This window comes from Eutrema salsugineum, unplaced genomic scaffold (assembly GCF_000478725.1).
Source record: "Eutrema salsugineum unplaced genomic scaffold, Eutsalg1_0 scaffold_14, whole genome shotgun sequence".
NCBI lineage: Eukaryota > Viridiplantae > Streptophyta > Magnoliopsida > Brassicales > Brassicaceae > Eutrema > Eutrema salsugineum.
The window spans coordinates 5050804-5106044 of record NW_006256877.1 but is presented as its reverse complement, the minus strand read 5'-3'; the positions used below and the strand labels follow the sequence as shown (position 1 = coordinate 5106044).

The following is a 55241-nucleotide window of genomic DNA, read 5'->3' as shown; positions in this document are numbered from 1 at the left end:
GACTGTTCTGATCAAGAGACTTACCGTTTTGCTCATGTTCATTACAAACACCAATGCTTCTATTAGCTGAGTCGCTAATCATGTCATGTTCGAATTCATTATCTGGTCCTATATCAAACCAAATTATGAATATATTTGTAACGTCTAACAGAAAAAGATATTACAATAGGAATTTTTACCAATTTCATTGATTAGATGACAGGGCACATCCCACAAACCGACTGAACATCTGTGCGATCTCCATGAGCTGATTCAGAATACAATATTCCAAACCCAAACACCTTAGAACCCAATTCTCGTGGCCCACTCCTCTTTCTTAAACCACAAGGTATTTTGGACGTATCTATAAATAATAAGACATATATAATTTATTTATCATTCAATGAGTTATTTATTTATTTTTTTGCTATAACACTCATACCGTTAATATGTGGAATATTATACAATCTTGAAGGATGTTTAGGGAGACGATCAGAGGATTGATAGAGGCGTAATCTCTCGAATGCCGTTTCAAGTGATGAAGTTCGATCAACAGTATTATGAAGAACTAAAAGATAAGAAAAAATTGTATTTAGATTTTCATTCCAAACATCATAAGCAAAAACGAAAAATGTCTCTTTGCAAGAATTTATAGTATAACAAAAGATTAACGACAATCTTTTAATGGCTTAAAAATTAAGATAAATTTTCACGTAAAAGCATAAACTTCAGTTTATTATATTAAAAATAAGCAAAATAAAAACGAAAACCATTAAGTTACCATTGTTATCAGCAATTGAGGATGAATCAAGCAAGACGTCACATGAGATCTTCGCGTTATGTGTACCCATTGTGATTTAACCCTATTGAGAAATCGAGTTATAAGCTAATAGAATGGTTTCTTTTTTTTTTATTAGTTGCCTAGAAGGGTGAGAGAATTATCGTAAGCTTACGATCGTATATAAAGCCGTGGTTTTTAGGGTTTTAAACGATTATATCTATGGTGCACATATTTTTTCCTTTTTATTAGTAAATAATAATATTTCCTATTAAAGATAAATCCTAGAATAACTAAAATGTATAGATCACGATTTTATGTTAAATTATTTAATTTTCAAATATGTATATTTTCTTATTTGAGTATATACATATCAGCGATTAAGAAGAAGTGTTCTAAATTAATACAATTTATTTACCAAAGTTTTCTTTATTTATGAATAACTATCAAGAACTACAAAATCGATAAAGTAAAATGACTATTACTAAAATGCAAATTTTCTCAATTTACACGGGCATTTTTAGAAGTACAACTAATTTAAGAGATAATTTTTTAAAGATAAGTACCGGGTTTTACAGAAATCATTAGCACATAACTATATGCGATTTAAATTTAAATTTATCTTTAATTAATTTATTTAATAATTATTAGTTACTACAATTATTTGGAAGAATTAATTTTCATTTATATATCAAAAAATAACATTATTTAGTTATATGTCTGCGGATGTGACGATTATGTGGGTTAAACCTATTCTGTAAAACATCTTAATATATATATTACATAAGATTTGTAATAATTAACAGTAATGATATAGTTTAAAACACCATAATTATTATACTGCAGAGCCAGAATTTATTACATAATAAAAAAAAAGAGGATATCACTCCTTTAAATTCAGAACTTAATATAAGAAATACATAAAAGTAATCTTCCAGTGATTATGCATTCCCCGTTGCAGCCGTCCCAGCATTCTAATCTTCATATTCATCATCCAAAGGGGTAAAATCAACTGAAGTTTCAAGTCTGGAACAATATGACAATATTATAAAATCACAAAATAGATGTCAATAGAATACATATACAGGATATAACATCAAATATGTAATTTACATACCTTATTTTTTTTATTGCCACTTCTGGAGTAGGAGGATCCTCGAGAATATCAGATATGAATCTTTCCGATTCAACAATCCACTCATCTAATTACATATACATATTCAGTACGCATGTGGAAACAATATATTAGTTAAACTTCTGATTAAACGCATGTGGTTACAATAAATTTGTTAATCTTCTGATTAATTGCTGTATTGGATAGATATTAATAGTTAATATTTACATACCTCTCCACATATTGAAAGAGAAAAATCGCAATACAATAATGTGTCTTGAAGACTTATCACGATTCGTCCATAGTTCTTCAAATTTTCTTGCCAAGTTATCCCAAGCAATACATTTCAAGGAATTTCCACTGTATATATTTACACCAACATAGAAGATAATTAACATATTTTAATATATAAAGAAATCCAAGTCTGACATCAGATATTATGAGGACAAGTTGTACTTACTCAAGATCTTCGAGTACAAAACGAATAAGTGGACGTTCTGTGGGTGTATCCGATGTATCAGACATATGAACTCTACTTTGAAGTTTCTGAACAAAAGTGACAACCCCGAGAACATCAACTGCAAAATTAAACAACTAAGTTTTAAAAATTCATTTATAAGTTATTGAGATAAACCAAGATAATAACATGCATATAGGAAACTTACCAAGATATCGGTCAGTTTGAATCGACGCAAGCAAAATATCTATGTATGCACAGAAAGAGTATATTTCTCTGGAAGATTTCGGATCGGTTTTCTCAGTGATTGTATCCTCGTTCAAACGTATATGACAGTTGTTTGATAATATGCTTGGATGGGGTAATCTGTCGCTAACTGCAAAATTACCAAGAAAATACCACTCTCCTTCGAGCAATACATCCTCGAATTTGTCAATTATTTCAGATGGCATGGTACAGAGGATGCGATTGTTCTACACAGTTTTAGTAAAAAAGAATCAATAAACGATTACATTCCCAAAACATGAACAGGGATAAATTTTAAAAATCTTACAAACTTACAAATTCATCAGCGAGAACTAACTTCCGATGAGGGTAATGCATGTTAGTGAAATCATAATAATTTCGAACAACTTGGACACAGATACGTTGCCCGCCGTTTATCTTTTGAAGTTTAGTAACTCTATTACATGGAGCCATTTTTTTTTTTGGTTTGGAGATGAAGAATGAGACAAATGAACGTTTTTTTTATAACGCGGGTTTAATATACTTTAGAAACGACGGTTTTGCTGTTAAAGACGGGTTTAAAATACCTATGCAACGGTTCAGGCTTAATATACTTTTGAAACGACGTTTATGCTTTTAAAGACGGGTTTTATATACTTAAACTACGTTTCGCTAAAAATAACAAAAGTAATTGACAATTGATTCAAATGTGAACTTAAGTAAATATTTAAGAAACGATTTTGCAAACTGTCCTTTGATTGTCCTCAAGAAAAGTGAACAAATGAGAGAAAAATGTTTAATGCATTGGAGTTCATATTACTTAGAGAAAGAGTGTATTACTATATGACATCAATTCTCATTTTTCTAAATACAATGTTCCAGATAAATAGAATAACCCTAAAACTAATAAGAAACAATGTCTATAAATTTATAATAGTAAATATTGAAACATTATAGTATATTACAAAAAAACGAAAACGTGCAAGCTTTAAATTCAGATGATACAGCCTTATTAATTTTAAATATTTCGGATCTTCGTAATAGAAGATCTTGGTAAATCATACTTGAAACCACAATCCTTAATTGTTGTCGGTTCATTAGTCCAAAATCGAATAATTACAAATTTATAAATAAATAAACGTTAGAATAGTTATATAATTATTGGGTAATAATATTTGAATATTCGTATATTTTTAGAATTTGCTAGTGTAACATGCAAGGGTCTATCAACTGATAGAATATTTCTTATCAATGCAGAATAAAGCAAATCAAACTGTAATAATTTTTGCATGAAATAACTTTGACAGGGGAATCTAACTATTTACAATCTTTGGGAAGTTCAACTGACATAATTATACCGCCTGAAAAGTAACACTGTGATATGCACTATTTATAATTTTATGATTATTCGTTTATACAATATTATTTTGATTTATCTGTATGTATTTTTTCTTTCAACGTTGTTTGTAACCACGTAAGAACAACGTTGATATCAACATTTCTGGTGATTTCTTTCTTAGTGTTACGCACAAATCTGATCAATGTCATAGCCAACACTGAGATATTATGTAAATTTTTTTTAATAACTAAACACTAAACAAAGCCTAGATTCTAAGCTAAAAAATGTGTTTATTTATTCTGTTAATAAGAATAATGAAAAACTTTTTTATACGCGTGTTTAAGGATGTAGTCTTTAGGATTTTAAACTAATAATCTTGGTACGTGTGAGTTTAATAATTTAAAATAGTTAGTAATAATTTTCCAAAGCGCTAAACCTTAAAGATGAGTAAAATGTATAGTTTACAATTATTTCCTAAATGGCTAAATATTGAATTTTTTTAATTTTATTATTTGCGTGTAAATATGTGACCATTTTGGGTAAATAGAATTCTATTCAATATTTTTGGCACATAAGTTTACTTTTCTATTTTGTATAACTACCAATAACTACTAAATTTCTAGATTTTCATATGTAAGATTACGAATCATCTTCACATTTTTTTATGACTATACAGGTATGTAAGATTTATAAGATAAAATCTTCTAAGGTTACAGAAAATATGATAGAGATATATATGAATCTTTCAAATTAATGTATATCTGGTTTAACTATTAATTATTATGAATACGAATGTAGTGTATATATGGTTTAACTATTTCTTTCTAAAGTTAACTAATCAGATATTTTAGAGTAGATTATATAAATAACAGCAATTAAAGTTTTTAGATCAAAAACAACATAATTATTTAAACGCAGTACCGAGTTTAAGTTAAAACATAAATAAACATAGTAACGATAACATCACCCCATTAAGTCTTAAACATATGATAAGAGAAATACGAAAACGATAAACTAATAGAACCGCCATTTACGCAAGTCACATTCCATGGTTTCCTGCATCCTCCATTCTCTTCTTGATCTTTTCCCAAATCCTATCCATTATATTTATATATAAGTATAATATTAGTAAATAAACTGAATTTTAAGTAACCAAAAGTTTCTAATACTTACTTCCTACGGTAGATGAGAACCTCGTCAATAGGTGGAGTAACAAAGAAACGTGAGAAGCCAATATTCTCATGATCATGGATGGTTATTTCATCTAAAATAATAGTCAAGTGAAGAAATCAGAATACAAATATGCATGCGTTTAATTATTTAGGTTATTTGCATGATATAAAACCTCATTAAAATTTATAGATCACATACCTTGATATTTGTTGATCATCCAATCCGTCAATACACAAATCGCAACCGGACCATCTACGCCTACAGTCTGGTTCTTGATATCAACAGCGACAAATTGGATATATTATAATATTCAATTTAATATGTGAGAATTACTCAAAACCCCTTTGCTAATTGGAAGCATTACTTACTTTTTCTCTGCTTTTATTTTTTTGTTTTGCTCTCTACACATTCAATTTCCCTTCCTCTCTCCACGTTTTGTTTTTACAAAAGAAAACTTTATTGCTCTTCTTTATTTTCTCTCTTCCCAAAAAAATTTAATTTTGATAATGAATAAGTCATATATAATTATACGACTATTTTGTTAGTATTCACCTACTCAAATACCTACATAAATATGATACTTATTTCAAATATTTTCTATGTGTTTATTGATTATATGATGAATTACTCATTTATATTTAGACGATTATTTCGTCAGTAATCGTCTACTTGAACACCTACATTAACATAACTATGATGCTTTAATGCTTCAAAAAATTTCTTTTTAATGTGTATAGATTTATAGTCGTCTACATTTACATGACTATTTCATATGTAGTTACTCAAGATTTAATGCTTCAAATTACTTTCTTATGTGTTCATTGTGAGTGATTTGGTTGAAATAGTCATCTACATTTAGATGACTATTTCATCAGTACTCATCTACTCGAACACTTACGTTATCATAACTATGAAATTATTTTCTTATGTGTATACATTTATAGTCATCTACATTTAGACGACTATTTTGTCAATAGTTATCTACTCGAGTACCTTCATAATTATGGTGTTTTAATGCTTCAAATTTTTTCTTTGTGTTTGTTTTGAGTGAATTTGTGATAAATTAGTCGTCTACATTTAGGTGACTATTTTGTCAGTAGTCATCTACTCGAGCACCTACATTGATATAACTATAAAAACAAAATTTATAATGTGTATATATTTATAGTCATCTACATTTAGACGACTACTTTATCAATATTCATCTACTCGAGCACCTACATTGACATAATTATGATGTTTTAATGTTTTAAAAATTTTCTTTACATTTATAGTTGTCTACATTTATACGACTATTTCGTCAATAGTCACCTATTTGAGTACCTATATAACTATGGTACTTTAATACTTCAAATTTTTCTCTTATGTGTTTATTGTGAGTGATTTGGTGATGAATTAGTCGACTCATTAAGGTGACTATTTCGTCATTAGTCATCTACTTGAGCACCTACATTAACATAACTATGAAAAAAAAATTTATGTGTATACATTTATAGTCATCTACATTTAAATGACTATAACTATGATGCTTTAATGCTTTAAAAAATTGTGAACATCTACATTGTCATTATAATCATTTGATTTTTAAACAAAGAAAAAAAAATAGTCATCTGTTTTAATTGTGTAATAGTCATATGTTTTGTTAAGAGAAAAAAAATAGATATCTGCTTTATCTTTTATTGAAAAAAGAAATATAAAATGATGCAGCTTTTGCAGACTCATGTGCAAGGGTTTTTTCGACATTTTTTACCTTTATGAGATTTGACTACTGTTATTTTCTTAATTGATTGTTTTTTTATGATTAATGTCTAATTCTTTCTGTAAAAAATATTATTTTTGCAAATCACTCAAAAGTAAACAGCACTAAAAAAGAAGAAAAAAACACGTAGAAAAAACTAGTCATCTTCTTCCTTTAAGAGCAACCTCAATGGGAGAGATCCATGAGGGTCTCCAGACCAATATTTAATTAGTTTTTGAGTAAAAAGTGAGAATAGAAACTGATTCTAGATATTTGGTGTTTTAGCTGTGCAATGGAGAGATTTATATGGGCTTTTTTAAAAAAATGTATTTTTTAACCAAATTAAAATAAATCAAATTTGTTAAAAAAAAACTGATTTGATACAAGGAAGATGAAACGCGTGATTGCATTTCGGCAACAATCGTAAGCTCTCGTTCTCTTCGAATTCACTCAAACAAACAGAGCAATCGGAACCATCGATGAATCCTTCGCCCTTTCTGTACTTGTAAACCGTGATCGATTTGATCAGTGTGCCGTTGAGGCCGTCGCCGCTAGCCGCCCCGTTCGAATTTCCTTGCCGGGATTCGACGGCGGAGGAGGAGAACACACCGCCGCGATCACGGGTTTCAGAGGAGAAGGAGGAGGAGGAGGTTTTGCGGCGACGATGGCTGTATTTTGAGTTGAGAGTGTAGTAGCTGACGAGGATGAAAGTGCTGGCGAGGAGTCCGATTAGGGCGATGAAGAGAGGGGAGAAGTTGGAGGAGGAAGAAGAGTCGTCGTCTTCGTCAAGGAAGAAAGAAAGAAAGAGGAGGAGGGAAGATGGTGGTGTTGCTGTTCAAGAAGACACAGAGAGAGCAAGAAAAAGAAGAAGCAGAGAGAGAGAGGAAGGAGATGGTAAAAAAAACCTTTCACTACACTTTTTAACCAATGTAAACAAGCCACATGTGGGAAGAAACGATACAAAATGTCCCCAAATAGAAGACTTCTCTGCCAAATAAGAAACGACGCCGCATTTTTTTATTAATAAGTTTCTGCTAAATACCCCTTAATACCCTGTTAAAGATGCTCTAAGATCTCGCTGGAACGAAGAATAAACCGACGACAATGCTTCCAATTTGTCACCACTGATTCTTCCATGACCGAATCTTGCGCTTCCATCGTGATTCCAAATGGCTTATTTGGGGAATCGTTATTCCGAGACACTTCTGCGGGATTCTGAGGGATTCCGCTTCCATTTCTGATTCTGAAAAAAAAATCGTATGTCCTTAGGTAATTCTATGCTACGTAGGTTACAACTACCTAAATTAACTATAATACATGTTACGATATGAGTTATAATTATTCTATGTGTTATATTTATGTTTATTTTTATTTTAATTATAAAAAATGAGTTAATTCATATATGAAGTTATTTTATAAGCAGATAGAGCAAAATAAGTTGTTTATTTAACCTGTTGGCATTAAACTAATATATTATTGAAGTTAATACGCAAAATATTATAATATTATAATCATCAAATCTAATTTGCATTGCTTAATAACTGAGTTTTATAATCTGTCCACAAATTATAAAAAATCATTTTTTATTTTCTTAACTATATATGTAAATAAATATAAAATTCTTTAAACTTAGATTTGATATAAAATTAATAAAAATACAAAAACTATATTTAGTTTTAAAATATATTATAATACTTAGTAGATTAAATATACCACCTTTTTAAAAAAAACTAATATTTTGAGCTGCGATATTTTTTGGTGTATATTAAAAATTAGAATCATAATCAGTTCATATCGAACTAACCTGTTTACTTAACATGTTTATACTGAGTTAAAATATAAAACTAATTATAATATGCACCGTTTAATAACTTTCACTCAACCACAAACTTTTTAAATTAAAAATCAATTTTCTCATGTCAAATTTTTTGTACAAATAACTAAAATTTATTTGTGTATATAATCAAGTAAATATAATAAATTCTAGTAAAAATATTTCACCATTTTTTATATCATAACTTTAGTCTAGATTTTTATATTATTTAATTGTAAAATTTTTTAGTTTCACGTTTTTTTTAATTAAATATACTTTATGATATCATTTGAAACAAAAAAATATAAAAAAACTATCATACTTTTTAATACAGAAATTAAATAATAAATATACTCTATTAAATGAGAAACAAATATTTTTTATATTATTTTCAATAGATTTGAAAGACATCTATATCTTTTCTTATTTTTATTATTCTTTGTTATTTGTGATGGCATATCATGTAATATTTTACAAAATAAATTTTATTTTTTAAAATGTTTACTTAAATAATAATATAAAAATATATACACATATATGCCATCGTCATTCCTGAAGATTCATTGGATTTTCGAAGAATCTTCACAGGATCTTTACCAATAATTTGGAAAACAGAAGTCGACACCATCACCATCTTCAATAGCTTTCATTTTCCTCCAGCTTTGAAAAAATCCATGAAAGAGAAATGGAGAGTGACTGATGAGGACATCAGAGCAGCAGTTGAATCGGAGCTCCATCAAACGTCCCACTCAAGCCACTTAGGGTCCATCAAGGTTGCAAGTACCTTTTATGGAGCATACCGAACCAACCAGAAAGATTTGAGAAACAAAACGACTTGTTCCAGAAACTCAACTCATCAGAGACTCACCGAGAAGTGGAATGGGTTCAATAGCAAATTGCACCAAACCGGAATACAATTTACAAACAGGGTGATTCCTGATTGTGTTACTATTGAAGCCTATACAGACGTATGTCCATTGTTTGATACATTCCGGCTCAAACACAAAGATTCAGGAAACGAAATCACTTGGAGAATATTAGCAGCTCATCCAGAGCACGCCTCGAAGTGGAATCAACCAAACATCAGTTCGCATAAAGGAGATATTCAGCTCTCAAGTCGGGTGTTTCTGAATGAAGATGTAGCTGAGGTTGAAGCAGTCGTTGTATCAGCTGATCTGAAGCATGGAATGTCTCAGGCATATGGAGTATGTGACAAGCGAAGCATCTAAAATGAGGAGCTGGACGAATAGCTGAGCTGGACCAGTAGGATTGCGAGTTTTGGAATAGAAGCAAAGCTGGATGAGAGTAGCGGAGAAAATCGGGAAGAATAGAAGATTTCCTTAAACATGCAAAAGTTTAAGGAAATAGGAAATATGCACCAAACGACAAAAATGGAAGTTGTGGTGTAGGGTTTTGGCGTGTATAGCCGCATAGTCTACTAGGTATAAGTAGACGTGTTGAAGCATTGTATGTGCTTAACACAACTACTAGAGAGCACTTAGCATAAGGGTGAGAGATTCGAGTATTAGGATCTGCATCAAGGGTTGAGGGTTTTTCTAGAGCAGTTCTGAGATCAAGTACAGATCGAAGAACGGAGAGAGTTAGGGTGGCAGATCAAGGTGTGTCTTGCACTACAAGAAAGTATACGATTAGCAACGATTTTTTACGAGGATTAAGAATCGTTGCAAATTCCCTTCGAATTAACAACGATTGCACGATGATTCTTATAATCGTCGCCAAATCGTCGTTAATTGGTGACGAAAAGAATTCGTCGTTACATCATCGTGCAGTAACGACGATCTGGCGACGATTATAAGAATCGTCGTTAAATCGTTGTAACTTAGGGACGATTTAACGACGAATAAACCCGATTCTCATTTTTGTTGTTAATTCGTCGCTAAACTACATTTCGTCGTTAATTCGTTGTTAAATAACGTTGTTAATTCGATGGTAAGCAGAATAAAAATCTATATATAGGGCCTCCCATAACCCCAAAAAAATCACAATGCTCCTAAATAAGAGTGATTGAATTGATCACTTAATTGGGAACAAGTATAAAATTTAAAAATATTCACTTGGTAGTGAGTATTAAATATATATACGAAATGTCGTCCATATATGAAATTCGGAAATGGATGTACAATCGTATTGATTCAACGGGATCGTTGACAAAAGAATTCAGTGAGGGGGTTGAGGGATTCATGCATGAGGCGGGAAAACTCCCAAGAACGATTGACAGTCGTATGATGTATTGTCCTTGTCCTAAATGCATGAATAGAAAATTTATCACAATCGCGAAAGTGTGGTCGCATATATTAAATAGAGGATTTATGCCACATTACTTTATATGGTACCATCATGGAGAAGGGCATGGAGAAAGTGCAGGTAGTAGTAATAGCAATTATCAAGCTTCAAATATTGAAGACTCGTCAAATAATTTGCATCAAGATGAATATTATCATGCAGAGCAGCAAAGGTTTGATCATGATAGAATTCAAGACATGGTTACAGATGCATTTCACGAAACCACAAACACATTTGCACCTGTCCATGATGAGGAACCCAATGCAGATGCAAAAAATATGTTAGGTGCTGCTAATCAGCCACTTTACAATGGATGCAAAGAAGGACAATCTAAATTATCACTGGCAGCTAGAATGATGACTATTAAAACTGATCATAACTTAGCTGAGACTTGCATGGATGATTGGCCTGACCTGATTAAAGAGTATTTGCCGGCAGACAATTTAGCAGCTGAAACTTACTATGAGATCCAGAAACTTATTTATAGTCTAGGATTGCCTTCTGAGATGATAGATGTCTGTGTTGACAATTGCATGCTATTTTGGAAAGATGATGATAAGTTGGAGGAATGTCGATTTTGTCATAAGCCTAGATATAAGCCGCAAGGAAGTAGTCGCAGCAAAGTACCATTCCAGCGTATGTGGTACCTTCCTATAACTGATAGGTTGAAACGAATGTATCATTCTGAAAGAACAGCGGCAGCGATGAGATGGCATGCAGATCATTTGCAGACAGATGGAAAGATTACTCATCCGTCAGATGCTAAAGCGTGGAAACACTTTAAGTCCGTACATCCAGATTTTGCCAGAGAGAAACGAAATGTATACCTTGGTCTATGCACAGATGGATTTAGTCCATTTGGTATGTCAGGCAGACAATATTCGTTGTGGCCTGTAATCTTAACGCCTTACAACCTTCCTCCGGATTTGTGCATGCAAAGATAATTTTTATTCTTGAGTATTTTAGTTCCTGGTCCAAAACACCCGAAGCGTTCCCTTGATGTATTTTTGCAGCCTCTAATTGAAGAATTAGAGAACTTGTGGTATACCGGAGTTCGAACATATGATTTTGCAAGGAAAAAGAATTTTACTATGCGAGCAGTGCTTATGTGGACTATAAGCGATTTTCTTGCTTACGGATGTTATCGGGATGGACTACGCATGGTCGGTTATCGTGTCCGTATTGTCTTTATCGAACAGAAGCTTTTCAACTAAAGCATGGGCGAAAGACATGTTGGTTCGATTGTCACCGCCGTTTTTTACCACCTCACCATCCGTATCGGAGAAACAAACGGTTGTTTCGAAAGAATAAAGCTTCTCGTGTTCCTCCACCCGTGTATCTATCAGGGGAAAATTTGGAAGCAGATATTGATAATTACGATGCACAAGAAACGGTTATTCGTGGTGGAAACTGGCATACTCCAACTAATATGCCCGATGGATATGGGGAGATGTACAACTGGCATAAGAAAAGCATATTTTGGAAGCTTCCATATTGGAAAGACCATCTGCTTAGGCACAATCTGGATGTGATGCATATTGAGAAAAAAAATTTTGATAACATCATGCATACGGTGTTGAATGTTCCTGGAAGGACTAAAGACACTGGTAAGTCGAGACTAGATTTGCCTGATATTTGTTCTCGGAGTGAGTTGCACATTACAAGTAATGGAAGAGCACTTGTTCCTATATTTCGATTGGGTGCAGCGGAAAAGACAGCCTTGTTTAAATGGATTTCATCTGATGTGAAGTTCCCGGATGGATATGTTTCTAATCTTGCCAAGTCTGTTGAAAAAGGAACAAAGTTTGCTGGAATGAAAAGTCATGATAATTATAAATTATATTTATTTTAATTAATTTTACTGATATAAATTTTTATATTGTTGTTTTAGGTTCGGCATTCATAGCAAGGTTGGCCGCACGGTTTCTGATATTATCAAGTCCTACTTTGTGGAGCCTCATTGCAATCTCACCCAGCTTGCACAGCATACCATTGACACATAGTTCAAAATATTTGCGGTAAAATCAATTTTTAAAATAATTTGTAGTTTATTTAAATAATTATTTTAATTATTCCGAAATGTAATTATGTGATTTTTTTTGTAGCAACGGTATGACTGGGATGAGAAAGACCATAGCGAGGTGGAGAGACTCTTTACCGAGAGAGTGAAGCTTCGACTTATGGGCACGGTTTCCGATTGGAAGAAATCGTGGAAAGTCATTGGTGATGATGCAAAGCCTATTAGCATGGACCCTGAGGTGTGGAAGGGTTTGGTACGATATTGGATGATTCCGCATTCGCAGGAGGTTGCGGAAAAGTGTTCTATTTCCCGCAATGCGACTGATACAAACGGTCAGAAGAAGGCTTTTCCTCATACAGCTGGCCAAACACCATTTGGAGGTGTTCGACTGCAGATGGTATGAAATTATTATTTATATTAGATAATTAATTTATGGTATTTGATATTAATTAATTATAATAACTTTTTTTTAGGCTGCCGAGAATGGAGGCGAACTCCCGCCTATGACAGAGGTTTTCGCGAAGTGTCATCGGAAAAAGGATGGTGCATTCGTTTCTGAGAAAGCCGAGCAGCTCTATAATGAAGTTACTTCAAAGGTTGCTGAGCGAGAGACCCAACTATCTCCCGGAGGTTCTTCAGTTCAATCCGGAGGGTTGACTACTCGTGAGATCGATCAAATCTTCGAGGAGGTATATATATTTAATAAATATTATTTATTTATTTATTTTTAATATTTTGATTTCTAATAAAATTTACTTTAAAATGTAGGTCGCTCCGAAAAACAAGGGAAAAGTTGTAGGGATGGGATCTATTAGAGACGTCCCGAGTGCTTCGTCATCCGCACCACGCCGCCGAGGACCAGAAGATGATCCAGTCGTTCTACGGGCCAAGATTGCAACTTTAGAGGAGTCTCAAAGCGCATATCACCAGGAAGTTCAGGAGGAGCTTTTGGAGTATGACTCCATCTTCGATATCATTGCCCTCTCAATCCCAGATGTTGCAAATGCCTTGCCAAAACGTCAAAAACGTGCAGCGGAAAAGGAGGCAAGATTGGCGGCACGGAGAGTGGCGACACAAGCTGCGGGTACTCAAGGAGCATCTACAAGTGGTGGAGCGACATAAGCTGTGGGTACTCAAGGAGCATCTACAAGTGGTGGAGAAGATCAATCACATGCTCCGGTTACTAATCTTGCGGACGATTTTGGAGATTTCGAAATTGATTATGATGCTTAAATATGATTTCTTTTTGTTGTAATAAAAATATTTTGTTTTGTTTTTAATTAAAATAATTTTATTTTCATATTTATTTTTAAATTAATTTATTTAATTTTTAATTATTATTTCAAAAACATTTGGGTTTAAAAAATAAATAAACATTCGTCCTTAAATCGTTGTAAATTACGACGAATTCGGGACGAAACATTTACGACGAATTAGGGACGAATCTAGAGTAACGACGACTTAAGGACGATTTTTCAGCCACGAATTTGCAACGAATTGCCGACGAAAGCTTTTCGTCGTTCAATCGTCGTTACATTTACAACGAAGTGACGACGAATGCTTCCCGACGATTTAACGACGATTCTTTTTTCTCGCTAATTAAAGACAATTTTACGACGAATTACCAGTTACGACGATCAATATACGACGAACTGGCATTCGTCGTTAAATCGTCGCAAACCTCATTTAACGACGAATATGGTCGTTGTGAAATGGGTGATTTCTTGTAGTGTTAAGTCTGTCCTAAATGGTGTTAGAAACTTGTAAGGTTTATCAACAGATTTACTAGCAATAAATTTCAGTTAAAAGAAAAACTCTGTGTTAAGTTGTGTTGTTGTTCTTGAACTAAGACTCTTGTATTTACACTGAACTTAGCCGATTTGGATATATACGCACTAATTGTAGTTTTCCAACCGAACCAGGAAGAGATAAGCTACAAACCGACTCTTTATGGTATCCTGGTTCATCTGAGACACAGCGTGAATTGGAATCATGTCCAAACCGATTTTTATTGGAGAGTTATTCACTTTACAAGTTGGCAGACCTGTTTCAGACCCAATTTCGCATCTATGCTAAAGATCGTGACACAGCCCGAATCAGCCATGTTCTCGGCCCAATACAACTTGGATAACATTGCTAGGTCTGTCTGCTATCCAACAAACTCGAGATCTGAAGAAATGCCCATCGGATCCTGAAGTTATAACCCATTTCCAAAACGGGCTGACTAGGCAAGTTGCAGATCTGATGGTTGCCACACTTTACAAACTTATCTATTTCATATTGAGTCATTCCAGAAGCCCTTCAGATGCTCCAGCACCCAGAGGATCAGGCGGATCCTCTCTTGCTCACACTTGCCATATTTGGAGTTATTTGAATTCAAATTCCAACAGCTCTTTCCTCTTCTACTTGCACACGAATTTGAGGCATTTCCCACATTCAAGAAGGTCCCAAGACATCACCTATATCTTCCCAAGCTGTCTAGATACAAGGAAATGATCACACTTATTCATTTCTGGCTGAAATCCCATCATCTCCTGATCATCTATCATGTATATCTCCTGATCATCTATCATGTATTTTCGTGTATTTTATTTCCTGTATTAGTCATTTAGACCGTTAGAATAAGTCCCCTGTCGAACCTATATAAGCTCTTGTATCCTTCATTGTAAAACACACCTTTTATCAATTAAAAACAGAACTATTCAGTTTACTCTCTCTTGAAGTTTAATTGCTTCATTCCATTTGTTTTATATACTTATTCCTAAACTAGAAAGCAAGCTGAATCAGTGTCTCTTGTGTGGATTCACTGAGGCTTAGGTTCCTGGTCTTATCTCAAAGGCTTTCCGCACCTTTGAGTAGCGATCTTCATCCCATCAAACTTGTAAACTCTCGACAACCTTGTGATTAAAGCATTGGTGGATTCTGTGCCTACATCAAAGACAATGGAGATAGAAACGATAAAAGGTATTTTGTTGCTGTAATTTATCTAGTCAGATTTAGTCTATGATTTATATAGTTTCTTATACCAAAAACATTATTGACTTTTTGCTTTAAACATGTGTTGTTCTTATTGAGACAACATCAATATTAACTAGTTAATTATTGAGTTAACTGGCTAAACAAAAAAGTAGAGATAAATTTATATGTTTATTTATGATAACATATTTAAATGCTAATTTGTTATAAAAATAAATAACTCGTTACTAAAATGTATATACATAAGATATTGTAGATTTCATAAACTTCACTGGATTTTGTTGTATACGGATAATAGTTGAACTAACATGCTAACAAAATGATAAGAGATAAATCTATATATTTATAAACGATACAGTAATTGTTAACGTGTTACAAGAATAAGTAACTTATTATTTTAATATATACTAAGCTTGTATCCGCTTTTTGTTTTATATAATATTTTGAAAAATATGTTTGTGTAATTGGTTTGATTGTTTGATATTATTTTTTTAAAAAAGCAAAATTCTTATCTCTTTTTAGAATTGGAAGTAGGGTAAGTAGAGAAATTATTCTGCTATTCTAGAAATCATAAACATGATACGAGTAAAAAAATGAAGATAAAAGTCACATTTTTTGGGTTGAATTGTTTGGAAACATATAATTACCTCTGATTTTTAATGTTGTCATATTTATGAGATGCACAATTCCTATGATTCTGCAAGAACCACCTCATACTTCATGTTTCACAATGAAATATAGCTATAATAATATCATAGTTGACCCATAAAAACCGCAAAATCTTTGAATAAAGAGAACGCTAGATCTTTACATTCTTTTATATCAAGTTTATAAAAAAAAAAGGTATTAAAAAGTTTTATACGAATACTAAAGATTATAAATGTTGTTTATTTATTTTTATTAGGAATGTGGAAAACATTACCTTTAATGTAACTTAATAGTTATGAACCTAAATACATGAGATAAACATTAAAAAAAAGGTTATGTTTAAATTAGTGATATTAATTAGTTTTTGACTTTTTATTTTAAACTTATGATTTAATAATTATGTAAAATTATAGGTGTTAATTTCTCAATTGCTGATGTGGCAAGCTATGGAGAGAATTCACGTATTTTCATATATATGATTTTAAGATATTAGTAAGATATCTACAAAAGCTTAAGCGATCTTAAATTAATTATTACTACCTATTTTGTTTTTTAATCTTTATTTTTTTTACCCCTCTGAATGTTGTTATCGTCTTTTCTCCCATCTTCCAAAACAGTGTTTGTGGGTTTTGGATTTTGCATAGTTACCGAACTAATTTTTACCCAGAATTTTGTTTTTCATCCAATTAATTATAAAAAAAATTATTTCAAAATAAATTATAGGAAATTTTATTTTTCTTCGGTTCGGTTTGATTCGGTCCAATTCGGTTCTGTTTTCTTCCATGCAATTGGCAAATCTGGTTTGTGGTTTGTTTCATTGGAGAAATGCAAACCGGTTTAGACCTTCTCAAAATTGCCGCCGCTTGCACGAATCTTTCTGTTACAACACCAACAATGGCGAATTTAGCGTCTGCAAATCGAGAAGCTCTGATTGCACAAAGCATCTGTGGAGCTGTGTTGAAGGGAAACTGGAGAAACATTCTGAAACATAAAGTCGATTCGGGATTATTGACATCAGCGATAACCACACAGGTAATCTCCGATCTCTCTTCGTGTTCTGGCTATGGCGGACCTTCTCTTTCGTGGAGTTTCTTTAGCTGGACTGATTCGTTCCCTAGCTGTAAACATAGCTTACAATGTTCCTGGAAAATGGTTCTGATTCTCACTAAACACAAGCATTTCAAAACCGCACACCACCTGCTCGATAAATTGTCTCAGAGAGAGCTTTTGTCTTCTCCTTTAGTGTTGAGATCTTTGCTTGGTGGTGTTTCACAAGACCCAGAAGTTATCTCTCACGTTTTCAGCTGGTTGATCATATTCTATGCTAAATCAGGGATGATCAACGATTCTATTGAGGTTTTCGAGCAGATTAGGCACTGCGGATTGAAGCCTCATTTGCAGGCTTGTACTGTTCTTCTGAATAGTTTGGTGAAAGAGAGATTGACTGATACAGTTTGGAAGATATTCAAGAAGATGGTTAAGTTAGGTGTTGTTGCTAACATTCATTTGTATAACGTATTGGTTCATGCTTGTTCTAAATCTGGTGACCATGAGAGAGCCGAGAAACTGTTGAGCGAGATGGAAGAGAAAGGCGTGTTTCCTGATCTTTTCACGTATAACACGTTGATCTCTGCGTACTGCAGAAAGGGTATGCATTACGAGGCATTATCAGTGCAAGACAGGATGCAGAGAAGTGGGGTTGGTCCTGATATCGTGACTTATAACTCACTCATACATGGGTTTTGTAGAGAAGGTAGAATGAAGGAGGCCACGAGGCTGTTTCGAGAGATCAAAGGCGTTGTTACGGCGAATCATGTGACTTATACTACTTTGATTGATGGGTATTGTAGAATGAATGATATAGATGAAGCTTTGAGGCTACGAGAGGTAATGGAGGCGAGAGGGTTTTCTCCTGGAGTTGTGACTTATAATTCGATTCTACGTAAGTTATGTGAAGATGGAAGGATAAGAGAAGCGAACCGGCTTTTGACTGAGATTAGTGGGAAAAGGATAGAACCTGATAATATCACCTGCAATACTTTGATCAACGCGTATTGTAAAAATGGAGACATGGTATCTGCGGTGAAGGTGAAAAAGAAGATGATTGATTCGGGGCTAAAGCTGGATATGTATTCGTACAGAGCATTGATTCACGGGTTTTGTAAAGTGCTGGAACTGGAAAATGCAAAGGAGGAGCTATTCTCTATGGTGGAGAAAGGCTTACCACCAGGATATTCGACTTATTCTTGGCTAGTAGATGGATACAATAACCAGAACAAGCAAGACGAGATTGTGAAACTCCCGGAGGAGTTTGAAAAACGAGGTCTTTGCCCTGATGTTGCTCTGTACAGAGGATTGATTAGAAGGATTTGTAAGTTAGAACAGGTGGATTACGCCAAAGTGTTGTGTGAATCAATGGAAAAGAAAGGTTTGATGGGAGATAGCGTTATATACACAAGCATGGCTTATGCGTATTGGAGAACAGGGAAGGTCACTGAAGCTTCTGCTTTGTTCGATATAATGTATAATCGACGGTTGATGGTAAACTTGAAACTGTATAAATCACTCAGTGCCTCTTACGCTGGTGATAACGAGGTTCTGAGATTCTTTTGGAGTCATGTAGGTGATAGATGTCTTATATCGAAGAGTATTTTACGGGAAATGAACAGAAGCGAGGTCTTGTGAAGTGAGTACTCGTATAAACTCAGTACTGATCATGATCTCAAGACTGTGGAATCGTAGGTGAGAGAGGTTAAAGGTAATGAAATATTGTGTTCTCTTACTTTTTTCTTGAAGGGCCAAACTCAAAATTTTAATGCTTTCACGAGAGTTCGAGTTTACTCTGTTGAGCAATGTCGTTAATAAGACAAGGTTGGGCAAGTGTTAAAGGATTTCAATTGTTTCAATGTCAAATTTTTCACCATGAAAAATTTGTTATAAATGTTTCTTTTCATTAGCACGATCAAGTCAAACGAATTATGGTTAAATGCGAAAGTATTTGTATTGTTGCATTGTATAATAGAAGCTGATCTACAATTTTTATCAGTCTATTAATTTTCAGGAATAAGGACTTTTGTAAATATTAAAAAGAGAGGGAAAAAGCTTTATGTTTTCATGTTTGTTGTCTTTGTCCTCTCATTAACTGGAAAGTGGCAAGAACCCATCAACTTACTTGGATTCGAAGCTTCAAATGCTAAAATATTGGTGCATCCAGGCGCAGCAGAAATATTTTTTTATCGGGGTCCGTACTAATAAAAAAATTATAATTTTAATATCACTGCTGAAATTGAATAAAATATTTTCTTTATTAGTTTTGAATTATAAAAACTAAAATAATGTATTATTGTTATAAATCCTATAAATTGTAGTTTATTTTAATGAGAATACATTTATGTAGTTCTAGAAATATTTAATTTTATATAAAACATACTAATAATCTTATTTATTATTTTTTATAGTTTCTGAAATACTGGTGAGAAAACCGGTATGATAAAATAATTATTTTTAGAAGATTTATTTATCTCAAATACATAAATAGTTTATTGTCTACATTAATTAAATATTAATAAAAATGCAGAAACTATCCTAAATACAAGAATGATTTAATGTAAATAGAAAAGAAAAAAAGTGGAAGGAAGTTTCATTTTAAAATTATGCAAACCATGTCAAATCAAAAATTAAACAATTAACGATTAACAAACAACAACCTGGGCAACGGTGTTAGCGCTCATCCTACCAAATGATCTACAACTACTAATTACATATGCATGCAGACAAATTTTTATAAATTTCACAGGGGTCAGTTGACCCTCCCTCATCCTCATTTAGTTCCGCTACTGGGTGCATTCATTGTAAATAGTAAAACTGAATTAATAAAAATAAAATAAATTAGAAAACTAAAACAAAGGAACGAGTCATTTGAGCTATAAATATCCAATAGACGAGTCAAACTCCCATATAAATGTGATCGGAATTAATTACGGATTAATCATAAATTAAGTCTAATTTCCACTTGATCAGAAACAACAGAAGAATTAAACCACACCACATATTTTAAATACTTTATTGACACATGTCGGGCACACCCAAAACTTAGGAGCACCAGATGTGAGCTATATAAATTGTGGAACCTTTGGGAAAAAAACTCAACTCAATTCAATTGCATAATCACACTTTGATTCAAAAAATTATCTTTCCTTTTAACTAAAGCTATTCAAAAATGTCGAGCAACTCCCAGAACCTCAGCTTCCAAGCCGGCCAGGCCAAAGGCCAAACCCAGGTAATTCTAAGTTACTTCAACTATAGTATATTATTACCAAAACTGATATAAGATTATTAAAGGTCATATGGAGAAAACTAGTGTATTAAAATACTCTAAGCATTAGTCTGACGGCGAGTCACATAATATATACTAAAACTATTTAAAAAAATCGTCTATAGTTAAACAATTCCAAGATTTTGAATTTTTGTATCTTCTTTTTCTATTTTATGTGGGTTTCTTTTCTAGATTTAATATCTTTAAAAATCTTACTATGGTTTTCTTTAATTAATTGGTTGATGGTGTTTAGGAGAAGGCTAGCACCATGATGGACAAGGCTAGCAATGCTGCCCAATCTGCCAAGGAGTCTCTGCAAGAGGTTCAATGATTATATCCATACAAAATTTCAGTTGATTTAATTAAATCCCATAAAAGTTAAATTTTAAAATAAGATTTCTTATAAGAACTTGGAATTAAAATGTTTCACGTGCAAACACTTGTATAGACGGGCCAGCAGATTAAGGAGAAGGCACACGGAGCTACCGAATCAGTGAAGAATGCGACTGGCATGAACAAATGAAGACACTCATATGAATAATGATGCTATTTTCCCGAATAAGACATTATTTCATTTTATTTTTATTATTATTGTATTGCTTTTATGGATTTTGCTTCTGTTTGACATCTCATGATACTTGTATTCTTTGAGATCTTTCTTCATTTAGACTTCCGTCATAAAAATAACATTTTTGGATTAACACATTTCTTTTTCTGCTTCAAATCATTCAAGCTCGATGATGACATCAAAATAATTCAAATTTTACATATGATTTTATGAAACTGGGGGCCGAACGCCATTAGCATTACTTTTAGCTTCTGGAATTACAATTAGAAAATGGTAAATTGATATCAGTAAAAATTTGGACGAAAAAAACGCTATTAAAAAAAAGAAGTTTATCAAAATATCTATTTAATTTGGTAAAAAAAAATGTATCTATTTAGTATTTTTGTACAAGGAAATACTACACGCTAAATAATAAAATAGAATCTCAAAATAATAAATTACAGGCATACAATAGAAATCATATTGTAGTGTGTAATTTATTATTCATCAATATTACATATTTTATTATTAATTTAAGAAAAGTATTAACCATACGCGGATATCACCTACTATAGTTAATAAATCTTGTAGAAATTAAAATTCGACAGATTCTAAACCAACACAATCAAATCGTTAAAAAGAAAAATGTATCTATCAAAGGATCTAAGGTTGGTAAGAAAAGAGAAAGAACCTCTTACATGTTCAAGAAAGAATAAATCCTTTTTGGACAAAAACTCAGATTGAAACTTGGCATCTAAAGTGCAAAACTCTCACTTTTTGATAAAACTCTATATAAGAAATATCTTCTATAAGTTCTACAAGAAAAAAAAAAAAGAAAACGGTGGAATAGCGAACTTGAACTCTCCGATTCAACGACGCAATGAGTATGATTAGTGATTCAATGGTCCCGGTTCACCCCAGTTTAGAGAACTTGAACTCTTCGGTTCTCTCTAAGATTTGTGCATGGGGGGTGATGTTAGGGCTCGTTGCGGTTTCATTAATCGCCATGGCTTATGCTTGCTATTTCAAGGAAAACGCTTCGAATTCAAGCACTGGAGAGCAAGAGAAACCAAGAAACACGGAAGTGTTGAAGCCACTAGACATGGAACCAAAGATTGTTGTCATAATGGCCGGTAATGAAAACCCTACCTTCTTTGCCAAGCCAAGCAAGATCCATGCATGACCAGTACAAGATCGCTAAATGCGTGTTTTGGTTTTCTTTCTTTAATTATGCTTCTAAATTGGGTACGATGCGCATGATGAAACCATATATTATATACTATATAATCTACATTTTGTCGATCTGTTTATATTTGAACATCCTGTTTTTCCTTGTTTAATATATTATTAAGTGTATAAAACGTAATAACGTATCATATCAGTAAAAAAAAGTTAATTATATTTAAATATAATAATAAATTAAAATCTCATATAAATATAGGGTAATTAATCATTATAAGTATTTAGTATATACAGTTATTTTTATAATATATATATATATATATATATATTGCATTAATGTTCTCAAAGGGTAACCCTTATTTTAATAGATGAGAGTACTGAGTAGTGTACGTCTCTAGTTACGTCTCTTTATATAAACTTTCCTGGAGAGAATGAAAACGAAAAGCCTATTTTTCTCCCAGATTTCGCCTGATGGCATGTCACAGCATCTCTGCTACTGCAGTCACTCGATCAATTCCGATTAGTAATGCCTCGGATGCTTTGTCTAGGCCAAATTATCAGCGGTATCACCAAAAGAACAACAAAGGGTTTTATTTTTACCAATAAAAGAACAACAAAGGTAGACGAAGAGAAACGTACGATTTAAAAAACGGGAAAAGTGAAGGTAAATTCTAAGAGTAGTGATGATGATGTTGATCATAATCATTGTGATGACGATAAGCTAATTTCAGTTCTTACAGGAAGAAAGAGGAGAAAAAGAAAGAAAATAAGAGTATTTATAGAAAAAAGTGATAAATGTGTGTATACTACTAAATGATTTAATATGTATCTAGTGTTTGTATATTGGGATTTTGGATTATAATTTCCTAATGTGTTTGTTATTATTTTTTATGCCTCAAGGATACGCAAGATTGATGCTTTTAAAACGAAATATCCACATCCGACATTTCATGCCTCTTTATGTATGTATGTCTTAGATTCTGAGACATGTATTTTAGATGTGGATATTCCGTTTTAGGCCGACAAATTGAAGGAATCCAGAGATTGGAGCTTCCCGTGTCAAAGACTACCTTGAAATTCTGAAGTGGATTGAATCACCCACATCAATATCGCCGTATAGGACTGTACGAACATTTCGTAGACCTATTATTTTGTTACCGCAACATTTTTTCAATCTGATATGAAATTTTCGTGCTGTCATATACCACGGCGACATTGATGTGGGTGATCCATCTCAGTTCAAAATCCCTCTTTTTAAGAAAAAGAAAACAATCTTGAGAAGAAGAGAAAATATAGAAAATGAAAATGAAAATAATAAGAAAAGAGGATATATTTATAACCAGAGGTAAGCATGAAAAAAGTGTTTTTGTGTTTAAACACATCTTGTGTAAGTACATGACTTTTATGTGTATGCATCTTTTACGCATTTGTTTTTAGTTTACCGTACGAAAAGTTTGAAAGATTTTTCTTGATGTTCTCTCATTTCCTTTTTGGAAAGATATATTTTCATGTTTTTGTTTTTTTGTTTTTTTGGATAAAATATGTTTGTATCTAATTAAAAGTTAACTGTTGCAAGAGTAGCCCATCATAAATTACAAACGCCCACCCTAGATAAGTAAATGAAAGGCCCAAAAAGATACCTAACTTTGTTAAAAAAAACAAGATACCTAACTTGAACCAAGGAACTAGGAAGTAGAAAAGATTAAGCTGAATATAGCCCATTGTCGTTGGAAACAGAAACGAAGAAGAAACTAGAAACTCACGAAGTTATAATGAAGCGATGATGAAAAGGAGCTATGAGAGAGAGAGGCCTGCAGCAGGTTAGAAGCTGTTTCCGGGTGGTTAGAGTTGTAATGGACAATACTTAACATTACACACAAATTATTTTCAAACCTAAATATTTATAAATATTGCTTTGGTTATTGGTATACTAAACATTTTGGAGATTTAAGAAGGTGTTCATGATACGAGCATGGACGAGGTGCGAGCTGAGGGTCAGGCCGGAAGACTAGGCGAGACCGGAAATCTCGACCAAATGGCCGAGCTAAGTGAGATGGAGGTTCAAGAAGGGAAGCTGGCCGAGGTGAACGACCCAAGTCCAGAACTGACCGAGCTCACTGGTCCAATTACACGGTCTCGAGCTAGGAAGCTGTCCATGGTCATTTGGAGGTTATATACCGAATTAATGGCCAAGTTCACGGATGCCACACTAAGCGACCGAGCTGTAACACTCTTAGCCTATTCGGACGGTGTGGCCCCTTGATACTCTTTTTCCTTGCATCCGGGTTTGTCCCATTGGGTTTACCGGATGGGGTTTTAATGAGGTTAAGGCCCACATCTTTTCCTTATCCGAATTAGTTAAAAGTCGTTACAAGAAGTTGAAAGGCCATTCGCGCGAGAGAAGTGAAACGGTCATCCGAGGAAGCCGAGTGGTCCTTTATCGTATTCAATGTATCTATTTATTATTTTTGTCTTTTGCACTTCTTATGAGACTCTATATAAAGAGCCATAATCCCTTGTATTTTCTCATTCACTTTTATCAATAAAATTTCGAGATTTTCTCTTGTTCTCTTTGAGTTTCCTTTCTTAGGTGGTTAGCCTTGAAAGTTTATTTTAGTTTATCGGATTCAGTCCATAGGATTCGACGCAGCCTTCCTTACATCTTGTTTTCGATTTCGTTCAAAGTAGTCTAGGGGCAACAGGAATTTTCGAGACCAAGTCTCACGCCTGTTCATCCTTGACCCGCGAGATCAACACTTGGTGTTCTCACCCCCTTGTTCAGTTTCTGTTTCTCGCGAGTTGGCCTAAGGATCTTCGAGGCAACCCCTCACCCCTTAGCATCTCTCCGATCAAACCGATCTGGCCGAGTTTATCAACCCCTACCAAACAAGCAAGTGCAATTTCCTTGGGAGGATCGTATCAGTTCACCAAAAAATTTTGATAAATCAATTTTTTAATCATTTCTATGGTGCTACTATAAGAAAATAAGTTTAATGATGCTATTTTGGGAAAAGTAAAAAGTGTGTCATTTTTAAGAATTGATTTTTTTTCTAAAAAAAAATCTTTCTTATACAACGCTAATTTTATAATTTTAGTTCTCAAAATGTTACTTGCCTAATTGACCGGTTCACGGAAGACCTAGTTACCTAGATACATGGTGAACCAGGAATTACATAGAATCACATATAAATAGATGAGTGTAGTGTACATCTCTAGTTATCTCTTTATAAACTTTCCCTGAGGGAGTGAAAAAGAAAAACCTACTTTTCTCCTGATGGCATCTCACACCGACTCTGTTGTTGCGGTCACTCGACCAGGTCCGAGAAGAAATGCGCACTGCTTTTTTTTTTTGATAAACTTTATCGGCTGATCCGGTCGGCTACGGTAGGAACGCACCGAAGATCAACAGTTCAACGGACACCATGAGCTTCGAGCGAACTCGAGTCAACGGGCCATGAGATCCATGAGATCCAAATGGGCCACCACACTACCTGTCCCGAATTTGAAATGTTTTCCGACTAATGCCAGGGGGTAGCCAGATCGCCTATTACTGGACTACCAGGTAAACTGCTTAGGCCTTTGGCCCAAACCCAGACTTTCCACATAATTGTGTTTTTTGTTTCCAGGGAAGATCGAATCTGGGTGAAGTGCTGTAACACCCCACACAACCCTTCCCTACCACTGGACTACAATGATGCAGACAAATGCGCACTGCTGGTGCAAGCTTCCTCAAGATCTCCTGCGATTGATTTTTGAACGCCTTGGATTTGCGGATTTTCAACGAGCCAAAACAATTTGTTCATCTTGGCTATTGGCTTCGAAAATATCTCAGCCAAACAATGAGATCCCCTGGATGATTCTAATCCCCAAGGACAACAATTACGGTCTCTTGTTAAATCCTGAAGAAAAAGACAAGGTTTACAAGACTCAATATCTCGGCAACGACTTTGGAAACAGTTTTTGTGTGGCGACTTATAGAAGCTGGCTTTTGATGCTAGACCCTCAATGTACTGAAATGAACATTGTGGATATCCGTCAATATAATCTTTATAGGGTGAGTAGCTAAAACAACCCAAATTCGGGCAATATTTATTTTTTAGCATAACAAGTTCAATTATTAGTAGAATAACTTAAAAATTAAAAAAAAATCCCAATTATAACCCTAAAGACGTTTGTTAGGAAAAACGATATAACGGAAATGCCATTACTATTTCGCTGCCACGTCAGCAAAACTTCGATTTATTTACGATTTGCCCAGCGTTTAATTACGATTTGTGCCACGGTAGAGTTGTTTGATTCAAAATACAAATCTGTCGGGCTAATGATGACAGATTTGTTGGTGCGACAGAGTTAATCATGGCCGACATAGTTATAGGTGACTATAGTGTCAGAGTTATTTTGTGTGACAGATTTATTTGGCAGACTTTTCCACGGCAGGCTTATTTAGTTAGATTTATTTACTATGGTAACAGATTTAAACTGGTTTGATAGATTTATTTGGCAGACTTTTTTTGGTAGACTTTTCTTGGTAGATTTGTCGGAAAGTGCTGACAGATTTAATGTATCATGATAGATTTATTTCTGCTTGGCGTCAGAGATACAGAAGGAAATTAAATTACTAGACTAACCTATACGAGGCGATAGACTTACGTTAGGACATTTTACGATATAACAGAGTTACGTATTTACGACAGAGTTGTTGACTTGTAACGACAGAGTTGTTCGCATCTTTATAATTACTCAAGTAACACTTTAATGGTGACAGATTTATAATACCGACATGCCAGACTTATTGGTACGTGATGGTAGATTTGTGGTTGAGAAGTACATTACGATAGACGTATTTACCTGACGTTACAACAGAGTTATAATTTACTAGAATAACCCATCCTGTGTTGACAGATTTGAAATAAAAGATTTATTAAATCTGTCGCTTGCAAATTGTGATTTAATGCTTAATATGATGTTATATCAACCCTAACATCTATTGTTATGACGTTAATTACGTTAACATTATAGTGAGATGAAAAAAAATTGATTTAACAGCTTTAAATAGCTGTTTGATTCGATTGGTGGGTGTTCATTAGTTATGATCGAATTCCTGTTGTGGTAGACTTGACTGGTGTTTTAATGGCAGAGTTACGTTGTATGGCAAAATGACAATTTTGTCCTTCATCTCCTTCTTGGTTTCATCGCAAATCTGGTTCTCCATCTTCTTTCTCTGTGCTGGTGTGTACGAAATCAGTCTTTCTTTGTCCACTAAAAATGATTGACTTCATGGAAAAGGAAGAAATCGTATTAGTTTGCGGGAAATGGAAAACAGAAAAGAGTAAATGGGTTTTCGGCGTCGATGAAAAAAAGGGATGTAGAGTTTTAGATCTAAATGTGAGAACCACCTTCGAGGAATTTATACAGATAGTGTATGAGGATTACGAGATAGATAAGCGGCTCTATGTTATTGAATTGTCATATCTCTTGTCGAAGAAGATGTTGGTAAAATTACATGTAGATACGCCGCCTGTTTTCATCAATAATTCAAGGCAACTGCTTGGATATCTGAAGTTAAGGAAAGCTGAGCCAGTTCGACTATGTGTCGAGTTGAAAGAGAGGGAAGACGACGGCGGCGAGGAAGAGATCTACGATGCATCTTCGGTAAAGAAGGAAAAGAAGAAGGATGCAAATTTGGTTGGTGGAGATAAGGAGGAAAGAAAATTTGGTCCAGGTCTAGACCACCCAGAAAATGAAGAAGGTGTCGACGACGACATCGGTGATGAAGATGAGGAATATAGATTCGACGCTGTGATGATATCGATGGTGCTACTTCAGATGATGAGAACTACAGTAAGTATGGGAGCTCTGTTGACGTCGGTGGAGAAGAGGAAATCAATCATGGAATTGAAAAAGAGAAAATCTTGCGTGAGGTTGATGATGAGTTTAAGCAACTAGAAATAGCTTCTCTTGATTTGGCTATAGGGCAACGATATGACTGTAAAGGTGATTTACAGACAAGATTGCAAATTCTGTCAGTGCTGCATAATTTTGATTTTGATGTTGATCGATCGACGCGGTCGTTGTATACTGTCAATTGCTGGGTTGAAGGTTGCAAATGGAGAGTGCGAGCTACACCGATTGATAACAGTGGGAAGTTTTACGTGCGCATATATGTAAAGGAGCATAGTTGCTCAGTTACAGAGCGTTCATCTCGATCTCGACAAGCAACTCACCAGATACTAGGTCACATGTACAAAGAGTTTGTTGGTGGTATTGATGCGACAGTGTTGCCTAATCATGTGGCTGCTTCACTTAACAAAAGATATGGTATTAAGGTAACAAAAAATGAGTTATAAGAAATATTTTGATCATTGTGAGTGTTGTAGTAGCAAGTTATAAGGTTTATAATTGACCATTTTCAGATGGATTACTGGAAGGCTCATCGGACTCTTAAAACCGCACGTGAGTTGGTAAGAGGCACGGAAGAAAACAGTTATGATGATCTTCCAACATACCTGTATAGGATAAGGAGAGCAAATCCTGGGACATATACGAAGCTAGAAGTTGATCCAGACAACTGTTTTAAGTACGTTTTCATTGCATTTGGGGCCAGCATAAAAGGATTTGCCTTTATGCGGAAAGTTGTTGTGGTCGATGGAACATTTCTCCATGAGAAATATAAAGGAATACTACTTATTGCAACAGCGCAAGATGGCAATTTCACAATATTTCCAGTAGCTTTTGCCATTGTCGATACTGAAAATCACGATTCATGGGAATGGTTCTTTAGGCAGCTAAGCATTGTTATTCCGGATGACCACGGGTTAGCTATAATATCTGACCGGCATAGATCAATAGGTCAGGCAATAACGAAAGTGTACCCACTTGCTAGTCGTGGGATCTGCACATATCATTTACACAAGAATATACTTCTGAAATTCAAAGGCGCAGATACTTTTGGACTGGTTAAGAAGGCCGCATGTGCTTACAAACTTGCTGATTTCAATATTCTGTTTGAGAAAATTGAAGCTGTCAACCACGAGCTGTATGTGTATTTACAGCAAGCTGATGTGCGTAAATAGATCTCTGCCGCAAGCTTCAAGCGTAATGCTGGCATGGTAGCATCACTCAGACCGTCGAACAGACTACCTAGTGCTAAGCACTCTATATACTTGAAAGCAAATATGCCACAATCTCCCGTTTGTATATTCTGCGGTAGTTGTTTGACCCTGTATGGCACAAACGATTTTCTTCTTCCTTGTCCACCATATGTCTTACACGTACCTACAATGAAACACAGCTATGATAGATGTTTACAAAATTTCTCACTCATACAATCAACTACTGTAATCAAATGTTTAACATTAAAACTTACACTGCCGTGTTTTTGCTTTTCCTGCAACACATATGCGTCAAAATTAAAACGCTTGCAACTTGATCTGTAACGGAGAAGAGGAAACACATTTGCAGCTTCATTCCTATCACCAAATTTTTCGGCCAAGAAAGGCAGCGACTCATATCCCCATATGACCAATGCATGCACACAACCATGGACTACATAGCTAGTCTTCTCGAAGCATACTATTTTTATCGAACTAATGATGCTTTCAAATCCAACCCTTCCCCACGGAAACCTCTCAAATGCATCCAAATCCAAGACCCTTTTCGCATACGTCATGGGGATTCTGCTATTTTGAGATATTCCTAAGATTCCTATTGATAGAATACACAGCAATCCAATCATCTTTCTCTTCTCAAAACTCCAAGTCCTACATCTAGACAACACTGCTTCGAGATGTTTAAATTTTGGTCCATCTCCACTGACTCTCAACTCTTTCCAGAACTCAGAGTCATCTATTTCGGCCTTGTCATCATCCCCAAGTCTATCACAATTCAACCCCGTAATTTCAGAAAACTCATGCAGAGAGAACCTGATGGGCTGACCTCCTATCAAAATCCAAATCTCATGACCATTTTCTATTGACAGCTGTCGCGTAAGAAAGTTGTGAAGAAGGTTTGAAGACGATACAAAGTCCATGTCTGCCAGCTTCAATATTACTCCAACCTGGGAAGTCTCCTTGATGTTTTCAAACACATCTGCACCTATTCCATCTTTCACCCTCCCAAACAAGTTGAGGAAGCAGTAGTGATTCATGCTTCGGTTCTGCAGAGGTGACTTTAGTCCCACTAGATGACGCCATAGCTGCAAGCATAAAAAACAAGTTTCAGTAAAAACCGATAACTCTTCCGCTTTAGCACAACAAAACTGTTCCAATACCATACATAAAACTGTCACAGAAGAAAATCTATGGATAACAAATCTTCCGTCAATATAACCAAAACTGACCAAAACCAAAACTATATCAAATCAGCCACCAATTCATCAAAACCAAAACTCTTCCACTATTCTCTTTACAATTTAAACAAATCTTCCATTAAAAGTTCAAAACAGACATCAAGATAACGCGCCAAATTCAAAAACAATATCACTTCTTCAGAATGCATCTCCAGACCCCGGAAAATATTAACCACATATAAGGGTTTCAAGGATATGAAAATATTACAAAATCTCAAACATACGTTTTTACAAAATTTCAAATCTGTAAGCAAACCCATGTTTAACAAAAATCTCACTCTAAACTATAAAACAACGCCTGAAAATCTATGAATATAAACAACAAATCAATTTGGGGTCGTCGGAATTACCTTTCTCACCGGCGAAATGCAACTACGAAACCCGAGATGACGAACCGCCGATTTTCGGCTCACACTCGACCAACAAAGACGAACGGACCCTAAACACCATCGGAATTCTCCCGACAACGACTATCAATGGACGATTCCACCGGAGAACTTCACCTTCGCAGCCGCACTAAAAACCCTAATCTCAGAGTCGCCGTCGAGTTGAAAGAGAGAGAAGACGAAGAGAGCAATGAATAAAGAATGTTTGCATTACTTAATTATTTCTTTAATTCACATGTTTAGTCAAATGAAATAAATTAAATGAGTTAATTTGATAATGGCATAAACCGTAATAAAAAGAATTCAAAAGGGTCTACAAGAGTTTAACCAAGAATCATGGGTTTGTTCAGTAAAGAGAGCTCACCTAGGTGTTAGAGTAGTAAAGTTAGTAGTTTTCTAAGTTATTTGAGGTAATTTCCCATCTTTATATTTTAGATCTTTTAACGCGCGAGAGGATCAATCTACCGACTTTTGAATCAGATCTTGGGCTCATCTCTCCGGTATTGTGGATAGATGAGAAAACCAAAGATTACCTAGTTATAAGGATGCATGATGATGAAAAATGCGGTTTCTTTCAAGAAAGGAGATAACTCGTGGAAACAAATCCCCGAGCTGTTATCGTCAGGTGTCTACGATTGTTTTGACTTGCTATACAAGGATCACAAGCTGTATTGTCTCAACCATTATAAACTCAAGATTTTCGATTTTTCTGGACAAGTTCCCTTGCAAGTTTTCAAGATTAGCGTGCGTGGATGCGTACACATTGCAACAGGTCTTCAGATGAGACTTCCTGATATCCCACACGATCTCCAAGTTGTTAAGAGGAAGACTAATATGGTAGTTACATTACGAGGAGATATCTTGATTGTTGAGAGTTTACGTCCGTTTATGTCCAAGATATGGGAATTTGAAATCTACAAGATGGATTCATCCAAGAAGACCAAGTCTAAATGGGACAAGATCGTTTCTCTCGGCGATGAGTCAATTTTTTTGGATTTGGGTGTTACCGTGCTTGCTAAGGACGGTCTTGAAGGAATCATTAAAAACTCCATCTACTTTAATGGTAATGGTTTTGAAGATAAATATGACCAAAATGAAATCTTGATCTATAATCTCGACACAAAAAAGGCTGAACAGCCTCAACAGTTTGTTTATTCCTCCATTCCACTCTCTAATGCTCGTTGGTTCTTTCCAAGTTTCAAACGGGAATGATTGGTCCCTTTTTATTGTTATAAAATAACTAAGCATTTTTTTTTGCATTAATAACATTTGGTAATATATATTTTGCTTTCTTCTTTTATGCTATAACCAAGTTCTATTTTTGTCCATCTCTATTCCTATGCTATGATCGGCTTGACAATGGCCTTGCACTTGCTAAAATGGAAACAATCTGACCATAGTTACAAAATGATTCTATAGCCCCATTTTATGTCAGTAGTATAAACAACTGCTGTCAAACAATTTCTTAGATTTCTTCCTTAATCTCTTACATATTAAGAAGCATTATGTAAGCATAAACATAACTAATAGTTCCATCTTGTATAGTCCAACTTTCCGCTGATACTTTATGAGCTATATAGCAAAAAATGCATTTACTTTTACTTTGAATTGACTGCACCAGATGTTCAAAACAAACAAATAACTGATGAACTTAACTGACGCTCTAACCGTCAACAAGGCCGTAATTTGTGTAACACAAGACAGCACCAGTCTGAATAAATATCACGCATTTTCAAATAGAGTAACCATAATTAATTTTTACATATATTATTGATGAGTACTAGTTTGAGTACACTGACGGATAGGGGTAGGAGCGGAACAAGTGTGCTTCCAACAATCCAACATGAACCAATGGTTCAGGTCTTTTTATCCCACCCCCACCCCCAACACTTAATTCACTGCTCTGTTTGATCATTTGGATTAGTTCATATGGTCAACAATTGCTTTACTTGATATGATTTCAAATTTTCACTTGTTATCTTTTAGTAAATCATACTGCTCTAGTTCATGTACATTCCTTGTCTATGTACTTACAGGAAAAAAAAAATCAAGAATATGTGCAGCAAAAAAGGGCGAGAAAAGAACAATTCAAATGATTAAAAAAATCAAGAATATGTGCAGCAAAAAAGGGCGAGAAAAGAACAATTCAAATGATTGAGTAACATGATCGTACATCTCTTGAAGTGAGGGAAAAATATTTTTGCCTGTTTTGAATGAGATATTTGGGAACTTATAAACAGAATTAGAGCAAGAAACTTTTTCCATTGGAAATGCTCCAATTGTTTTATTGATCGTATTGATAGCTGCCTAAATCATTATATAAATATGTAAGAGTGAATTACAAGAAAAGGCACTTTCCACACTTTCATTACTGTAAAAAGGCACATGTTGCTATTGAGGTACTTTTGCCTATGTGGCATGGTGTGAAATTTCTAAAGAGTCCTTCACAAATGGAGACTTGTTTTTTTCACCTTGTGTCAATATTATTACTGTGTTTTTTCCGGGTAACCGGTAGAGACCATTTTTTTTGTTTTTCCGGCAAGCCGCTTAAACTCAGCTTGATTTGGCTTTCTTCTTCCGCTTCACCGCTTAAATAGCCAATCTTGATATCTAACTAAGCGAAGAACAAATTGCCAAGAGTTTATGCAGATTCATGATTTGGATATTTTCCTGTAATTTTTCTTTAAGATCTAAAATTGAAATTTGTTGTATGGCACTTTTTGATTCTCTTAATCGACAAGTAGATACAACTTCGGCGATCGGAAACCTGCGCCGTCGACGATCGACAGTCACTATAGATATACTTTCCAGGATCTGAAACCGATACGGCGACCTTCCAGGATCTGAAACGAATACGGAGACGACTTGTTTTTTTTTCTCGATTACAGTATCGGGTGGATATAGATTCGTGGATTTGTTTTTCTGGACGTAATATTGGAGATAGGTGCATATAGTGTTAAGATGGGCCTTGATAATGGGCCGCAACAGCGTTTTAAGGTAGAATATGTCTCGTGTGGTGAGATGTTTCAGTCCTTTGATAGCTACGTTCTGATGGATACGTTATAGTGGATAATGTTGATGTATTACGGGGCTACGCTTAGTTAGGTTCTCTTTAGTAGGGCCTACAAAATTGTATTTAGATCAATAATAATAGCCGTTCGATTTGCATTAAATAAACACGATCCAACGGTTTGTCTACATTTGGTAGGTAAACGTCATAATCCTACACATTGGGAAACCTCGTAATATTAGGGTAACCTGTTTCATTTGAGCAGACACGTTCGGCGCTGGCGGACAAATCTCAACCAGGTTTGTTGTAGAAGTAGCGTTTTTTGTAACGTGGATGTTTATATCGTGGACATGAAAACTTAAAATTTTTTTTTTGCGATATGATTATAGGTCCAATGTTAGATATGGATGAGCATTGTTTGGTAATTTGTGGCGAGTGGATGCGTTCGAGTGAAGGGCTCTGGGATTTCGTTGTGGACAAGCTTAAGATGTCTAGAGTTGTTCCACTTAGGCCCGGTATTAGTATCACAGAGTTGAAAAAGAGTGTATTGAATGAGTTTTTTGATGATGGCGGCGAAGGTGTGACGGTCACGCTAAGTTATTGGCCTCCTAATAGCACCGAACTAGCTACCGGCATTTCTACACCGCCGGTTATGGTTACGAACGATAGTTCGATAGGCTATTTCTTAAAACACTTCAGGGTCCAGAGTAGTGTAAACCTGTTTGCAAAGTTTGATGGAGACGAGAACAAGGTGGGTAAAAGCGGGTTTGAGGGAGGTTGTAGTATTAATAGGAATGCTGTGAGAAGAAGAAGTAATGGTGGTGATTTTTCGGGTGATCTTTCTGGGTACAAAACACCATATCCTACAAGATGAGGACCGAGTAATTTCGAGGGTGAAGGTTTCACATTTAAAACACCAGTGACAACCAGCGGGGATGGTTCGTTTAAGCACCCTGTTCCGTTGAGGGTGCGTAAAACTGTGGTTGATGAAGTCCCTGGATTTGGAAGGAAGCTTGGGTTTTTTCAGGCCAACGAAGGTCCAAATAGTGTGGGTAGTGGGTTGAAAACCACTCCATTGACGTCTACAACATCTGAGGATAGCACTGGTTGTGTGTCTTCTCCGCCAAATTCCATAAACGAGGAGGCTAAAAAACAAGATGGTTGCAAGCCAGAAACTTCTAGGAAGAGGGACTTTATTAGTGATGAATGTAGCTTCAGGGCTAGGAAATCAGGTACAGGGACCTTCGAAGGTCAGCGTAACGTATTGCCTAACAGTTTGGATGAGGAGCTGTTTAAACACGCGGAGATTTTTGAAGAAATGTACAAAAATGGAAATGTAAATGGTAATAGAGATGACGGTTTCCATGTGGAAGCTGATAATGTTTTCTCAGAGAGTGATGATGATGAGGAAGGCGATATTGGTGATGAAGTGGATTATGATGTGATGACACATGAGTACGATAAAGAGTTTTGGGAGCCATTTCTTGATGAGCAATACGGTGGGTCCAATGCAGCTGACGTTATGTGCGACCCTGTAGATACGTCGGAGAAGAAGTGGCAATGTCTGAATGATGGGGATGTGATTAGGTGTAGTACTAATGATGCGTTTGACCACGACGTATACGTAGGGAACCCACCAGTAGGCGGATTTACGAAGACAGAAACGAGTGGATGGAGTGGTGTGGATGGGGCAACGCCGAAGGAGTGTCCACGGGATATTGGAGCTGTGGATGATGAGGAGTTCGACATTCCACCGCTTTTTGACGATACCCTTTACGATAATTCTGATATTCCTGATTTGGATCTGGTGGATGGGGAAGATTGTGTTAGAGTTGGCAAGGTTTATCCGTCAAAGGAAGATTGTAGGATTGCATTAGCTGTCTATGCAATCAAGGAGATGTTTCAGTTCAAGCAGACGCGTACGAAGCGGAATAGTTTTGTGGTGAGTTGTCTCGATACGCGATGTGACTGGCGAGTGTTGGCTAAGGAAATAAAAGGTAGCTCTTATTACGAGATAAGGAAGGCCCACTTGGAACACACATGCGATATTGAGACTAGAAAAGAGTTTAAAAAAAGAGCATCTTCCCGTGTTATCGCTGCTGTATTTAAATCAAAGTTTGGTGATCCCGTCAACGGTCCGAAAACAAGAGAACTGCAGCGCCTTGTACTGGAAGATTTACGGGTTAACGCTTCTTATATGAAGTGTTATAGGGCGAAAGAGAGTGCTGTTTTGGGAGTCAGAGGTGGAGATGATGAGTCGTACAGTAAGGTTCCTGAGTATCTTTACATGTTGAAAATGGCCAATCCAGGAACTGTAACAGAATTGAAGACAGAAACTGATGAAAATGGGTTTGAGCGATTTAAGTACTTGTTTCTATCGTTTGGAGCATCTCTTGCTGGTTTTAGGAGACTTAGGCATTTAATTGTGTTAGATGGTACTCATTTGGGTGGGAGGTATAAAGGAGTGTTGCTAACAGCTAGTGGACAGGATGCTAATTTCCAAGTGTTTCCGCTAGCCTTTGCAGTTGTGGACAGCGAAAACGATGCTTCCTGGTTTTGGTTTTTACAGAACTTGGAGAAGTTGCTTGCAGACAGCAATCGCTTGACAATTATTTCTGATAGACACAATTCTATTAAAGCTGCGAAAAAAATGGTATATCCTAAAGCCACTCATGGAGCTTGTATTGTGCATGTTCAGCGAAATGTCACCTCAAGGTATAAGAATAAAGGCCTTTCGAAATTGGTGGGAGCTGCCGCGTTTGCATTTAGCATCACTGAATTCAAGGAGATATACGGTAAGGTGAGAGGTATGAATGCTGATTGTGCCAGATATTTGGAGAAAATGGGCACAGCGACGTGGACACGAGCTTATTTCCCTGGGAATCGATATAACTTGATGACTAGCAACATAGCGGAAACGCTGAACAAAGCATTGAGGGAGGGTAGGAATTCGCCAATAATAGAGCTGCTGACTTTTATCCAGTCAATGATGACCAGATGGTTTGCTGCTCGCCGTAAGAAGTCAGCTAAGCATCGCGGTATTGTTACGCCAGAGGTTGACAAAGTAATGACTAAGTATATGGCGAACACTAAGGGTAGCAAGATCAATAGTGTATCTAGCTGGAGTATACAGATTGTTAATCGATTTGGGACTAAGAACAATGTTGTCTTAAATGACCGGAAGTGTACATGCCAGGCGTTTCAGAAACTTAAAATATCGTGTGGACATGCACTGTTTGCAGCGGATTCGGTTGGACTTCCGTATGCGAGTTTAGTGGGAGATTGTTACAAAGCTTCAACATGGGCGGAAACTTACCAAGGTGTTGTAATCCAGAGGCTAACCCGAATGAAGTAGAGGTACCTGTGGAGGTCAGTAGTTCAATTTTGTTTCCACCTAAGGCAAGAAGACCTTCCGGCCGTCCTAAGGAGTTGCGGATACCCTCCACTGGCGAGATTAAGGTAAAAATTGCGTTGGATATGTAGTTACATTGATTGAAACTAACGAAATGGTAAACATATATGCAGGGTAATCGGGTGTCAAAATCAGTGCCAAACAAGTGTGGACGGTGTCGGTTGTCTGGACACAATCGAAGCAGCTGCACTAATCCGATTTAGGAACAGTTCAACTCAGTAACCAGTACCACTTTATTGCTTGGGGTGGATGTTCCCTTCTTTTGTTTGTTTGGATGTAAACGTTATAGCCGTTGATGTTTTTTTGGGCGTGGATGAAAAACCTTGGACAGCGGTTGCCTGATGTATTATGGCATGTTATGGGCGTTACGGCTTTTTTTTAGTGTACTTTTTGTTTTTGAACCGCATTATGGGTTTTTTTGAGTGGCCTAATTAAAAGACGGATTGTTTTCATTAGTTTATGATGATATTGATCCTGCAAGGCTTGAGTCCGTTATAAATTTGAGTTTCCTTATAATAAGTTAATGACTCCTGGATGGTATATGGTAATGTAGTTGGGTATGTGTTTGGTATATAATGGATAAAAACATATGGATACTAAAGATGGATGAGTATATAAACAACCTTTGAGAGTTGTCTTAAATGACAACATTGCCCTCAAACTAGGTTTTAGGCATATTAGGCGTCTTTACAATGTTAGTTTTGGTGTCGCCGCTAGGACGTCTGTAAGGAGGTTATGACTTTCAGCTACAGCTTAAGCTCTTCGTCGAGAGAAAGCTTGAACGCAATGGAGTACGCAGATTTGTACGATGACGGTATACCGAAAAAGTGCTACTGTGGGCAGCCTCCTCTATTGGATACATCAGAGCAACCAGACAACCGAGGTCGGCGATTTTTCAGATGCGAAGGTATTAAATTGTATATTTGCGTTATTAAATTGTTTTTAAAAAACACTTATTATAAATTTTAAAAAAATATTAATCGGTAACCACCTTGAATAGGATGGTGGTTGCAATTTCCATAAATGGTGGGATGTAGCTGTTATGCAGCAGTTTACAGAGCAAGAAGTGAAGCTTGGATACCAAGCAGATCGGATGAAGTACTTTTTGACTGGTGACAGTGGCGAACTCGTAGATCCTCCTAAAGTTTGGCGAGATGTGGATCTTCTTCGCGATAAGGTCGCTACGCTGAGGGTGTTGATAAACGAACTCAAAGATCTACTTTCTGGGTGTCATGAAGACTACAATGAACTGAAGTCATCTGTTCGTGAAATTGAGAGGACAGGATACCGTGTCTTAAATGTCAGAGGATTTTCGGATGCTAAAGTGCTTGTGAGATTCGGAATTGTTGTTGGATTTCTTATGATTTTATATTTTCTGTTTTCTTGTAAATCTAACTGATGTTTGTAAAGCAATATCGGTTCAGGATAACTGTAGTTTGCACTGAATTTATCTTCGTAGTAGGCAAAAATCGTAGTTGAGATCTTTGTGAACCTTTTCCACTAAATGTTGGAATTGGTATTATCGAGTACAATGTTGGTTTCTAGTTCTTCGTTGACCATGCTGTCGTGTTCCTTGTTATAAGAAAACTTGGATACGAGTTAAATCTAAATCTTTTTTTACAAGTATGTTAGCTTTTACGTATCCACGAGTTCCTGCAACAATATGTTAGCTTCGTTGTTAGTTCTTAAGTATCCACGAGTTCCTTTAATTGTATCCACGAGTTCCTGCACCGCTATGTTAGAGTATATTTACCGTAATTGTGTGTGTACGAAATTATGGATATCTCAAGAGGTCAGTAATTCAGAACACGGTTTACAGGTCAAGAGGTGTGAAGTGTATTGGAGTGGATACTTTCCTGTGGACAATGGTATGTGTGGAAAAGGTTGCAGTAATGTTTCATAATGGTTAGCTTTATCCACGAGTTCCTGCAACAATATGTTAGCTTCGTTGTTAGGTTTTGAGTATCCACGACTGCCTGTAATTGTGTGTACGAAATTATGGATATCCCCAGAGGTAAGTAATTCGGACCACGTTGTGCAGGTCTAGAGGTGTGAAGTGTATTGGAGTGGATACTTACCCGTGGACAATGGTATATGTGGAAAATGTTGCTATAATGTTTCATAATGGTTAGCGTTTACGTATCCACGAGGTCCTGCAACACCAACTCGAGTATCCACGAGTTCCTATAATTTTATATTTTACTCGAGTAGTGGGGTGTGTAGGCCATAAGTAGTGGTGTTTATAGGCCATAAGTAGTTTATAGTCCATAAGTAGGTCATCCATCAAGAACAAGTCCAGAGGTGTGAAGTGTATTGTAGTGGATACTTTCTTGTGGACAATGGTATGTGTGGCCAAGGTTGCAGTAATGTTTCGTAATGGTTAGCTTTTACGTATCCACGAGTTCCTGTAACACTATGGTAGCTTCGTTGTAAGTTTTTTAGTATCCACGGCTGCATATAATTGTGTGTACAAAATTATGGATATTCCCAGAGGTGAGTAATTCGGACCACGTTTTACAGGTCAAGAAGTGTGAAGTGTATTGGAGTGGATACTTTCCTGTGGACAATGGTATATGTGGAAAATGTTGCAATAATGTTTCATAATGGTTAGCTTTTACGTATCAACGAGTTCCTGCAACACCAACTCGAGTATCCACGAGTTTCTATAATTGTATCCACAAGGTTTATAGTCCATAAATAGTGGTGTTTATAGTCCATAAGTAGTTTCATAATGTTATAACAGACGGAGAAGTAAGTAGAAAATCCAGAAAGTTAGTTCAGAAAGAGGAAATCCTAAAACGTACACCAGAAAACGTACACAGAAACCGAATACTTAGAAAGATAGTGAACAATCCGAAGTGAAGTGAGACCACTAATTGCTTATAGACAGGGTGCCAGAAAGTATATGGGAACCACTAAATGCTTATAGATATCCATGGCGTATTGCTTCCTGAAACCGTCTACCATTGAATCAGATATCTCGGACATGGCTGCGTCTCCATGTGCATGTAGCTCAAGAAACTTCAAAGTTACAGGACCACAGTCACCGCCTCTACTGTTCTCATAAAGGCCAGTTACCCTAGTAAACCTAAACGGTTGCGTTCCATATTCTCTTGGAGCTTCTTTTGGACACATCGTCTGAATAATGTGCGGCAGGAGTTCTAGAACAGGTTGCATATATTTATCCACCTTACGATCGGCGTTAAGTGAGGGAAGTGGATCAAGGACCTCAACGAACCAGCAACGGAGGTTTATAGCAAGACCCACCCAATGCTCGTTATCCCAACACATTGCTGCGTAAACCGTGTCCACGTCCAGCAGCCATGTTTGTTATTCGGCCTTCACAAATGCTGTCAGATGGTCATCCCATCTAATCTTATCCTTGTTTTTAGCAGCTTTCCAAGAACGGTACTTGCCTTGTAAGTGGTTAATTAACCATGGAGACGCAAAGCATGCTTGTTCTGCTTGTAAGATACGATTGTGACGTGAACCGAGGAATGACATGAGCACCTCCATGTGCTGAATATTGAAGAACAAGTAAGTGAACATGAAAAGAATGAACTAAAAAGGTAAAGAGAGTGATACTTACAAGCGTTGAAATCCATTTCTGAGGTGTAGCAAGGTTGAGGATGAATTCGTTATCGAAGGTGAAGTTATCCGCAGTGGTGTGTTTTCTGCAAATCGTGATAGAAACTGGATTAGGTTTGTCTGCAACTATTAAGGAAGATAGATATCTGTGAAACACTTACACTTTAATGCACTGCCGCAAGGTGTCGTGGAATAACTTAAACTCTTCTTCATCAACACTTTGCAGTAGCACAGTAGACGGCAACGTAGTTTTTTTCCCTTAAAGCCACAGCTAAACGTTGCTCCTCGTCTGAGGGCGAGTGCTGGACCCTATGCGGTGGTGGAGATGAATCACTGACGTAAAGCACTTCACCGTCAGCTTGACCCTGCAATAAGTGAGCGAACTTGTAAATGGTTGGAGACGCTTACCAAACAAGTGAAGTAAGTTTGTGTATACCTCCGATGTTTCAAATTTGTCGTTTTCCGGTTGGTGAAGTTGGTCTTTTACTGGGTCGTTTGATTTGGGTACTAAGTCACTCGACGGTAGACTCTTGGGCAAAGTACACAGACGAATTGTTTCTGGAACATGCGAGACAACTATCGAGGTCAGTGGACATCGATTGGTGGATACACCACTTTCGGTAATTACTTCAACAGTATCCACATTTGTATCCATTGGTGGGTGTCCATCGTTATGTGGTCGATTGGTGAGCATTAGAGTTGGATGAGTCGCTGAATCCGAGTGTGGCGTAAGAGAGACAAAGGACTCAACATTCCCATCATGTTGAACTTGCGATGTAGCACCTTTCTCCATGAGCTGCGTTTTGTGCATTTGTCCGCTACAGTCGACTTGGAATATGACTAAAGAATCCAAGACTGGCTCGACATCGGCTGGTTCGTCCTCGACCGTATCCATGGCTGTTTGTCCATCAACGTGTACTGATCCATATCTGACTGTATCCATGGCTGTGTGTCCAGTAGTTTGTTTATCTCCAACTATGTCCATGAATGTTTGTCCATGATCTTTGTCGTCTAAGTTCCATGAAAACATGGATTGACCTGTGGTAGTTCCGATGTTGCTATTCGCATCGTGTACCCCCGAGTGGACGGGGTTTGAATGAGCGGTTTCATGGTGAGAAGAACCAGTGGCTAGACTGTTTGCTTCCGTTGAAAGAACACTCGGTTGGTCAACAGCCTGATAGTAGAATGAAGATTGTCACACACTCGAATCATGTCTAAGAATTGAGTCTAGATCGAAATGAAAACATGTTAAGAATGTGGATACTTTGCCCATCTCATTGTCCTCTTTTAGGTCTTGGAGAACTTTGGAAATGCATCCATCTGCGTAGTCGACACTTGGCTGGAACTTGCAAAATGAAAAGGTATGAGGAAATGGATATATAATGCGACGATGTTATGTTGATTCTAAACATGAGTTTCTGGAACGTTACATTGTGGTAGAGGAAAGGACCCAATTGCGTTAAGAAGGGAATAACAGTACTTTCGCTTACACTTTCATGATGGATGACCTCTGTATGATAAATATAAGATTGCATCATTTTGTAGATATTCGTAGTGAAGGTTAAGATAAGTAAAAGAAGTTAGGTATCTACCGATTTGAGTGCCTTGATGTTCTGAACCGGATTGTGCAACATAGGAGGCGGTTGGAACGACAGCTTCCTCTCCAGGTTGTTCAGCTAAGAAGTCATCCATAATGGAGTCAGCGGCGGAGGGGTTTTTTTGACCATCTTCCTCTTGTCGTTGAAAGTGAGCGGCCGAATGACCATTAAGACCATCTTCCTCTTGTCTTTGACAGTCATCGACGGGTGGTTCCTGAAAGGGAGACATTAAGTAGAAAATCCGGTAAAGTAGCTGGCCTAGATGGAGTCAATTAAGAAATGACTGATTAATAAGATACTTACGGAGTCAATGAAATCATTATCGTTCTCATCCTGGTTGCCTGATTGGCTGGTTTCAGAATTCCCGGGTGTGTAGTTGTCTTCTGTTAGCCGGATAATTCGAGATGAAGACTGTAGAGGAGTAAATGATTGTATTGGGGAGCGTCGCTTTTGCTGACGTCTGCTTTTCTGTCTGGTAGAATTGAGCCGTTGGGATGAAAGTTTACCAAACCGCACAGACTTCCTTGCTCTGACTTTATCTTCCAGATTTTGTACTCGTAATACCAACTGCTTAACCTGCGACAGCAGCCACTCGTTCTGGTTTTCGCATTGTACATCGGGGCGAACGCAATATTCGTCGATGGTTCTCTGTTTTCGCCGACTAACATGCTTAGTAGATTTCTTCCTTGGGCGTAGCTTTGAGGGAGTGTGAGGTTGCGAATGTTTTTTCTTACGATCTACAATGTGTCTTCGATGAACGCTTTGAACAGGTGTTGGGACATGAATCCTTAACGGCTCGGAAGCGTCTCCACCCGGCCAAACATTCTTGATGAATGAATGCCGTTTGCTTACCAACTCCATCAAGTAATCAACTTTTCTGTCACGAATTTCATCATCCCATTCACCCCATCCAATCACATCGGGAGTGTGGACTTCAATAAGTGGATGGACAATCAGCTACCATCAAACCGGAGTAACAAAAGTTTAGACAGTAAAAGAAATACATTAGTAATGGAGATAAATTGGAAGAGCATTAAGTAAAAAGAGTTACATTGTCCGCAAATTCAACGTCAAGCACGTCCCGGATGGATAGAGAGTCGTTTTTGCGAAGTTTTACAGCATTCCACTCGAGTAGTGTGGGATGAGCGGAGTCATTAGGTAACTTTAAGGGGAGGGAAGGGATGGCTTCGAATGCAACAAGTTGTAAGACAAGAGGAAAGCCTTGCATCCGAAAAGTGGATTGGTGAAGCAATTGCCTAAACGCTGTTACGGGGTCATCGACTTTGCCTGGAACTTTCTTCGAAGGACGCATACATGCAATGGTTTTAAGGAAGGATTCTCTCCCCCAAGGAAAGGAGAGGTATGCATCAAGGTCCTCCAACATTCGAACATATCTAGGAGTGGGCTTGTGAATCTGTGTGTTAGCAACTAGTACGCCGTCCACAATCATAAGCAAAGCTAGACGAAGTCTTCTACTGGTAGGCATATCCGGGTGGGTTCTAAGCATGTAACCAATGTCAGCAAGAGTAGTCTTAGGATCATTGCCTATTAATTCTCGCCAGTAGTCATCCGGAACTACGTCAGCTTGCCCCTGAAAATCTTGGTCGTAATCCTCAGGGAACTCGCCACATGACAAGCCAGTAAGTTGACCGAATTCCCTCAACCCAAAACGAAAAGGTTGTCCACCAAATACTATCCAGACCTCATATTTTTTTCTTGGTAACAACTTGTCTGGTTAATAGAGCGTGGATGAGCTTACACGATATAGGGCATCTGACGGCTGGGAGTTCAAATAGATGGCGGAAAGGGGAGTTTAAAATAGTTTCCAACTCTGGAGAACCTCTCAACACATCAAGGAGAAAGGTAAGGGTGTCTGGCTTGGAGTAGACGTTGATACGGTTGACTGGGAATCTGTCCGTAGCAAACAACCGCGGCGGTAAACGGTCGTCGCATTCTTCGTCGGGAACTGAATTTGCAAACGAAATTTGGGATGGGATTTATAAGAGTAAAGAATAATAAACGGTAAACAATACTGAAACAGAACAATAACAGCAAATCTCTAAAGAGTTTTTCGAACAAGAGATCATATACCTGACATATTCGGAAATTGGAAAAATACGATGAAGGGAAAGGGCTACAGGATGACAAATGAGCGATGGAGAAGCAAGAAACCGTTTAATTTCTAGTCGGCAATGACAAATGAGTTATGGGATTTAATGGCCGCGACGGAAGAGATATGAAGACGGCGGCGACTGTGGAGAAGAAGTAGGGTTTCGACGGTAAGGAAAGAGGATAGAAAAGAAATTACAGAACAGTAAATAATCGGTGTAGTTAAAGTGTCGTTTGGGAAAGGGTAAGTAGTTTTAAGGCAGAGATGTCTTCTCACGTAATAAAAGTATACCAATAGTTGAAAGTGTCTTTCTGTGTAAGACAAAAGACAAAAAGTGCCTTATTGTGTAAATTATTCTAAACATAATTCATTTACCCATAAACTTAAAATGTCAGTCATCCCAGAGTCAAAACCTAATGTGCAAGTGTTGTACATTATGCAGCGCAATGTTGATGTTTAACTATTGTGGATTGTGGACATTTTAGATTTCCAAAAATCTTTTCCTGAACTCAATAGCATAGAAACATATGTGTGTTCTCTCTGGTTGGGGTACAACACCCCAAACACTATTTGCCCATCATTTGGATTTTCATTTACTCAATTTCCATTGTATGATCTCATCCAAATCGTGAAAAGATTTTTATTAATCAATTTTTTGTTCACAATTTTTTCCCAAACTGTAGTAGTTCCCAACCCAGCAAAAGATGAAAATGTCAATCCTAGGATACCATCAAACACCAGCATCTCAAAGAACTCATTAGGAATAGTCGCCTCCACAAAATCTTGCATCTCAAATAGAATGCTATAGAATGCTATAACAACCATACCATTATCATGAGCTAGGATACTTTTAAAATAAACCTATTTTATATTTAATATCCACAATTTGTTCTTTTATTTTATATTTAATATCCAAAAAAAATTAAATTATTCGGCCCTTTTTAGTTTTAGAAAGTTCTTTAAATACTACATACCTTTTAAAGTAATTTCTTAAGAGTTTGGACCTATTTTTGGAGGATTTTTTTATTAATATAAGCTGTTTTAAGTATATAAATATATATATTTTATAAATACCATGGTTCAGGGACTATTCTTTAAGCGCTCCACTTAAGTCAAGCTTGTACAAGTTTTGTTTGAGTGTTTTAGCCCTTCAGCTTGAAAGCCTCGAACGCATATTTCTGGTTTTATTACTCAATTTTATCTGTTTTATACAATAATAGCTTTTATACAAGTAATCACAACAAGAAAAATGAATCACGAAATTATCACTAAATCTTATAATAATTAATTCGATTAAATTAAAGACAAGAGAACACCGACTCATCATCCCCGCGAAGAGACAAACGAATGCAAACAAAGATAGCACACAAATTTGGACATCTTTTGCACACAAACCCGTTGCATATGAAACATCTTGATTTTAAATATTGAAATACAAATTAAAAATATCCTTGTCGAAAGACACGAAACTATTTTACTTTCAAGTACTTATTAAGAAATGTTAAATGAGTCTTTCAATTGCGACTAACAAAAAGAAAATATCAATCCTTCTCTTTCTATATATTGCTCGATCTAGCAACTATAATTTTTTTAATGAACGCAACTTTAGTCAGTACAATCTAGATTAGGTACTTCAGTTACTCTATGTAAAAGCATTATACTGTTCTAGGTGACATTTATATAGACACTAGATGATTATCCGTGCAAATGCACAGAGTTTTTATATAGTTTTTAAAAAATATTTATAAGATTTATTTGTAATTTTAAATAAATTCAATTCAGAATTTTCTTTTTGAGGTTGTCATATACATGTAAAAAAAATAGTTGTTATTTTTTTTTTTTGGTATGAAAAGATAGTTGTTATTTAGTTCTTTTTAAAGTTATTTTTATTAGTTTCTTTGTTAGCTATTATTTTTTTTTCAAGGAAGCTAATCAACACATATTATACTAAACAAATCTAGAGTTGATAATCCAACAAATATTATATATAAAATATCTTGTGGTTATAAACTCAAGAAACATATCCTATAAATAAATAGGTAAAATTATTCGAAGTGATTTTCTTATTTTAATTGGTAAAGTCTTTCACAAACTTTTCTGAAATCAAAAGATGAATATAATGGAGTTCTAACTATGATACCTCAAATTGTATTAAACCCATGACCACTTCTCTTCACCAAGTTTTTAGTATGAAATCACTATAGATCTCACGTTGGAGATAGTCTCCTATGCTAAATCATCTTTCACTTGAATTTAATTGCTAATTTTAATATTCGTTAACTGAAGCGAATTTAAAAACTATCAGCCTAAATTTTCTAAAAGTGACGTCTTATGGTTCCATAGATCCATATGCTAAATCTTAAGAACACTTGCATGCTTGAAAGAATTATTGATTCTTTGGTCACACAATTCCACCCTCTTGACATTTTGGGATGCTTTATGTAGAAGTAGAAAAATTTGGTACAGAAAATTGGCATTAAAGCCCAAATCTACAACTTTAGGCAAAGAAAAATACAGAAATTGAAAACAAATAAAAAAATCCAAATTCTACAATTATGAAATTCGTCTGAAAAGACTATAATATACGAAAAAACAATTTAAAAATTCAAACTATACAGTTATAGGACTTTTATTTTATTCAAATTTGTTTTTAAAATATACTTCAGTGATTGTAGTTGTATTATTTCAAACTTTTTAAAGTTAATAAGATTTATCAGTATTTTCATTTGGTTACAAATTTTGGTTTTTACGTCTAGAGTTGCGAAGTTTTATGCATGAGAGAGACGTATTGGTAAATTTTACAAGTACTTCCCAATAATTTTGTTGCATGAGAGAAAGACGACTTTTTACAAAATAAAAATTCCTTAGTCATTAGTCATTACAGCTAAAAATATTTTATTTCTCTAAATATGTTGTATTCACCTTCTTGACTCCTTTTAAAGGGATATTATTTGGACTTCTGAGCATACAAATAAGTTTGATTACAACAGAACAAGAATTTATCAAGATTTATAATCTGAAAGCAACATACAATCTAAAAATATTTGTAATCCAAATACAGGCTATAAACAAAAAGATGATCATTCGCTTTTAGTTCCATAATTTAATGTTGTTGACTTCTTGAAATTCATTAAGCTTTCCGAAGATTATGCACTTAATCTTTTTTGTTTTCTCAAATTACACTTGATTTTTTGTTGGACCATCTTCATCAATTATCAATAGAATAAGAAGACTCACTAAAATTAAAAATAAAATAAAAATTTTAACAAAAAAAATAGAAGAAGAGGAGAAGTGTATTGTTCCTAAAATTCTTTTTGTACCGTATTTAATGGTATGACTTTGCTGTTTTCTAAATAAATTAAATATCAATAAAATAAATTTTAATTTATTTTGTAAATCTGATGTGTCAAAATAGTAGATGTTGATGAGTCAAGATTGTGAGACACAATCCAACTTTTATATAATAGATTTGACTAATACAAATAATTTCTTTTGAGGATTACTGACAAACATAAAGAATGTGATAAATATCATAAGATACCACGAAAAGAAAATTTACTAAATAATTTGAAAAAAATAAAGATGCCAAAAACTTTACATTAGTAAAAGTACAATTTTTTTTCTTAAGCTTAGATATAGTTCAATTTAATACTATATGTTAAAGAGAAGAATATTAAGAATTTGAAAAAAAAAAACTTAAAACGAAATGGTTTTACAGTTCTGTAAAAAATCAGAAATTTTTATAAAACTTAACGTTCATCCCAGGAAAAAAGAAATTGGTTCTATAATCACTTACTCATTCCTTAATGTTTGAATCTTCAACCTAAAGTTAAGGTTTGTAATTTTCGGATTGGGTGATAGTTCTTTTCTTTGAGAATTGTTCATAATTTTAAATTTATATAGAAAGTAGTAAATGATGACGTTAGCTCAGAAAGAAGATAAAAAGTGGCACTATTCTAACATGTTGTAGAAGTGTAGAACATGGGTTTGATCAGAACCTAACATCAATCTTCAGGAAGGTTCGTGTTTGGTTTCGTAGACAAATAAATTCTACAAGTATAGATACATTGCTATAATGTAAACTAGAATGGCGTCACCCACTTTAATCACAACCCCATTAATTTAGTTAGTTATATAGCCCAAATACCTTAATTAATATTATCTTTTCTTTATCAAATAAAAAATAACGTTATTTTTGTTTTACAGGGGCGACAACAATAAATGAGAGATAGAAACATCGAATTTAAAAAATTAGTTTCCACAACTACCGTAGTATTGGTGAACCTAATTAGTCGAGCCATTAAGGGAAGAAAACACATAAACAATTGAAAAGAAACAAGAACATTTATTATAAAGAACAATTATTCTTTCGCGAATCATGTCGGATATAGATAACTTTAGACATTAGGCATAAGCTGTACTTAACGCAAAAAACTAATAAATAAAACATACGAGCAGCCTTATTCCTAGCACATGCACATATATACATACGAGCCAGAGACTTATTCATAGCACATGTACAACTACAGCTCTAAGACACATACACTTCTCTCTCTCTCTCTCTTTCTCTCATCAAGATTAGGGTTCTTGAGTTCTTGATGGAGAAGGAAGAATGCAGCAGTAGTGAATCTGGTTGGACGACTTATATTTCGTCTCCCATTAAAGTCGATGAAGATGAGGTCGTGGATGAGGACTATCATGAAGGGTATAACCTTTATAACTACTACAGAAAAGACGAAAACGAAGAAGAGAGGAACAAAGATAGCGATGATTCTATGGCCTCGGATGCTTCCTCTGTGCCAAATTATCAGCGCTATCACCAAAAGATCAACAAAGGTAGACGTAGAGAGACGTATGATTTGAAGAACGGGAGAAGTGAAGGTAATCCTAAGAGTAATGATGATGATATTGATCATAATCAATATGATGACGATAAAAAAACTAGTAATTCTTACAGGAAAAAAGAGAAAAGAAAGAAAGAAAGTAAGAGTTCCTATAGAAAGAAGTGATTAATGTTTGTATATTAATGATTTTATATGTAATTAGTTTTTGTATATTGGTGTTTTGGATTATAAATTCCTCATTTGTTTGGGGGTGTTTTTATGCCTCAAGGATATGAAGGTTGATTCGTTTATTAAATTAAGTTTATTTGATTTGGGATGTAGTTTGGTTGATATCGAGCTATAATGTTGTTTTTGATTTTAATTATTTGTTAATAATTTATGAATCTATTTTTATTAAAGAGAGAAAAGAAGTGATTCGTTACGACTGTTTTTTTTTTCCATTGCCATCTGAAATATATATCTACATATTAAAAATCATGAGAACAATTACATGAAAGATGCTAGTACGGACAATTCTATATGCTTCCATAATCAACGGTTCTTGTTACGCTTATGATGGACAACATAATACTTGACACTCTTGAAAAGCTCCACTTGTACCGTTCTGTAAATCTCCTGTAATTTTTTTTTTTAATGCATTAAGGGAATCATTAAGGGAAAATGAATTCTAGCTCCATCGTTCAAACATATGAGATATAAAAATTTAGATCCACAACTATTACTAACTAAAAATTCAAGATTATGTATATGAACTCATTTTAAACTAAAAAAAAAATGTCATCAACCATATTTAAGACTATAGTTCCTTCTAAGAATATGAGAGAGACAAATAAAAGTTAATAATGATGATGTATACTTGAAATGTTGTCATGTATTATATGTACATACTGTATAAAATTAAAGATCCAAAATGCATGTGTAGTGAAAGGTGTACTCTGAGACAAGCTCCAATTATTGTCAATATAGATTGGGACTTTAGAACCCAATTACTACGTAAAATTAAAGATTATGTATATATATGAACTAATTTTAATCTAAAAACATAATTCCATCAACTATTTTAAGATTTGAATTCTATTGAAAATAATGATACCCAAAAGTTGATGATGGTGATGATGAAAATGATGATGTCTAATTGAAATGTTGTCATGAAATATATGTACATATAAAAAGAGAAGAGAATGCATGTGTAGGGAAAGGTGTACTCAGAGACAAGTTCCAATTATTGTCAATATATATTGGGACTTTGTGTGTTTTGCCCAAAACTCTCTGAAAATCTTCTGATGTGAATAGTTTTGGGTGTAAAGAGAAAATGGATCCACTGCAGACACATGCCACCAACATGACAACTCTTCTACACAAACTCAATATTAAATCATTAATATATAAAATATTTCACTAATTGGAGCCAAAAGTAATGTGCTTAAATTTGTCATGATGCAAGAAATTATATGCTTCACCAATCATCATTATTTGGCAAGGATCCAAATGTTTGGAATAATCCGTTACTTCCGGATATAAAATAGTTTTTTCGATAAATTTTACTACTTTTGATTTGCGTGCCTATAATTTCATAAAAATAAACTATACAAAAGAGACTTACCAGAACAAAGCCGAATCTATAAATCTATATTGTGAATGCTGATATTCAAATAGATTTCACGTACAATTTGTAGAATATAGATACAACTTGACCACAAAATCGCTTGGTTAGGTCCATCAGATATGTATTGAATGATCATTTTTTGTGTTCTAAATTTTATTGAAATAAGAAAGTTTCTTAAACAACCAAAAACAGAGATAGAGGAAGAAAACAATATAGCATCAAATTCCTAATAAAAAGAATTACCTAGATGCTAAGTGAAGCCTCTCGTGAATGGCGGTCATAGAGCCACGCCGGACCTCCTAATGCGAAGTGTGATTGAAAGCGCCCATCCCGTATAACATTCTTGGAAATATCTCGAGCAATGGAATCGGACTGAGGCTTTTCTAGTACAAAAGAGCAATTATCGATCGAAGCCAGAACGAAAGCGGATGATATGCGCTTGATCAAAAGAATGGTACCTTGGCCATTCCAATAGCTTTGAAATAGCTTCATCTGCAGCTTTATATGAACCATAAGGGTTTCCAGTTATGTAACTATCGGGAGCGGACAGAACGATGTTATCAATTTTGGTTTGGTTTTCAGCATGATATTCATAAAGAAGATGAACATACACATAATATAAGTTCACTATAGCAAGAAAAAGTGGGAACTATCGGCAACCTTTCCCGATGATTTTTTTTTGTTTTTAAAGGTTCTGATGGGTACTCGTCGAAAAACGGTCATTACACGTGTTGTCGCTAGAACCATGCTTGACGAATTTTCGACGTGGTAGCCGTCCGAAATGGTCAATAAATATATATATATATATATATATATATATATATATATATATATATATGTTGAGCGATCTTCAAATCGAAATTAGTAGAACATAAAAGCAAAAAAAAAAGAAAAAAAAAATCCTATTGTCTTTTACTTATATATACAAAGTTAGATAGGAATATATAAATATTTGGATGAAGTTACAGGATAAATTAGGAAAGGCTATAAGAAGGCCTTACGGAGTTCATGCGTTTTGCTAGGGATCTGCAAGGTATACCCGAGACTATTTGGACAAGCTTAGAGGCTGAAGCAACGGCTTACGGCTCTTGTATGGGCAATGGCTTGGCTTGACAACTTGGGGGTTCGCAGAGATATGCTTTGAGAGTGACTAGCATATTCTGATTGAAACACTTCAAGAATAATCCTAAAATCTACTGCAAGAGCACAGCAATCGAAATAGTATTTTAGGTATCGAAATCTACAAGGACCAAGTATACGTTACGAGAATGCAGAAATAAAGTAAAGCTAAGCCTAATGACAGGATGTTTTATGGTTTTCAGACTTTCAAAAACTAAGAAAAACTAAGTAATGAGATGTAAATTCAAATGAGAAAAGCGTTAGGTCTTCAAATAATTCGCAGGAAATCAAGACTCACTAAACAGATTATCGAATAGGGAATGAATTAAGAACCGTTCTCGAACTCAAACATAAACGTCTAGCTAACCCACTGTCGTGGCACTAGCTACTATGTCTAATAACCTAAGAATCTAAATTGTCGTTTAACCTTAGAATTCTAGACATGCATTAAAGTTCTGGTTTGATAAGTTCACAAATCGCCTTAGCATCAGCTTTCGTTGGCTAAGGTCGATTTGGTCATCTAAGTTATGCTAGGAAATCTGAATCACTTTCATGTTTAGATTAATCCTAAGATCATAAACTAGGTGATCAATCTAGTCTAAGCTTTAAACTCAACAATAGATGAAGAACTCTATGTGATTCTCTAATCTAACAAATCCAATTTTGTGATCGATGAAAATCCTTTGAAACCCTAAAAACCTAACTGGAGAACAACTCCGACATAGAGGCAGATAAAACACAGAAAGATGGAGAAGAACTCATGATCAATAAAATAGAAATCCAAAAGGGTTCAGAAATCTTCTCAGAGATGTAGAGTCAGAGATTAGTCTCCCTAATCTTACAAATTGTCAAAAGCTCAAAAAGTCTGAATAGAATAGAATGTGTGTCCAGAAAAGTGATAAAATATGTTTAAATAGGTCTGCAGTCGTCCAGGGCCAAAATCAGAAGAATTTGGGCCGAAACAGGAAAAATCGAAATTTCCTTCTTCTCTGGGGAGGTGGAACGATCGTGCTGAAATATCTGGAACGATCATTCCAGCCTAGACAGATCGTGCCATACAGAATTGGTCGTGCTGGAAAATGTTTACAATTTCTGGCCGGATCATTCCAGCTGGCCGGCTCGTTCCAATCTTTTTTTCGCATTTTCTCCGTTTTTGCTCCTAAGTCTCCCAACTCCGTCCTGAAACGTTTTCTGACCTGAAATGACTCTAAAAAGACTAAAAGACTCGAAAAACACTCAAAAAATCAGGTTAGAATGCTTTAAAAACGCAACACATCACTGATACAGGCTGTTGAATCTGCCCAAGATTGGCCGTGACTACTGTAGGACCAAAATATTGAACACTACGAAATAGCAATTGAAATATGAGTTTTAGAAAATAAACGTTAAGGAAAATAGAAATGAGTGGAGGCGAGACTATGATCTCTTTCCTTAACTCTTTCACTACAAGAAAGAGGGGCTTTTCCGTCGAATTATTTACGACGATTTGTAGTCGTCGTAAATTTACGACGACATTACGTCGTATTTACGACGATCAAAAATTTCGTCGTAAATTCGACGTAAAAAATAACCCTCGTAAAATCGTCGTAATGTTACGACGATTTTACGACGAATAAAGAACGAATTTTATTTCGTCGTAATCTTGTCGTAAAATTTACATCGATAATACGACGAATTGTTCTCTATCTAGTAATTGACGTAAAATCGATGTAAATGTTATGTAAATTTTATTTCGACGTAAATTTGATGTAAATATGCAATGGTAATATGTTGGTAGCCAAACAAAAAATTCTATATATACCCTTTCATCTCTCATTATTCCATCATCCCAAAAAAACATATAAAGACACAAATTTTTTGAGTCTTTGAATGTTTAAGTAAAATTTTTGGTAGTTGAAATTTCTATCAAATTTCAGAAACAAAAAGTCAAATTTTTGTTTTTGAAATGTCTATATACGATCTACGAAAGTGGATGTATACGCCCAAAAATGGTGATGGGTCGTTGACTGAAGACTTCAAAAACGGATTGGAAATATTCATGTACCAAGCCGCCCTTCTGGAAACTGTAATTGAAAGCGGCAAAATGTATTGTCCTTGTGTGAAATGCAAAAATAGGAAACATATTCTTATTGACACTGTCTGGCAGCATTTATTGAATAGAGGGTTCATGCCCCAATACTTTATTTGGTATCAGCATGGAGAGGGATATGGTCAAAGTAGTGGTCAGATGGCTGCACGGAGTAGTAGTAATCATCAAGAACATGTGGATTTTGAAGCGTCCAATGATTATCAAAGTAGTCAAGTTCAGGGTGAAGATCATGATAGGATGCATGAAATGATTACTGATGCATTTCATGAAACACATGCTGATACTGTTGAGGAGCCCAATGCAGATGCGAAACGCTTTTATGATATGTTAAACGCAGCAAAACAGCCTCTGTACGAGGGATGTAGGGAAGGTTTATCAAAATTATCATTGGCAGCTCGGATGATGACAATAAAAACAGATCACAATCTATCTGAAGTTTGCATGAACGATTGGGCAGATCTTATTAAAGAGTATTTGCCAGATGATAATTTGGCTGCTGAAACGTATTATGAAATCAGAAGCTG

General features: G+C 35.4%; 5 protein-coding genes across 5 annotated transcripts; all 5 read left to right on the top strand.

The window, feature by feature from the left end:
* Positions 1 to 17458: 17458 nt before the first annotated feature.
* Positions 17459 to 19466, top strand: LOC18022686 (pentatricopeptide repeat-containing protein At5g38730). Its single transcript, XM_006405643.2, has one exon. It carries the CDS (start codon positions 17459 to 17461, stop codon positions 19247 to 19249), a length of 1791 nt encoding a protein of 596 aa, XP_006405706.2. The 3' UTR covers positions 19250 to 19466.
* Positions 19467 to 20711: 1245 nt separating this feature from the next.
* On the top strand, positions 20712 to 21555 carry LOC18022685 (late embryogenesis abundant protein 2). The gene is made up of 3 exons (XM_006405642.2): positions 20712 to 20843; positions 21133 to 21201; positions 21328 to 21555. Exons 1-3 carry the CDS (start codon positions 20784 to 20786, stop codon positions 21400 to 21402), a joined length of 204 nt encoding a protein of 67 aa, XP_006405705.1. The 5' UTR covers positions 20712 to 20783; the 3' UTR covers positions 21403 to 21555.
* A 751-nt stretch (positions 21556 to 22306) lies between these two features.
* LOC18022684 (protein GLUTAMINE DUMPER 7) lies at positions 22307 to 22609 on the top strand. The gene has a single exon (XM_006405641.1). It carries the CDS (start codon positions 22307 to 22309, stop codon positions 22607 to 22609), a length of 303 nt encoding a protein of 100 aa, XP_006405704.1.
* A 3273-nt stretch (positions 22610 to 25882) lies between these two features.
* LOC18022682 (putative F-box protein At5g66830) lies at positions 25883 to 32553 on the top strand. Its single transcript, XM_024158660.1, is given in 4 exon segments — positions 25883 to 25939; positions 26309 to 26632; positions 31752 to 31898; positions 31900 to 32553. Coding segments are annotated over 4 exon segments (1182 nt in total).
* Positions 32554 to 49578: 17025 nt separating this feature from the next.
* On the top strand, positions 49579 to 50068 carry LOC18022681. Its single transcript, XM_006405638.2, has one exon. The coding sequence runs from the start codon at positions 49658 to 49660 to the stop codon at positions 50066 to 50068; it is 411 nt and encodes a 136-aa protein (XP_006405701.1). The 5' UTR covers positions 49579 to 49657.
* Positions 50069 to 55241: the final 5173 nt, after the last annotated feature.

Bases quoted from the DNA above. Each gene is read 5' to 3' on its own strand.
- LOC18022686 (XM_006405643.2), top strand. From the start codon at position 17,459: ATGGCGAATTTAGCGTCTGCAAATCGAGAAGCTCTGATTGCACAAAGC.
- LOC18022685 (XM_006405642.2), top strand. From the start codon at position 20,784: ATGTCGAGCAACTCCCAGAACCTCAGCTTCCAAGCCGGCCAGGCCAAA. The intron at 20,844-21,132 runs GTAATTCTAAGT...GATGGTGTTTAG, and splicing joins AGGCCAAAGGCCAAACCCAG to GAGAAGGCTAGCACCATGAT. The intron at 21,202-21,327 runs GTTCAATGATTA...ACACTTGTATAG, and splicing joins CCAAGGAGTCTCTGCAAGAG to ACGGGCCAGCAGATTAAGGA.
- LOC18022684 (XM_006405641.1), top strand. From the start codon at position 22,307: ATGAGTATGATTAGTGATTCAATGGTCCCGGTTCACCCCAGTTTAGAG.
- LOC18022681 (XM_006405638.2), top strand. From the start codon at position 49,658: ATGGAGAAGGAAGAATGCAGCAGTAGTGAATCTGGTTGGACGACTTAT.